Here is a 72,089-nt window from a genome sequence, read left to right as displayed (position 1 = left end):
ATCTTTCTCTGTAACTATTACTCTGCCAGTGGTTGTCATACGGGTGGTGTCTGTTTTGGTCACGATTTACGTTGTAAGAATAGGCTTGTCGTGGCCATTTATTGTTTCTGTCTCACAGAATTGTGACGGATGTGACCTGTAGTGATTGTTTTCCTGTTTTCGCATCTCGCGACTGTCTGTGTCAATTTCTAATTCTTGTAAGAGTCCCTGAAAAGCTTCAATGTCGTCTTTGCTAAAATAATATGTCTCAAATGTTCAGGCAGTTTGATTAAGCAAATGCGGATGAGTTCTGAGGGGCTGTATGGGTTTGACAGGTACTGATTCTTGTGCAACATGTCTTCAAAATATTTCACAAGACTGGAAAATTCAGATTGTTCGAAATGTTTCATCATTATGATGCCATGTTTTACTCGGTCTTGTGTGGCTTGAGACCAATATGCTGAGAGGAAGGCATGGTAAAATTCTCCTTCACTGTGGCAATCGTGAATGACCGATAGCATTCTTACAGCTGGTTCATTCTCTAAGTAGCCACACATAAATTCTAACCTGTGCTCCAATGACCAGTTAGGAGGGAAACAATGAGAGAATTGATGGAGCCACGCTTGTGGATGAATGTCGTTGGCAGAATTCTTAAACGTTTTGAATTTACGTGTAGTAATGAACAGCTTATAGTCAAAATCATCGTGTTGGCGAGTAGCATATCGGTCATTGTTACGTCGTGTCGGCGGTTCCATCTCAAAATTCGGTGTACCTTGCCAATTTCTTTCATAATTACCGAAATGCCCTGTGTTTTTATTTTGTGGCTTTTCCGTATTTCTAAGTTTCTCTTCCCATGTTGGAGCGCGAGTGTCCTCTGAAATATGTAATTCTTGTATTACCTGCGTCAACTGATCTTGTACTTCCCGGATTTCTCTTTTGTACTGTGTATTGATTTGATTTTGATTTTGTTTGAATTTTCTTATTTGTTCATACTCTTCTGTGTCAGTGAAGGCTACGGGTCTTGTGTCATTCAGATCATCATCTACCTTTGTAGATAAGTTAGTGACCCAATCCGAAAGTTCGGCTACTTTCTCTGATAGTGTACTTATTTCCTCCATGTGTCTTTCTGAACCAATTTTCAGGGTATCTACTGTGTCCTTTAAGTTTTCCTGAGTTTTTGCAAGTTGCGTAACCGAATCAGTAGATGCAACTGAATCAATTTTAGCTTGCAAGGTCTCATGATTTTCATGAACAATAGTTTGCAGTTCTTTTATGGCTGCTTCGTGATTCTGTAATGCATTTTCATGACGCAAAAAAATAGGTTGGAAATGCTCACAAATTTGTGTTTTTACGTCATTACAGACCTTTTGACATTTCGATTCGATGTTATGTAACTCAATGGTTAAATCTTCACGTGTTTGTTCAAGTGTGGTGTCTAACTTTTGAAGATTTTGTTCCATTGTGTCTAACTTTTGAAGATTTTGTTCCATTGTGTCTAACTTTTGCTGTGTTTGTCTCTGATTTTGTTCCATTGTGTCTAACTTTTGAAGATTTTGTCCCATTTGTTGCATTAATTGTAATAACAATGCATTAGTGTCTGGAATCTGTTCCTCTACGCTTTTCGGCAGTGCATTTGCACCAGCAACATTCATATTTTGACAAGCAGAAAATGTGTCTTGACTTATTTGAGAAAATGGTGAGGACGCAAAACCTGAATCTACACTATTTGTAAAATTGTGTCCTGTCATTTCGGATTCCTGAGGCGAGCTGTTGCCGAGCGATCGATCGATAATGCTTCCCTGTTCACTAATTGTTTCACTGTCTACGCCATTGTTTGCCACCCGCTCCATTTCCCTATGCACAATTACCAAATTACTATGTTGAACATTAGTTAATTCATTACATGGTGGCGTTAACACACTGCTTTCGTCTTCACTGTCATTTCTCCGTTTACTTTGGAGCCTAGTGTTACGTTTTTCACACATCATTATTGTCACAATATTTCACACGACAACACAGAAAAACACAATTTGAAGAGCAAAAATAGGGGAACACATTAACATAGCACTGAAAATAATATCTAGTTAATTGCAAGCGTAGCTGCGAAATACTTGGTGCAAATCTACATGCATGCCACAACTGTTTTACTGTACAACAATGAAAGACTGCAACTACAAAGGAGATTCTCTCTACAATTTCGCGCTAGCAATAAACAATAGCTACACTAATTACACAAACTACAAGAAAAAATCAGAAGATTCCAGTGAGGTATCCTCGGCTAAGGGTCGACATATGTAACGTCCCCTTAGAAAAATTATATACGACTGTGCTTAAACTGACATACAATATTATTTAGCGCAACGCAATCTGACTTTCAAAATTCCCTACAAATGAATGGCCCTGACTAACTTTAATCTATACCTTTCACAAATCACTTACCTCACAAAAATCTTCATTACTCGAACTACTGCAATACAGCGAGCGCCACTACTGCCAGCTAAATAAAAGATTCAAACTACGGAAGGCACTAACTACTGATAGGGATAGTTAGCAAATGAAAGATTTTAATAGAGAACAAACAATGTATTTACCTTAATAGTCATAATATACATAGCAGTTCATAATATCCATTCTGTACTCAAAAATCCGCCATCTCATTTCCCACATCCACCACTGCTGGCGGCTCACCTCCAACTGCGCAACGCTACGCGCTGTTCACATCCAGCTGCCGCTGCCCAACACTACAATGGCAGACAACAATGCAAACTAGCTACAGACTGCACACAGCACAGCCAGTGATTTTCATATAGAGCGCTACGTAACGTTGCCAATAAGTAAACCTAAACAGCCTACTTACAATCTAAGTAGTGCCACACCTGCCATGGTAACGCTGAAGGACATAATGAACATCAGTGTTCTAAGAATTATGATGGTTACAGTGGAGGTATGAAGTGTGATGGAGCTCTAAAAATATTTCAGAGGTCGGTGCGCGTTTATAGTGTTAGATATACTAAATACCTTGGCGATGGGGACTAAAGCTTTCAATAAAAATAATGAGTTCAATGTTTATGGTGATACATTGGTAACAAAATATGTGCAAAAGAAAATGGGTGCTAGTTTGAGGAAGACACGAAGAAAAATAAAAGGAAAGTTGCTATCTGATGGAAAATCTCTGTCTGGCCGAGGCAGATTAACAGAAACTGTAATAGACCTCCTCCAGAATTATTATGGACTGACAATTTGATGAATTGCACCTCTGAATGATGTTACAGCAATGAGAAAAGGTGTATGGGCCACCTACTTTCATAAGTTGTCCACAGATTACCACCCAATTCACAGACTTTCCGCTAAAGAAGCAGATTGTTGTTATGGTTACCAAAAAGCAAAACAAAGTGGTCAAATATACCATCATGAGCATTCACTTCCTGAGCCTGTTATGAATTAAATAAAACCAATTTTAGAGACCCAAGTGACCCTGTTTTGCTTAGTAAATGAGTTCATGGGGGCACTCAGAATACAAATGAAAGTTTCAACCATTGCATATGGGAACGATTACGCAAGAATGTTTTTGTAGGACTAAATACATTAAAAGTTGTTGTAGTAGATGCAGTGATAGGTTTCAATGATCGAGTGATAGGAGGGATGGAAGTCCTGAGAAATTTAGGCAAAAGGATCAAAATCATGTCATAAAACCTGTAGTAAATGGACTATCTGATCATGACATGCAGCTCCTTCTTTTAGATGTAAATTCTAAACAGATTATCAAGACTGCTAAATGTGAATACAGGAGAGTAGTCAATCAACCAAAAATTGAGTGTTTTAGAAAACTACTCAAAGATACAAACTGGAAAGATGTTTATAGAGGTCATGACATGAATGAAAAATATAACACATTCATGAACAATGTCAGTACCATGTTTGAACACTGTTTTCCTCTAAGAGTTACTCAAATGAAACCTATAATAAAACCATGAATTACACAATAAATAAAGATTTCCTGTAAGACAAAAAGGAAAATATATCTGTCGACCAAGAATAGCTCCAATGCTGATGATTTAGCTAAATACAAGGAATACTGTAAAATATTTTTAAAAGAAGTAATTCATACATCTAAACAAATGCACTACGAGAAGAAGATAGCAATGTCAGGGAACAAAATAAAAACAATATGGGATGTAGTGAAAGAGGAGACTGGTAGAACCAGAAAGGAACAGGAGCAAATAACATTAAGGGTACATGACACATTAGTAACCGATGGGCATAGTGTGTCAAATCTATTTAACAAGTACTTTATATCCGGTACTGATAGAATGGGATAGTCAGGGTCAGTAAATAATGCCCTTGAATATCTGAAACTAGCCTTTACAAAAAGCTTCAGGTACATGAATATGTCACTCACTTCACCAAAAGAAGTAACTTCCATAATAAAATCTTTAAACACAAAGCATTCTAGTGGTTACGACGAAATATCAACAAAGTTAATTAAGACATGTTCTTGTGAGTTTAGTAAAATTCTAAGTTACTTGTGTAACCAGTCAATTATAACTGGGACATTTCCGGACTGGCTAAAATATGTAGATGTTAAGCCTCTATTCAAGAAAGGGGATAAAGAGATACCATCAAACTACAGACCGATTTCACTTTAGCCAGAATTCTCAAAAATTTTAGAAAAAGTAATGTACAGGCAGCTTCTCAACCATCTGACCACAAATAACATATTATCAAGAACACAGTTTGGATTTCTGAAGGGTTCTGATATCAAGATGGCTATTCACACCTACAGTGAAAATGAACTTAATTCATTCAATAACAAATTACAAACAGCAGGTATTTTCTGAGATTTGTCAAAGGCATTTGATTGTGTGTACCACAACATCCTTTTAAATAAATTATAATTCTATGGTGTCACGGGCAGTGCTGCAAAAGAGTTCAAGTCATACCTCACTAACAGGAAACAAAGGGTGTCAGTGCAAGGGACTAGCGAATTAAGTCATCAGTCATCATCAGAATGGGAAGAAATTACATGTGGTGTCCCACAAGGATCCATCTTAGGGCCATTGCTTTTTCTTGTGTACATTCATGATCTCTCATTAGTTACACTGCCAGAAGCAGAGTTCGGTTTGTTTGCAGATGACGCAAGTATTGCAATAAATAGTACATCAAGTGTAGTTGTAGAAAGATCTGCTAATGATATTCTCATGGATATTAATAAATGGTTTAAAGCCAACTCACTGACATTAAACTTCGAAAAGACTCACTATATGCAATTTAGAACCTGTAAGAGGTTTCCAAACGGCATATGCATGAAGTATGAGAAAGGGCAGATAGAAGAGGTTGACAGTCTTAAATTCCTGGGGTTACAACTTGATAATAAATTCAGTTGGGAGGAGCACACCACAGAACTGCAGAAACGCCTTAACAAATCTGTATTTGCAATTCGAGTGTTAGCTGACATAGGTGACATAAAAATGATAAAGCTTGCATACTTTGCCTACTTTCATTCCATAATGTCATATGGTATAATATTTTGGAGTAACTCTTCAAGTCAAACAAAGGTTTTCATAGTCCAAAAGCGTGTAATACGTATTATTTGTAGAGTAAATTCACAGATGTCATGTAGAAACCTCTTCAAATAACTGGGTATACTAAATACTGCATCTCAGTATATTTACTCTTTAATGAAATTTGTCCTCAATAATATATCTCTTTTTCCCACAAACAGCTCAGTTCATACATACAATAACATTTACAAAAATGATCTGCACAAAGACTTAAAAGCACTTACTTTAGTTCAAAAAGGGGTCTACTACTCAGGAACACTCATCTTCAACAACTTGCCAGCAAACATAAAAAATTTAGTTACAAATAAAGATCGGTTTAAAAAGAGCCTGAAAGACTATCTAGTGGCCAACTCCTTCTACTCCATTGACGAATTTTTTAATAGAAACAAATGATGTATTGTATATATTCATACTGTTAGTATTGTTATTTCAGCTTAAAAAAATTGACATGTTCCATATCCACGAGGATCTCCTCAGCACAGATCTATGGAACGAAAAACTAATCTAATTCAATCTAATCTAATAAAATGAGGCTCTAACATGGAAGATCAACTGCTTGATGTGACAGACAACAGGTGCATGAAGCTGAAACATTCGCTCTTCAAATTACCAAAGAGACAAGAAGTCCTAAAAGGAATGCCAAGAGAAAGCTTGATGATGAAGAAATGCTACAGGATGAAGACTATGCTTCAGGAATGTTCTGTGGCACAGTTTAATTAGACTCTTATCTTCGTTCACAATTTCCCACAAGTTGTATTTTTCAGAATTCAGGTACAAATATTTCTTAACTTTATAAAGCATCGCTCTAATTGTTTTCTGTAACTTGAAACAGTACATACCTATGTAGTAGACCTAAGCTTTATTGCAGAATCAACTAAATTATAGAAAATATAACATTTTTATTAGGAAAAAAATTTATAAAAATTAAAATGTAAGATGTGCTTTTTTATCCTTGCAATATACATAATAGGTGGAATTAAGGTAAGAGTACCCATAATCGACAGGTTAAGAAAATTTTTCCCACTTTTTAATATTACAGCCTTGCTATTAAATAATTACAGGTTCTAAAATTATTTTCTGGAACTTCAGGGTCTCAGCTTTCACCTACAATATCATGTCTTGTAAAAATGAAATTCTATGTTTTCTAAAAAAAAAGTGAAATGTGAACCCTTGAATTGCACCTAAAATAGACACCCTAAAATGGTCATGCTCCTAAAGTTAACAATTTTGGCACCTATAGTCGACATAATTTTCATATCCTCAAAGTTAGCCAAGGATGGAAAGAAAACTGCAATGCTAGTCACACCAATTTTTTTTTATTATTTAAGTTTAACTGCAAACATTTACAGTAAGTGTAAATATCCTGAAGCACATGTAAATATAGTACTTAAAAATTAACATTCCTTGCCAAATTATTGATTCTCTTTAAACAGATGAGTAAAAGCAACTGAAAATTCAGAAAGGAGCTTTTTGCTGAAAATTAATGTTTACAAAAGAATGCCAGAAACCAATGTATGACTTACTTTTCTTTTACATTAAGCGACTTTTTGAAAACATATTTGATCCTTTCCCCCTGTCACTGACAGTTCAGGCATCTCTACAACATCAATTATTTGATGGTGTGAGTTAAGGGAAATATCAGTTTCATTTGCTAAAAACTCGGTCTTACTTACATCAATACTTTTCAGTCCCATAACTTTTATCAGATCTTTTGACACCTACTGAGCAAAGTGAAGGTAACTGAAGATTGAGGTATTTCGTTTTCCGCCCACAAATTTTGTAATAATAAAATCCCCTTCTTTCACATTCTTTTCACGGAACTTTTCACTCATCTGAATCGGACACCATCACTTTCTTTTCCCTTTGTTGGCTACTCTTTCTTCCCCTTCTTTGGTTGAATAATTTCCTTGTCCTCTCTAGCCTTCTTCCTTTCTTGTTTCTCCATTTCTAGTTTGTTTTTCATTTCCTCCTTTTTTAGGAAGTAATCTATCATTTGAGGAGATATGACAACAGCTGGAATTTTCTCTCTCTTTCTCTTTACTCTAGTTGAAGCGGTATGACTAGGCCAAAACAAAGTTCTTTTAAAGGTGGAATGTAGAAATCCTGCACTACTGGTTGGTTTCGGCTCATTTGTTGTCATTATGGCTTTTTGTGGAGTGCTAAGTTCTAGAAGTGTCACTGACTGTATTGTATTTCGGATTCTTGAGGTTGAGAAGGTTGTTCTGGTGATGAAACCTGAGGCAAGCTCAGCAAGGCATTCTGTGGTGCAGATGATGGTGCTGGTGAGGTTGCTTGCTGAGACAGATCATGTATAGCTTGTTGACTTACTTTCTTCCGAAGGTTGTAAAGGGACAAATCTTCTGCCCAATCTGCCCAGTCTCCCTTATTTTCCACAGAAGTTCGTAGTCTCTCTGGTCCAATTTGATCTTGGAGCCTAGCTACGTGCTTCTTCAACTGGGACTCTGGGATTGCTGTTGTTGTTGTTGCAACTTGTGGTTGAGTTATATGTAATTCTGGAACTACAACAGCTTCTGAATTCCAGGGAAATGATCCACATTTACAGAACCCATTCTTAAGGATCTCACATGTTATACCATCTAGAGCTGAACTGAGCATGTGTGCAAAGTTTCGTTTATTTAAGTGTCCGTGCTCCATGTGCCATTCTTGCATTTTTTGCTTCCAAGACATTTTTAGAGTACAGAACACAGCAACATCCATAGGTTGCAAAATGTGTGTTGCATTTGGATATAGGACCACTAATTCAATGCCCTTCTCTGCACAAAACTGACTCAAGGGACTGACATGTGTGATGTATGACCATCGAGAAGCAAAACAATTGGGAACTGAAATCCTTTCTTTACCAACTGTGGGTAGAAAATGTTGGCAATATACTCATAGTAGTTCTCGTAGTTCATCCATCCACTTTCTGTATGCACAATGGCCCATTCTTTTGGTACTGCTGTGGCTACAGCTGCTGGTATTCTGGTGTACCTGTAAGAAAATTTTCAGAAAGTAAACTAGGCTTGCTACAGAATACAGATACAAAAATTAATAAACAGGTAAAACTATTTACCTAAATACAATCATTGATGGAACAAGTTCCCCAACAGCATTTCCAATAATGAGTGTTGTCATGTTCTCCTTTTCATCATTTCTAGCTCCTTAATACACTATCTTCGATCCTCGTTCATCCAGAACCTACCACCCTTTGGATTGAGGGAGAAGGAAGTTTCACCACCATTAAAAATTCTACTTGGGTCTTCAAACACAGAAATTATCCCCCTCGCCTCAAAATAACTATGAACCTCCTTAAACCAAAATTTAATATTATCTTGTGTGACATTTCTTTGGTTTGTAATTAAATTTTGGAAAATTGTTGAGCTAAATTGTAATGTCTTTGCATAAAGTCATTGTACCTTTTACTAAAATGTAGACTTTCACGGCCGAAAATATCATGTCCATTATAATTATCCGGGCTGTTATGCCCTGGTTGGGAATCGACACAGAATTCATCAACCGACCATGGCATAACAGCCCGGATAATTATAATGGACATGATATTTCCGGCCGTGAAAGTCTACATTTTAGTATCAGACGCCTCTACGGGGAGGAGATGTCAAGAGAAGTGCGACGCCTGGAAGGACTCCAGAAGAAGAGAGTGCAGCTTTTGTGTTCCCTCACATTCCTGTCTGGTTGCAGAGCCGTCGGCGTTATACCGAAGTTTCTGAAGATAAAGTGACTGTTCTATTCGGGAAAGGCACAACGCATTTTTAAACGGACTGAGGAGGCCTTACTACGAGAGCGCATTCAGCAGACCCGACGGGACTTGGCAACCACAAACTGTAAGTTAATGTCTCTCCATATTACGATCAGTAATAAACTGTGCAGCGGTGACTGGGATAAAATTGATAGACTACTGCATGATACCATGGGGAAGCGTATGTTGACAACGTCTAGTAGACAGAAGAAGAAGTTTGATAATTTGCTACCTAATCAAACTGTTCGGCATTTAGACGTTTCCCAGACCGTTATCAATTTGTTCAAACGTTCGTTATCTGACGATGAGACATCTGTGCTTGCCAAGGGAGGAACGTTTGCTGTTAGTCCGCGTTTTGTGCCCAGGGAAGAAATTATAGGCAGTGTAGAAGCAGGAATTCGCAGTGTGGATTCTGTAACAGCTGAAGAAATCCGTATAGAAACAGTAAGAATATTAGCCAATGCAAAACCGCCGAAAAGTAATATAACTGTGGGTGAGAGAAGAGCTTTAAAACTCCTGAATGACGACGATAGTATTTTGGTTCTCCCAGCTGACAAAGGAAGCGCAACGATGGTTATGGATGTGGCCGACTTTCGGAGTAAAATTACTGATCTACTGGATCCGCAAGCATATAGGAAGCTGAATAAGAACCCCACTAACAGCGTTCTCAGAACTGTGTCGTGGTTAATAAAAAAGTCCTCCATTGAAGAGAGTGTACAGAAAGGTCTCTGCAATTCGGTTGCGCTACCACCGAGGCTTTATGGATTGCCCAAAATTCATAAAGAAAATGTGCCGTTAAGACCGATACTAAGTGCCATTGGTTCGCCCACCTACTCGTTAGCCAAGCTTTTGACTACGCTGCTAAAACCACATGTGGGCCGTTCAGACTCTTATATAAAGAATTCGACACATTTCATCAGCAGATTGAATGGCATAGTGGTCCAGCCGGAGGACATATTGGTCAGCTTCGATGTGGTATCGCTGTTTACCATGGTTCCACTTAATGATATATTGGAACAGCTGGATCGAATTTTTCCTGCCGATATTTCAGAACTGTTTAAGTGTTGTTTGACGACCACATACTTCAAGTGGAATGAACAGTTTTATGAGCAAACGGATGGCGTGGCTATGGGAAGCCCCCTAAGTCCCGTAATTGCAAACTTCTTTATGGAGAAATTCGAAGAACAGGCCTTAGGTACTGCCAGCAAAAAACCAAATGTATGGTTCCGATACGTGGATGACACGTTTGAGCTGTGGAGACATGATAGGGAGGAACTAAGCCGGTTCCACGAACATCTGAACAGTATAAACACGAGAATTCAGTTTACAATGGAGGAGGAGGTAGACGGCAAGTTACATTTCCTCGATGTGCTTGTTTTTAGAAACGAAAATGGTAGTTTGGGCCACTCAGTATACCGCAAACCCACGCACACGGACCGTTATATGCACCGGGATTCGAACCACCACCCACAACAGAAGCGGGGTGTTATCAAGACGTTAGCGGACAGAGCTAGAAATATTTGTGAACCTGAGTTGCTCGACGCTGAGATGGAACATCTCCACAATGCACTAAAGAAGAACGGATATTCGTGCGCCGAAATAAAACGTGCGTTGAGGCAGCCACGCAGAAATAATACTGACATACAGGCTACTGCAAAATCTAAGGTTTTCCTGCCGTTTGTTAAAAATGTAACGGAAAGAATAGAGAGGATCTTGACGAAGCTGAATATTACCGTAATTTACAAGCCCACCAGGAAGATACAAGAATACCTTAAGCCTTCCAAGGACGCTCGCAAACTACTGGAAAAAGCTGGAGTGTATAGGATCCCATGCAGCTGTGGTGATGTTTATGTGGGTACCACTAAAAGAACTGTTTCTAAACGTTTGGAAGAGCATAAGGGAAATTGCAGAAGAGGAGAAACGGAACGATCAGCTGTTGCGGAGCATGCTTTCCAGCCAGGGAACCACAATATTCGTTTCGAGGAGACGTAAGTACTAGCGGCCACAAACGGATATTACGAAAGTCTCTACAGGGAAGCAATCGAAATCGCTAAACACCCAAATAATTTCAACCGTGAGGAGGAGGGTGTGAAATTAAACGGCATATGGATGTCGGTGTTAAAGAAGATGTGTACCACCCGCCCACTACTGGGTGATGGCAACGGCGATCGACGGCGACAGACAGCGGCCAATTGCACTGACGTTTTCAAAACACGTGACGTCACGCCGCGGCGTGGGAGCGCGCGGACACGGAATTTAGCGGCAGTCAGTAGCGAGCCAGTGGGTGTGTTGGACCTTCCATTTACCTACGGACCCCCTTGAAGATGTCTCCCGCAGTCGGAGACGAAACGTTGGGAATCGACACAGAATTCATCAACCGAGCACGGCATAACAGCCCGGATAATTATAATGGACATTGTACCTTTTCTTACTGGGAAAAGACTCTTTTACTTTAAGCTTTAATTCGTCAGCCAACTTTCTAGCAGAATACAATAATGTCTGTTTCGAAACAGGGAACCCTCTTTTCCCCATCATTATTACCCATTCAGCTAGAAAATTTCCCTGATCTGCTGAAAATGCTGTAGAAATTCCCATTTTCATTTGTAATGGGACCTGCCCCTTATATTTCCCCATCAAAGTTACCCTTGGAACCCCTAATTGTTTTGAAGCAGAAGAATAGTTCATACCATGGTTCACTGCATCAATGGCCTCGATCAAAGACTCTTGTGAGTATTGTTGATACTCCTTTGGACCCATGTTTCTGGAAAACACAATTAAAAATAACAATTATTTAGAATACTGATACTAGAAAATAAAAGATTTAAAATTATCAGATAGCACTCCCAAATTCGACACTTGAATACCTAAAGCTGACACCCTATGTCAGTTATGGGTTCTAAGTGACATCGCTTAATAAAACTAATATCATTATGAACAGCATTAAAGTTACTTTCAGATACAGTCTAAAACTCAAATTGTAATAGGAAACCTAAAGTTGACACCCCTGTCATACTTAAGATAATGCTAAATTAAAGGATCCAATAGTTGACATACATGTGAATGCTTAGTACTAATTTTATCCCACACTCAACAAAACAAATGCAATAATAAAGTATTTTCAGTAACAAAAAAGAATTAAAATTAATCTAACACATGCAGAAATAAGTTGAGACACACTGAATGAAACTTACCTGCTTGTGATTTCCTTAAGGTTTGCTTCTTGCTTCTGTCTGCAGTACAGGTCATAACAAATGTGACTTTTCCCTCCCAAAACCAGAATGGCTTCTCTATAACTTTGTATATATACCACAGTTAAACAATGTATAACAACAAAGTATGTTAAAAGCACAGCCTTCTATATTTCTTCATTTCCTTCTTTCAAACATTTTAGAATTGTATGTCGACTTTAGGTGACCTGTCAACCATAGGTGCTGTTACCTTAAATAGGTCTAGTACCTCAGTCACCATGTCACGCATATATGGTAAAAATCTAACATTGGATTAAATGGTACCTCAATTTGAGGAAGCAATTTGGAAGAAAATGCATTAATTTCTTTGTAAGCAGTTTCAAAAATAATAAAAATGCTTCTAATTTGTCTAGAAAGTGTGCTGCATTACCTGATATCAATTAAATCTGTAAAACATATACAATACAAACAGTGTCTGCAAGAAATAGGTGTTGATTTTTACATTTATACCTGTATAACCTGTATCCTTAAGACTATTGTTTATGTTTCAACTAGAAACACTTCGAAGACACCCAATATATCAAACATAATTAACTGTATTTATAACATAATTAACAGTAAGGATGGGACTTACGTAAAAATCTTTTAAGAACCGATGTAAACTGTTTTGTAACCACACACTGTAACATTGTACTACATCTTACCAATTATTTACGAATGGATAAATAAAATGAAAAACATGGTACAAACCAGAACAGCAATTTCTTTTTTCTCTCGGTACTTGGGGCCGAGTACGCACTCCCGGCGGCTCACAGTTTCTACTAAGAACGGGCATCCGAAAAATCTTATCGCTACATTCCCTTTCTTAAGGCTAAAGAAGAATCTTTTACAATCTGCAAACGTAGAAACAATGTTTACATCGAAATGGTCGGAAAGTAGGGCAAAACTTGGTTTCTACAGTCAGAACACTAGTTTTTGTGACCACTTGGTAGGAGTACCGACATGTATCCCTACACCGTAAAGTGTTGAGATAACAGACAATTGTAACCATATTTGTTCGCGCTGAGAGCATTACAGGGCAGTAAAACAGAATAAAATATCACTCTTATTCACTTACTTCTGGATGCATCCGAATGTTTTTGCTTGTGAAAGCTTCTCCTCTCCGAATATGAATACCCAATGCACTTCAGCTGCGTCAAAAGTTCCTCAATTTCTTCTTGGGTACCACAGTAGCCACAAAACAGGCCCTCATTATCGATGCTGAAATCTCTCAGCTTTCTCCTCATTATGATCGCGAATGTTGCGGAAATATTCACAGAAAAGATGGCAGAAATAACCCGAATAAAAAGCACGCCAAAGAACGGGTTGACGGACCGAGACTCGAACTCGGGACCTGTGCCTTTCGCGGGCAAGTGCTCTACCATCTGAGCAGGAGAGCTTCTGTAAAGTTTGGAAGGTAGGAGACGAGATACTGGCAGAAGTAAAGCTGTGAGTACCGGCTGTGAGTCGTGCTTCGGTAGCTCAGATGGTAGAGCACTTGCCCGCGAAAGGCAAAGGTCCCGAGTACGAGTCTCGGTCGGGCACACAGTTTTAATCTGCCAGGAAGTTTCATATCAGCGCACACTCCGCTGCAGAGTGAAAATCTCATTCTGGAACGGGTTGACGCTTTGGTGGCACTCTGACGAAACGTCTCGAACGACTACAAAAGTCGATATACGACTTATCTCGATATGATCTTGGCACAGGCACAGTCCAAACACAATCAAATCGGTGCCTCCAGCCGGTAGCTGAGGTTTGCATATCTGTTGTCTCTTCGAGTTTATGATGTTTGACTTTGTTTGTAAACTATTCGGCTATCTGGTGTAGTTTATGTTGTGGGTTGTTATGAAAGAATGTGTCAGATTTCTAGGTTAAAAAGAAAAATAGCATTCGTTGCTTGTTCTCTGTGTAAGTTAATTTTACCTTTTTGTGGCTATCGATTTTGTCTTTGTGCTATGTTTTCTCTCGCACAACATTATATCAGTAAAACTGTACTTCTTTTATTACAGAAAATGGCACAACCCCTTAGCACAGCAATGGAAAGCCTTACGGCTGCGATGAATAGCAGCATTGTTCCTAGTCAAGAGTATCTGTTACAAGGTAGCGTGCTAGATTCAGCTGTAGAAGTGTTGCTACACCGTCTCAGAGGACTTTGTGACAACGTCGACTCTGGCCCAGAACAGTTCCATGATCATGAGATGTGCTTCAGTATTCGTAAGTGAGCGAGTTTCATTACAGAAAACTTTATAGCTTCGAGAAACGTATTGCAAAGTAAATATGCGTACGCGCTTAACCCTTCGCATTTGGGAGAATGGAGAGTTTATTGACTGTTTAACGAACCCACACATTTGTTGACGCGTCTGGAAAAAATAATTATATTTAGCAACAATCTTGTCACAGAAGTTCTACGTGGCTTCTACAGCAACACGTAACTTCAATGCTCACTACTGTGTGTACAAATATTGTTTGCCAAGCTTCTGAAATAATTATTTGTACACGATGAGATCATTTGAAATTCATTCGTAGCAGGTATATTCATTTTACTCCATGCTGCAATACATGTTTCATTATGCAGGGTGCTCAGAATTCCCGTTACAAACTTCTAGGATATATAGAGGATAATGAGTACAGAGCGTTTTCAATAGGAACCCATGTCCGGAATCGTATTGTTTCCATTTTACCACAGTTTCAATTCAGATGTGTACCTCGTCAACGTCTGCTTAGGGCAAGAGAAACGTCTCCGAGTCCCCTGTCCTGGTGTGCAACAGGGTAGACACAATGATGTGTACTACGTCAAACAATCCCCACATGTTACTTAGTATCCTGTCCTGGTGTGCAACAGGGTAGACATGATGACGTGTACTTCGTCAAACAATCCCCGGATGTTACTTATTGTCTGCTTTACTGTGAGACCGAGTCAATACCTGTGCATCACCAATAGAGGAAACGTGGTGCAGTACACGTTTGCTGAATACTCAGACGTGCTCCTTGTGTACGGCGAAGCTGAGGTGATGGAAGAGCTGCTAATCGGCTGTATCCTGAACGTTTTTTACACTGTCACACTCCATCGCACAAACTGTGGTCCGCGCGCGCGCGCGCGTGTGTGTGTGTGTGTGTGTGTGTGTGTGTGTGTGTGTGTGTGTGAATAAGTGGATGACTGTAGTAATCACCGAACAATATGATCGATGACATTTTTTATTTGCTTCTTTGAATTTACAGTGTCCACACTAGTCTTTCCTATACAAGCTTATGTCTGCTTGTGTCTGTGTATATGCGGATGGATATGTGTGTGTGTGTGTGTGCGAGTGTATACCTGTCCTTTTTTCCCCCTAAGGTAAGTCTTTCTGCTCCCGGGATTGGAATGACTCCTTTCCCTCTCCTTTCCTCTTTCCTGACGAAGCAACCGTTTGTTGTGAAAGCTTGAATTTTGTGTGTATGTTTGTGTTTGTTTGTGTGTGTATCGACCTGCCAGCGCTTTTGTTTGGTAAGTCTCATCATCTTTCTTTTTATATATATATAAAACCAGTCTGCATTATACATCCTCCCTACTTTGGCCATTGTCAGTTAGCTTGCTGCCTAAATAGCAAAACTCACAGACTGTTTTTAGTGTCTCATTTACTGCTCTGATTTCATCAGCATCTTCTGTTTCAAGAGAATCACATTCATTAACCTGTTTTTCTTTTGTTGGTGTTCATCTTATAGCAGCTTTTGAAGACCCCCCCCCCCCCCATTCTTTCTAACTGATCTTCCATATCCTTTACCATCTACACTTGAATGTCGTCAGACAAACTTAAATTTTCTATTAGTTCTGCTGGAAACTCAATTCATATTCCAGATTTCTCTTTCATTTGCTTTATTCTTTGCTCATCATACAAATGGAATAACATTAGTGATAGGCTACAACCGTGCCTCACGTCTTTTCCACTACTGTGTTCTTTTCATATCATTTAGCTCCTATTACAGCAGTCTGGTTTCTGTAAAAGTTACAGGTAACCTTTCTTTCCCTGTATTTTATCTTTGCACCTGTTCTGTTAAGTGACAATTACAGTAAACTTGGCCTTGCCTTTCTTCTGTCTGTCTTTTGAGGTAAGTCATAGGTTCACTATTGCCTCAACATGTTCCTATATTTCTCTGAAACCCAAATTGATCTTTCTCAAGTTGCTTCTACCAGTCTTTCTGTTCTTGTGTAAATAATTTGTGTCAATATTTTGGAACCATTATTAATCTTATTGTTGCTTAGTATTCACATCTGTCAGCATCTTCCTTCTTTGTGTTTGGAATTATTACTTTCTTCTTGGAGCTTTAAGGTACTTTATGTGTCTCATATATCTTATGTATCAGATGGAATAGTTTTGTCACAGTATGTTCTTCCTAGGATCTCAATAATTTTGTGAGAATATTGTCTATTCCAGATGCCACATTTCACCTTAAGTCTTTCAGTGGGCTGTCAAATTCATCTCGCAGCATCATATCTCCCATCTCTTCTACTTTCTCTTCACTTTGCATAATATCATTTTAAAATTTATTTCAATTATATAGCCCTTCTTGCATTCCTCCCTCACTTCATTTTCCCTTTCATTGCTTAGTACTCATTTACTATCTGAACTCTTGATTTAGTATTAGTCCTCTTCGTCGAAAGATTTTTTAATTTTTGCATAGGCAGATGTAAGCTTCTGTTCCCATAGCTTCTACAGCTTTGCATTTCTCCTCTAGCCATTGCTACTTTCCCATTTTGCAAATATACTCTCAATCTCATTTTTAAGACATCTGTATTCCATTACTTCTGCTTCACCTAAAATTACTTACAACCTTCAGAAAATTCGAACATGCATATTTTGAAACACAGTGTGAGTCAACCCATATGGTTGACAAGAAAGCAGAAACTATTAAAAAGAAAAGAAAGATATTCATAAAGGGTGCGCACATTATTTAAGAGACATTCAGAAGTACAGAAATGCTGGGGGAGGGCTGATATATAGATAGAGGCTTATTCATATAAGACGTAACACCAGTATTGAAACAAGATTTTTGACAAATGATAGTACGTGGAGTGGCACATAATTTTTAAGCCTTGTATGAATTTATGTATTGGAGCAATTATGATTTTTTTAATGGAATTATATACAACTTAATGCCATTCAAAAGCTTTTGACAAGATGTGTACACTGAGACAGTGTTGGAATTGATACTGTCTGCACAAGTGTTCAAAAAACTGTGGTATTTCATTGAAAGGCAAAGCACTTGAATTGGCCACGGCAGTGTGATCACATGCAAATGAGGCTCTCAGGCCATGCTAAATTGTCGTCTCAAGCTTTTAGACTGTTTGCTTATCTTCACTGCTGAACTGACAGATCATTTCATGTAATTTCTTGCTCACAGACATGAACACCAATGACTAGAGGTTAGGCATGCCTAAATATTGAGTGTAAAAAAAATGAGTTCATGGAACTGATGTGTGTCTGTATCCTGATCATCGATGTCAAATATGTGAGGCTCTTGCACAAATTATTAGGACACTAGTGTGAATGGACAGTTGAACATGGAAGAAGACTGCAACTGATGGAACAAACAAAAAAGCTTTTCTGGCTATGATGCTTATCAGTCTAAATGATGCCATGAGATGTATTACCAAGGAATATAGGATCATCCAGATGATTCTCTTTAGCCAGTCACATCTTGTATCAACATACATTCCACACCTTTTATCTCCAATTACATTGAGAAGTCAAAGGATGTGATGCCGAACATTGTCTAGAATTCTGTTTGTTTGCAATGCCTGAGAGATCATGGTACATTTTTTAAGCTCTAGTTCTTTGCTGATAATGGCTAACTGCAGTAATTTAAATTTGTGAACATGCTCTACTGGGCAGCAGGAAACCCAAGTTAGCTTTGCCAGGTACAACAGCAATGAGTGTCGTGGCAGTGTAGAAAATTTGACTGTGGGAACTTATTTCATCAATTTCTAGAAGAAATCTCTCTGAACAAATGCAGTATATGTGGCTCCAACGTGATGGCTGTTTAGCTTACCCTTCCCATGTTGTAATGCAGTTATTGCATGAAAACTTTCCTGATCATTGGATAGGATGGATTGGTCCAGTAAAAGGGTCTGCAAGGTTCCCCAACTTGACTCCTCTTGATTTCTTTCTGTGGCAAGCACTCACTGATGCAGTCTGCAACGGAGTCCCATTCACGCCTAATGAAATGTTCCAGTAAATCACCACAGCATTGCCTGCCATGTGGTCCGCTGGTATGTTATCTGTTCATCTATCTACTGAATGGCAGTTGCAGATGTGCCTGGAGAGGGTGAGGTCCAGTTTGATGAGCACTTGCTTAAGTCAAGTACAAAGATGTTTCAATGAGAAAAGCAGACTTGTTTGATGTGGTCCAACATAAATTCCTCTCCTGTACCAACCTCTTCATCTCGGAGTAGCATTTGCACCCCACATCCTCAATTATTTGTTGAATACAGGCTAATCTCAGCTTTTCTCTATAGTTTTTACCTTGTACAGCTTTATCTTGTGTATTCCATTTAATTACAATTCGATGTAGTATGCAGGATGGAAAGTATTTAAACCAACAAACTCTAGGAGGTTGTATGGGACATAAAGACAAATATTTTTCCCTAGTGTCATTTTTTCCTATGAGGATTATTTAAACCGGTGGAGGCCGTATTATGCTCTTCAGTTGTTACAGGCCATATTATGATCTTCAGTTGTTAGAGGGCGTATTACGCTCTTCAGTTGTAGGCAACTACTGTCCACCAGTGGAGTAGTGCATTGTCTCTGTTTACTAATGGAGCGATACACCTGGAGTGAGTACACTGATATGGTTGGTGCGTACTACGTTGCTCATCGCAATGGATGACCTGCACAGCGGGTTTATCAACAATATCCTAATCACCGTATCCCGCATCATATGACCTTTGCTGCTGTGTACCAACGTCTGCGTGAGACCGGGTCATTTAGCAGTTTACCTGGACAGGGACGCCGTCGCACGGTAAGAATGCTGCAATTTGAGGAAGCTGTCTTGCAGCATGCAGGATCCTTCAATCAGCACTCGTGCAATTGCATGTAACATGGGGACAAATCAGACGAATGTAAGAACAATCCTTCGAGAGCAATTGTTACATCCATTTCACTTACAGCGGGTCCACAACCTGGAACCAGTTGATTATCCACTCAGAGCACAGTTTTCGCAATGGTACCTGGAAAAGTGTGAAATGCATCCTACATTTCCATCCTCTGTGTTGTTTACCGACGAAGCAATGTTCAGGCATGATGGAGTCTTCAACTTGCATAATTCACATGTTTGGAGTGAGGATAACCCCATGCCACAGTTACTAGCGCTCATCTTCGTTAATGTGTGGCTCAGTGTTGTTGGGGACTGTTTAATTGGGCCGTATCTGCTACCTATGCCATTAAATGGCAGGTTCTATTACAATTTTCTCGCCAGAGCATTACCAGATGTCCTGCTCCCTGCAAGACAACGCATGTGGTTCCAACATGACGGGGCGCCAGCACATTTCAGTCGTCATGTGCGTCGATTCCTAGACCGACGGTTCCCAGAAACGTGGATTGGCAGAGGTGGTCCTGTACTATGGCCTGCTTGATCCCCAGATATGTCCTCTCTTGACTTTTTTGTGTGGGGAGAGATGTGCAACATTGTTTACACAACTCCTGTTGCATCAGAAGAGGATCTGGTTGCCAGATAGTAGCAGCAGCAGAAACAATTCAGGATACTCCTGGGGTTTTTGCCCGTGTCAGACAGAACATGATCCGACGGTGTAACCTTTGTTTACATGTCAATGGAGGCATTTTTGAAAATCTACTGTAACTGAAATTGGGTTGTGTGAATGTGTTGTCTCTTGGTCATAAAAAATGGAAAAGTGTTTGTTGGTTTAATTAATTTGCCGCCAGAGAAATCTTCCTCTACTGGTTTAAATACTCCTCATAGGAAAAAATGACATTAGGGAAAAATATTTGTTTTGATGTCCCCTACAACCTCCCAGAGTTTGTCGGTTTAAATACTTTTCACCCTATATTTAGTGACTGTTACCTGAGAATATGTGTTTTTGCTGTAAGAAGCATTCTGGCATCTCCATGCAAAGACAGGTCAGATAATTTTTTAGCGAAGTCAGAATTTAATATAATAGTTTCTTTTTTTTACAATTAATGAATGAGTGACATCACTAATTCAGTGATGACAAATAAGGAGACACAGGATTGACTTAAATGGAAAACTGCTTGATCATAAAGCTGCTGTTTCCACAAAAGCTGCTCACTTAAACATGAGAATAAACACACACTGGAAGTAATTTTCTTAAGCTGCTTTTGCTAAGCTAGAAGTTAGTGTATATTCCAATTTTCAAAAACTATAGCTGACCCTGTAGTTGTCACATATCAAGTAGAGCCAAAAGGAAATATATTTTATCTTACAAGTGTAGTCATATCTTCTTGCTGCATACAACAGAGTGCTCATGAGGGGGGAAGGGGGGGGGAGGAGGTTGTTCACAGTGCGGTAGACAACTTCGGTCACTCTGCCTTTCACTTTTGTGGTAAGTTTCAGCACCAGCATTGAAGGGAGTGTTTGAATGCTTTCGAAATGTATATTGATATATTTTTAAAAACTATACGAGGGTGAGTCAAATGAAAACCTGAAATATTTTTTTAAATATTGTTTATTGTGCAGAAGTGGTACAAAGCTGTATCACTTTTCAACATAATCTCCTCCACACTCAATGCAAGTCCTCTAGTGCTTACAAAGTGCATAAATTCCTTTAGAAAAAAATTCTTTTGGTAGTCCACGCAACCCCTCGTGCACCGCGTGGTGTACCTCTTCATCAGAACGGAACTTCTTTCCTCCCATTGCGTCTTTGAGTGGTCCAAACACATGGAAATCACTTGGGGCGAGGACTGGTGAGTATGGTGGATGAGGAAGACACTCAAAATGCATGTCTGTGATTGTTGCAACTGTTGTATGGCCAGTGTGGGGCCTTGCATTGTCATGTTGCAAAAGGACACCTGCTGACAGCAATCCATGTCGCTTTGATTTGATTGCAGGCCGCAGATGATTTTTTAGGAGATTTGTGTATGATACACTGGTGACAGTGGTCCCTCTAGGCATGTAATGCTCCAAAATGATGCCTTTTTCATCCCAAAAGAGAGACAACATAACCTTCCCTGCTGATGGTTCTGTTTGAAACTTCTTTAGTTTTGGTGATGAGGAATGGCGCCATTCCTTGCTCACTCTCTTTGTTTCTGGTTGGTGGAAGTGAACCCAGGTTTCGTCCCCAGTAACGATTCTTGCAAGGAACCACCACTTTCTCGTTCAAAGTGCCAAAGAAGTTCTTCACAAACATCAACATGTCGTTGTCTCATTTCAGGAGTCAGCTGCTGTGGCACCCATCTTGCAGCCACTTTGTGAAACTGGAGCACATCATGCACAGTGTGTTGTGCTGACCCATGACTAATCTGTTAACATGCTGCAATGTCATCCAGTGTCATCGGCAGTTTTCCTTCACTATGGCTTCAACTGCTGCAATGCTCTGTGGAGTCACAACTTGTTGTGCCTGACCTGGACGAGGAGCATCTTACTCTGAAGTCACATCATTTGCGAACTTCCTACTCCATTTGTAGACTTGTTGCTGTGACAAACATGCGTCATCATACTGAACCTTCATTCGTCGATGAATTTCAATAGGTTTCACACCTTCACTACGCAAAAACCGAATAACAGAAAGCTGTTCTTCCCTGGTGCAAGTCGCTAGTGGGGCGGCCATCTTTATACTGGTACTGCGATGGTATGTGCGCTACTGCGATGGTATGTGTGCATCTGCAATATGCTGCCACCTACAGGCCATTCTGCACACTGTTTGTAGCACACTTACCAACTTACAGGATAGTGGCACAAAATTTCGATTTGTTATTACAAATTTAAGGTTTTCATTTGACTCACCCTCATACTTCCTACAGTGTATCAGTTCATACAAGAGTTGAGAGGGATAACATGCAACAAAATCATGTGTCCCACCACACACAATCATTTTCCAGAAAACTCATTTTGTTAGCAAGAACATTCCACTAATTAAAATGGGTTATCCATCTTGACAATCTGTCATGTCTATGGAGAAAAGATTTACTTGCACTCATCACATACTGTAGGTCATTCTTGAAGTGATGATAAGCACAAGTAGCCTATTCAACTTGGACAAAAAAGGTCAATTAAGGGAAAAATTTGTGTACTTGCAAATTTTTGTACAGTGTTAGTAGGGTGTGCCATAAACTACAAAATAAAAATCCTTGCCTGTGGGGTGTGAGCATGAGGGTGGAGGGACATTTATAGGTCACTTTTATAAGGTTTTCGTGAATAACTTGGAAACTTTAGCTTCTACTGAAAATGTTTCTCAGTAAAAAATTAAACTGCATTAAGTATTCTACAGAAAAGGTCAATTTCATTTTTTTTTCTGTTTGGCTAATAGTTTCTGCGTTGCAGAGAAAGGAAAAATTGCAGATTATTAAAAGTATAGTTTTAATGGTGCAAAGTTAATTATCATTGTTCAATGAGGTGGATGAAGAATAAATATGAAAAGTGTTTACCCAATCTAAGTGCAGTAGAACCTTTTTAAGGGATAATTGGTGTTCTGAGGGCGTGATAGGCTAGAAGGAGTGGGGGAGAATAAGAGAAGTGATAGAAAGGGGGTCGCTGGATGTGGTCATGCGCTCCCCTTCTCTGTAGGTGCGTAAAATGAAAAGTAATCAAGTGAATACCTACTCTCTCTACCTCACTATGTCATAAGAACCAACTACAGGGTGTTTCAAAGTGTTATAACGATTCTTCTGGAGCTCACTGGCGGCACAATGCACAGACTTGCACTGGGTGCGTTTATTTTCCTTAAAGTCCGTTAGTACTACATGAAATGCAGGTATGAGTTACTAATAATACTAACACAAGAAATGCATATGGAGAGATTCTACATAAATCTCTGCACACTATTCTACACTGCTTGTAGGGAAACATTTCTAGTCATCCTGTATGGCAGTCATAGTGTTCTTCTGTGAAATGTGACTTTCCCCACCATGATTGCTGCATGTTTTTCAGACTATACATCCCACAGTTTCCTGTCCCATTCTCATGTGCAAGTAGACATAATAACTTCACTCAGCTTGTGTTTATGTAGTGGAATTATTTTCAGTTCATTAAGTGAGTTCTTATATGCAGTTTTTAAGTGGGCTTTTAAGAAAAATACATTTCCTGTAAAAATAGTGTAGAAGCATTTAAGTAAGTCTTAAATTGTTAATGAGCTATGTAGTGTTGTTGGGAAACGGATTTGATTGGTAAATGTGGCATTTGCTTTTGTCTATCATTGACAAATAAACATGTTGCAGCCCCTTGGTGGTGAATTAATGAATGACCGAAAAGGTACACTACACTTCTGTCACCAAAGACAACATAAACCTCTTCCATTCAGGAATTGCTGGCACCTGTAGACAGAGGGTGCAATGGGTGGAGCTACTTACCACAAATTGACAGTATGTCTTTCAAGATGGTTGTGAATGTATGTGATGGAATGAGGCAGAGCATGAGAATATTCAAGTCTAGAACAGTCTCTGCCATAATGCATTGGTTGACTTATGACGAAATATCTGAAGTTCCATATCACCTAGGTGACATACTTTTGTTGTGGAGGGAGCCACTTGGAACCTGTGGGCCTCTTCAGATGTATGGAAAGCTGAGGCTGGGGTGATCCATTTGATACCTCTTATGCTGTGAAAAGTGTTCCAGACAATTATGGTGGAGACAGTTTGATGATGATGATGATGTTTTGTTTGTGGGGCACTCAACTGTATGGCCATCAGAGCCCGTACAAAGTTCCAATGTTGATACAGTTCAATTTTTACACAGTCCAATTAGCCACGGTCATGAATGATGATGATGGAGATGAAATGAGGAGGACAACATAAACACCCAGTCCCCGGGCATAGAATATCCCCAACTCGGCCTGGAATCGAACCCGGGACCTGGTGATCCAGAGGCAGCAATGCTAACGACTAGACCACAAGCTGCAGACATGGAGACACAAATCAATGTTGTCTTATATGTAGGTTGGAACTTAAATAGTGGCAACACTGCTGTGGAGACACTATGCAATGGAATCTACTATTGTCGCTGATAGCACACGTTGTTGACATACCTACCTTACCTCCGAGCAAATGGACTCGCCCATCCCACGTTACCGGCGTGCACACAGTTGAGGGAAACACAGTCACTAGTGAGCGAGCAGTGTAACGTATGTTTTCAAAACAGGAACAACAGAGTTGGATCAAGATTGAATGTGCCAGAGGTTGTACAGCACGACAGTGTCATCAAGGCCTTCAAGAGGCGTGCACAGAATCGGCATTGCTGTACAGAACAGTGGCATGTTGGGTAAAAGCCTTCAATGAAGATTGGCAAACTGTGGTAGACGTGCATCAGACAGGTCATCCTAGTGTCTCTGAAGAAAAAGTGCAGGCTGTTACCACATTAGTGGACAGTGATCGGCGCCATACGATTCGTGAGCTCGCCCACGAAACCGGATTATCATATACAACTGTGTTTCACATCCTGAGGGAATGCCTGGGCATGTGAAAAATTGCATCACGATGGTTTCCGCATGATTTGACGGAAATGCAGAAATGGGTGCATTACAATGCTGCTCAGACGCATTGGGAGCTTTATGAGTGTGAAGGAGAGGTTGTCTTACGCCCTATCGTACCACTGGATGAGACGTGGGCCACATTGTATGAGCCAAAACTGAAACACCAGTCCAATGAATGGCATCATTATGGGTTGCCGCGAAAGTGGAAAGTGCGTCAAAGCCCAGTATGGTGAAAGTTATGGTGATTCTCGTGTGCGACTGTGATGGTGTTATCCTAACGCATTACGTTCCTCCACGGCAGACCGTCATGACACAGTATTACTGTTCAGTTTTGGAGCATCACCTGCAACCAGCTTTACAAAAGAAGCGGTGACACTTTCTGCACAACCCACCCATCATTTTCCACGACAGTACGTGGGCGCATACAGCGCAAGCTGTGGCTGCTCTGATCAGTCTATGGGACTGGGAAGTACTGTACCATCCACCATACTACCCAGACTTAAGTCCTTGTGACTTTGATATGATTCCGAAGATGAAGGAACCACTTCGTGGCATTCGCTTCAGAACTGTTCCAGAGATTCGCCAGGTCCTGGCAACAGGTGCTACACAACACTGGTGACTACTTTGAAGGACAGTAACAGGTGCAAACTCGTATCTCTTTTGTATCAGGAGTGAATAAATAGTTGCCACTATTTAAGTTCCAACCCTCGTACATTTTAACAGCATGTTACACATGGAGCAAGCTCCTCAGGCTTGTAGAGGATTGACAGTGTCCGAGGAATGGTCAATGTTCAGGGATATGACTGGAGCGATCATTTGAAGCTAAATACTTCTGTAGGAAGTATGGACATACATCTTATTCTGAATGGCTTCTAAGGTAGAACACATTTAATGTACATTATTGTTTATTTTCTGTATTATTCAGTACATTGTCATATTTACCCATTTACAACAGTTAGTAAACAATACAACATGCATTTTGCAAAGTATCAATTGAAAAATACATACTTTTGTCACATTAACCTCTGATTCATAAATGTATTCGTGGGACATTGGCACAAGCAGTCAGTCACTGTGGGTTTGTAGCAAGACTACATCGCACCATTTCAACAATGCATTGCTTTTACTGCACAGGTTGTTAATTTCACCTTTCAAAGAAAAATGTGAACTTGGAAGAACACCAGTTCATACAGTGTGCTGAAAACTATGGTAAACACACTACAATCAGGAATTAAATGTGCCAGAAAGTGCTGCTGATATTCTTTGGCAGAAGCAGGATCACTAAAATCGCAAAGCCATAAGCATACACTATACCTGCATATTCTTCATTAGTATAGATGTGTGGCATTTTTGCCAGCAAGTGTACAAACACAATTAAACACATAATGGACAGCCACACGCTCAACAGGCTAGATTAATGGCAGAGAGACATCCTAAGCAAAGATGAGGAACAATGTGGTAGACTTGGCTAAAGTAAAATGTCAGAGAGACATGTGTGCGCCACTAGCCCAAAAACAAATGTACATTAAATTTATTCTATCTTAGAACCATTTGGAATAGGAAATATGCCCATATGATTTTTTGCTTAAAATGACTGCTCCTATCATAGCCTTGAATATTGACCATCCCTCACGGGACACCCAGTATAAATACAAGATCAGGGAGGTAATTTTGTCTGCTCACAATACTGGTGTAATGTATCATGTTATTATTATTATTATTATTATACAAATTTGGCTGTTAAAGACCGTGAAAACTGATATTTCTTGCACTTCTGGGAAGTCTTCTTTCTCTCAGTCCACACTTCTTTCATTCTTGCGCTGAAGGCGGCTTTTCTCTCTTCAGACCATTTAGTTCCACAAGTCTTCTTAATTTTCACACCGAAACCCGTGAATGAATTCAGTTTTTTTCTACAAAGGTTTCTGTTAAATATTGTTTCCTGATCTATGTCCATTTCTTTTAGATCTCTTTCTGTGTTGATAAACCATAAATTTTTATTTTTTAGATTTGCGATGTACGAAAATATTTGTTTTGTAAGCCTATTCGGGTTCATCCTCATGATGTGAGCATAAAAGGAGCATCTTCTTTTTCTAATTTCGTCTGTAATTTTGCTGCACTTCGTATACACTTCTTTGTTGCTTTTTAGTCTGTATACAGGCTTGCCTTGATCATCTGTTATTTTCCTGTGTCCAAGAATTGTCCTCACAATTCTTCTTTCACGATTTTCTATCTGTTCTGTGTATGTAAAATTTGCCAGTGTTTCTGATGCATATAGTATCTGCAGTCTAATGACAGTCTGGTAGTGTCTGAGTTTAATGTTTTTGGATATACATTTTTTTGAATACATTTGTCTGCAGTAGTGAGTTGCTGTCTCTAGTTTTTGTATTCTAGCCCTGCAGGCTGGATGACCTTTTGCCACAGGCTGAATTAGTTCACCAAGATATTTAAAATGTTTAGATACCTGTATTTTCCCGTATTTCGTAGTTATTTTCTTTGGTGGATTTTTGATATTTGTAATGATTTCTGTCTTTTCAAATGAAATTTGCAAGCCTGCTTTTTCAGCAGTTTCTTTAAGTAATTCTATTTGTTTTATTGTGTATTTTTGTGTGTAAGCTAAACAGGCGAGATCGTCAGCGAAGGCAAAACAGTTGGTTTCAATGGCTTTGTAGCACTTCCCTCCAATTTGGACTTTCTCAACTCCATGTTTTTGCGTGAGTTTTCTCCATTCCACTATGACTTTATCCAGAACACAGTTGAAGAGTACCGGGGACAGCGCATCTCCTTGTCTGACGCCGGTTTTGACCTCGAAATGCCGTGAAATTTTTCCTTGGAATTTTACTTTTGATGTTGTATTTCTTAATGTTTCTTTGATTATGGTGATTGTTGTTTCATCTATTTCACATTCTTGAAGTGTTTTGATGAGTGTGTCCCTATCGATTGAGTTATAAGCTTTTTTGAAATCAATGAATGTTATGAAATATTTCTTGCCCCTTGTAGATAAATAGTTCATTGTTGTTTTGAGGTTAAAAATTTGTTCGGCGCAGGATCTTCCTGGTCTGAAGCCAGCTTGATATTCTCCAAGTTTTCCCTCTATAATTGGTGATACACGATTGAGCAGGGCTTTTGATAGAATTTTGTATGGGACTGGGAGAAGCGATATTCCACGATAGTTGTTAACATCCCTTTTGTCACCTTTTTTTAAACAAAGGGTGAATTAGGGCAGTTTTCCAGTGACTTGGGATTTTCTTGGTTTCCCATACTTGTTCAAGTTCTTTGTGTAGTGCTTCTACTGATGTTTCTCCCCCAAGCTTGAGCATTTCTGCTGTAATTGTGTCTTCTCCACATGCTTTCCTGTTTTTGAGATTTTTGATTATGTTTGTGATTTCCTCTTGTGTCGGAGGTGTTGAATGTGTTGGTAATGTTTCTGGTTGCGTAAAACTGAGAGTCTGGATGGGTGTTTGGCAGTTTAGGAGTGCCTCAAAATATTCAGCCAGGATTTCACAGTTTTCAGTATTGTTGGTGGCAAGAGTCTTATTATTTCTCATAAGGTTTAGGCAAGGGGACTGGTATCCTCGGAGTTTCTGGTTGAATGTTTTGTACCAAGCTGCCGTGTTGCATTTCTTGAAATTCTCTTCGATTGAGTCCAGTTGTTGTTTTTCATATTGTCTCTTGGTGTTGCGAATAGTTTTCGAGGCATTCTTTCTGGCTTGCTTAAATTCATCAAGGTTGTTTTCAGTTTTATGTGAGTTTCACTTTTTCCAGGCTTTAAGTCTTTCATGCAGAACTTCATTACAGTTGCTGTCCCACCACGGGTGTCTCGGTTTGCTCTTTTTTGTAAAGGTTGTTTCTGTTGCCTCAATCAAGTTGTTCTGAAATTCTTGGAGGTTTTGTGAAGGGGAGAATGTCTTTAGTTTTTTCTGAAAATCCTTGAGGTTAGAGTTGGACTTAAGGTTGTAATTTCTCAGGGTTGTAAGATCAAAATTTATTTTATTTCTGTTTTTATATTCACCGCTTCTGCTTTTCTGTTTGTTTTGTGGGATCAGTTTAGTTTTTATTTTCGTGAGATAGTGATCGGAGTCGAGGTTTAGAGATTTTCAGACACGTGTGTTCAATATTTCTTTTTCACGGCAACGTGATCTATTTGAAATTCCCCGATACTCTTTATCGGAGATACCCAGGTTTTTTGTTTTCTGGGAAGATGTTTAAAACGTGTTGACATTAGCTTGAGTTTAAACTGCTTACAGAGCATAATTAACCTTTCTCCATTTTTGTTGATTCGTTTGTGTGCGGGAAAGTTGCCGACAATATCGCGGAATTTCTTTTCTTTTCCAATCTGAGCGTTAAAATCTCCTAGAAGTATTTTTGCATTGTTTTCTGGGATTTCTGATATATGATCCTTTAGGTTTTCCCAGAATTCATCTGTTTTTTCCCTATTTTTAGCATTATTTTTGTCATTTGTGGGAGCGTGAACATTAATTAATGTGTATTTTTTATTTGTACATCGAAAAGTGAGGAAAGATGTTCTCGATGATGTTGACCAAAAATGTTCGACAGAGTTCAGAATTTTTGTGTTTACAGCAAAAGCTGTGCCAAGCTGGGGGCATTTCTTCATTACAATTTTTCCAGGTTTTCCTTTAAATATTCTGAATTTGTTTGATTCAAATGTGTTTTCATTAGTGAAGCGAGTTTCTTGTAGCGCCACAATTTGTATGCCTTCCGTGTGTAACTGGTCTGTAAGGTGCTTAAGTTTTTCCACTTTGAAAAGGGAGTTTATGTTGAGAGTTGCTATGTTGAAGATTTTTCTGGGTTTAATCTTGTTGGATTTGCATGGTGTTGCAGACTCCCCAGAATCCATGGGTCTGCTTGCGTCGTTGCCGACAATGGATTGGCCACCTGGGGTAGTTTCGTTATTGAAAGACATTTCCATCATGCATTAAGATTGTAACTGTTGAAATTCTTCAAAGTTGGGGAGATTACTTGCGTAACCTACCAGGAATACGACTAATGTTGTTAGCGTTAGAAGGTTTTCTTGAAACAGCTGCCTCTAACATGAGGAACAGACGCTGCCCACAAGCCGCCCAATCTGGGTACAGACGCTTGCAGTTATAGATTTTTGGTTCCTCCGCTCTCTCAGCCGTTGGGAGTTAAAAATTCCTCATCCGCCTATGAGACCGTTGACCGGTTTTCACCCGTAACCCTAGGCAGGGGCCCTCACAGGGTGCTACCATCCGGAGCCAGATGGACCCAGGTTTTTTTACGAGGTTGTTACTCCTCCCCCTCCTCCTCCCTCATCACTTGTAAGATGAGGATCCGGGCTTGGGACCGGCAATGGCGGAGTTTTATTATTATTATTATTATTATTATTTTCTTTTCTCCCTCGTTCTTTTCTGTGCCATAGATAATATTGGCATAGAAACAAAACAAGTAGAGATATGCTCTTCAATTTTTTAATTTCTTTATATTCAACTGTTTGTCTCTATAAGTGGTAGCGGGCTGACGTATGATGAGTTCCATGTCTTCGACAATTCTCCTGTCCATTCTTCAAGTCACTGAACCACCAGAAAACCTGGGTCCTTGACCGGGCATCATCTTTGTAAGCTTCTTTAGCCAAGGCAAGCATTTCAGAAGCGGTTTTCCCCAGGTGAAAACAAAATTTAATCGCACAGTGATGCTCCAGCAGACACTCCATCTTTCATGTTTTCTTCCATAACAAAAACTCAGAACAGCTTTTGTGCCACACATGATCCTCACTGTGTCAGAGCTTGGAAGTGACTGGCGCCTGGTGTATTGCATAGTTTACCCTACAAAAAAGGAAAGAAGATCACAAATCACATGCTGGGGAGCCCACTACTGGAGACTGGAGCACTGCTTGACAACCAGTCTCATTACTGTACAGAAACCCAGTAGCTCCTGCCATACCAACGGCACAGTCCCATGAAATGGAAGATAACTCCACAGACATGTTCAGATCCAGGTGATTCAGTTGTTCAGAAACCAAGTCCAGCTTTTAATGGGTAAATCAGATCTTCTCCTTGATGGCAACAGAACCAGCCTTTTTAAAAATCTTATTCAAGGAATTTGGTTTTATAAAATGTATAAACCAGGCTTTTTTTTTCCCCAAACCAATCACTGCTTATGACCATCTTCAAAGTGAGCTAACAGACTGAAGCTACAGCCCTCACACTGTCCTTTTAAACCATGGACCACACCACAGCACACGCAGCCATAGATACACAAGCATGAAAGACAATTTTGGCAGCAAAAAGCTGTGCATAAATTGAACCTGTGGGTGTGTGATTGATTCATGTTGGGATATTGATGTATCACTAAGAACTGCAGTCTACTGATGTCTTTGTGAGCTTTTAAAAAACCCGTCAAATTCAATGATTTGTTGACATTGAAACCAATATCTCTGTTAATTAAATTCTTTGCCAAATTAATTTCAGCTGCTTCTTTCATGACTGAGTCCCAAAAAGATGATGTAAATGCTAGTATTTAAACATTCTCATACTGCATAGAGTGACTTGTGTCAATTCAGTGGTCAGTCACAGCTGATTTAGAGGGATGTAAGAGCTGAGTGTACCTATGGTGTTCAATGCAGCTTTCATGGACTAAGAATCATTTGCACGGTGCACAAAAGGCCACACTTGCTGGAGATCTTATAAATTCCAGCCTTGCAGAACTTCAAGTGATTATTAATGGAACCCAGAAGTGCAGCTATGAGGATCTGATCTTTCTTTCTTTTTTTTTTTTCAGGCTTCCCACATATAACAAGAGGGCTGTGCATTTTAATCCCTCCTTATATTCTTCCACATTTCTTGTGTCAACCACAGGTTTTATTCATAGTGCCTTATGCCTCTGTTGTGCGATGGCAATTTGGTTCAAAACCTGCCTTTATGTGTATGAGCTCATCCTGCAGACAGCGCTTATTAGGAGTGCTATGCCTGTGAACTTCAGGGGCACTGGAATCTGTAACTTTGAATCCCACAATATTTTGGAGATATGTTGATGACACATTTGTTGTGTGGCCCCATGGTGAGGAGGAACCACCGGAATTTCTAAACCATCTAAATTCCATCCACAGTAAAATTCAGTTTACAATTTAAATTGAAAAGCTTCCATTTTTGGATGTTTTATATTACTGTAAAGATGATGGCACCTTGGCACTCACAGTTTATTGGAAGCAAACTTGTACAGATTTGTATTTACATGCAGATAACTGCCACCATCCTTACCGGGCGATGAGTGTTCTCAGAACTTTGGTTCACAGAGCACATACGGATGAGAGCAGTCTGTAGGATGAGTTTCTACCCTTTAAGGGAGTTCTTGAAGCAAATGGTTTTCTCCACAGTAGAGACATAAGGCACTATAAAGAAAATCTAAGGTGGAAATAAGGAATGGAAGAGACAGAGAGACATTTAAATCCATGGCTTTCATGTCATATGTGGGAAGTCTGTCAGAACAATAGGTGAGATTCCCACGAAGCTCAATGTAAAGTGATTTTTCACTCTTCACTGAAGACAACCATACTTTTGGGTTCCATCAAAGATGACTTGAAGTTCTGCAAGGCTAGGGTTTACAAGATCCTCCGCAAGTGTGGCCCCTTTTACATTGGGCAGATGATTTGTAAAGTCAATGAAAGATGCATGGAACACTGTAGATACACCCAGCTCTTATGGCCCAATACATCAGCTGTGGGAGAGCACTGCATTGACAATGGCCACTATGTGCAGTATGAAAAAACAAACTGAAATTCATTTGGTATATAATAATAATAATAATAATAATAATAATAATAATAGAAGACATAGCAGTTTCAACCTGGACAAATCATTGAATCTGCTGCTTCCTTTAGTAAACTCAACAAAGATATTACTACAGTGCAGCTCACAATGATACACTGATATCCCAGCATGGGTAGACCGCCTAGCCACGGGTTCAATTTATGCACGGTTTTTGCTACCTGCAAGCACAGTGGTGTGGTCCATTTTTTAAAAACACAGTGCAAATGCTGTAGCTTCAGTCTGTCATCTCACTCTGAAGATAGCTGGAACATATATGGCCAAGGAGCTAAAATAGGGTGTCTGCAGTTACATACCTAAAATGTAATGGGCAAAAACATGTAGCCAAACTCATTTGAGGTACAGTGAAATAACAGTTACAAAAAAAAACATTTTATTTGCATTGTATGATGCAAGCAGCATGCAGAAGAAAACATTGGCACAGTATCTAAAGTTGAGTGTGCTACACTTTGCAATTGTGTTCCAAAATGTGAATATGTTATGTTTTAATGGAACACGATATTGATACAATAACAGAATTGTTCATCATTAAAATACAGGCCGAAAGTAGCGGCAACAGCAATACAGGCCAAAAGTAGTGGCAAGAGCAATAAGTATTCTTTACCGAATAAATAGTGTCCAGAATGAGTCTACCACTCAACAGCAGTGAGTGCACCATTATTCAACTTCTTCATAGGTTTATGCTGTGTGTGGGGTTGGGACTTGAAAGTGGAACTGTTCCTCTCACAGGCAATGTTGTTATTGACTGATGTATACAGTCAAAACCTGCCTTCACAACTTCAACATCCTACATTCAATTTGCAGTCCATTACCATTTCAATCTCTTGGGAAGTTTTGAATGCGTAGTTGGTTACCATTGTGAAAATTTTATATGTAAGTATTGTGGCACTGAACTTATAGTCATAAATTTTTGCAGGTGGAACAAGTGCTCAGCCATTACTGTTGAGAGTTCGACGGGCCCTGGATTATCCTGATATGCCATTTCAATTACGTTACATTGGTCAACCTGAAATAGGTGAGCATGAGTTACAAATACTCTTGATGTTCTGTTGAAAAGAGTTTTGATGTTGTATTTAATTTATAATTTACAGATAAATCAAGACCCACAATTGTGAGAAATAGCATAGATATAGGCACAAGCTCATCTGTGGTTGAATTTCTAACTGAACTGGGCTGTAGAATGGATTTTGAGTACATTGTGAGAGGTTATATGTTCCGGAAAGGTCGCATGAAAATCACTGTATCCAAAATATTTAAGGTTAGTACCGTAAGTTTACTTATTTTATGTAAGCAACTTTTGTATTTGGCAGTCCCACATTCTTGTGGAGGGTAATTGTCATAGTGTCTGTACCAAACCATTTTGCACAAACATGCGTAAATAGCACACAAAGTTACAAGTACACTTTCCCTGATATGGTGCAGCACTAAAACAATTAATGCACACTGATACAGGGAGGGAGCAAGATAATCTACCTCAGGCAAACTGTAAATAGCAGGTTCTTGACCAGATCAGTCACCATAGAAGTTTCTGAGTATTTGGATTGTGTAATTTAAGTTGTTGCTATCTTGTCGTAATGACTTGGTGCCCTGGTGCATTTTTGTGGTTTTGTTTGGCTGAAATGGACAGAAAATAAAAATAGTGGTTCTAAGAGGATAACTGAAAGAAATCACAGCAACTGAGAAAACTTGAATATCACTGGAATACAAGCTGATCTAAAAGTTAAGAAAAAAGTGACTATTCAAAAGAAAAGAAAAGAAAGCATTGCTTTAATAATAATTATGGGCAAGGATTGGATTTTTCTTAGTCATCATTTCTCCTTTGCTTGTAATGTGTGTTATTTTGACACAAGAGGGTGCAAATCATGCCCCACTGGTGCATTTTTCTTTCATCGTCAGTTATCCTTGATGTTCTAATATTGAACTTAGCTCAACTAACTCTCCAAACAGTTGCTGTGTGATAGAATGCCACATTAACAGTTAATTTCAACAGCAAATGTTCCATGTCATATTGCTATGTAGTATTTTGTATCACCTACAAAAGGCAAAACTTTTAACATATAAAACAGAGCAGCACCAGTGTTATATCTCCCATCACTACAAAACAGGCAAAAGATCCAAATAAATACTGAAATACACCGGAGGAAATATAATAAAGGAAAAATAAAAACTGCAACACTCAGAAGGAGTTGTGCGACATAAAACAAAATCTAGTAGGTGTGTTTCTACATCTGAAAGATCAAGTCTATTCATACCTCACACCAGTCACATAAGCAACAAAGACACCATTATCAACACCTCACTGAGTTTGAATGTGGTCATGTAATAGGGTTACAAGAAGCTGGATGTTCCTTCTATGACCCTGCAGAGAGACTTGGCCGAAATGTAGCCACTGTACATGATTGCTGCCATTGGTGGTTACGAGAATGTCCAATTGCAAGAAGACTGGGCTCCAGATGGCCATGTGGCACTACCTAGAGGGAAGGCAACCATGTTTGACTTACAGGTGTGTCACTGCATCTGCAGCAGTAATTTGAGCAACAGTTGGCAAAACAGTGACACAATGAACTGTTACAAATCAGTTACTTCAAGGACAGCTCCAAGCCAGAAACCCTGTAGTGTGCATTCCACTGACCCCAAAGCACTGCCATTTGCAACTTGTTTTAAGCAAGAACTCATTGGAGGCGAGGGTGAAGGTGTGTTGTGTTTTCTAATGAAAGCTGGTTCTGCCTCGGTGCCAGTGATGGCCGTGTGTTGGTGAGGAGGAGGCCAGTTGAGGGCCTGCAGCCAAGCTGTCTGTGTTGTAGACACACTGGACCTACACCTTTAGTTATGGTCTGGGGTGCGATTTCATATGACAGCAGGATTACACTCGTGGTTATCCCAGATATGTCAGTCTGGTGATTAAATTTGTTGTGCTGCCATTCATAAACAGCATTCCACAGGGTGTTTTCCAATAGGGTAACAGTCACCTACATACCATTGTTGAATCCCAATATGCTCTACAGTGTGTCAGCATGTTGTCTTGGCCTGCTTGATCACCAGATCTGTCTCCAGTCGACAACATATGGGACATTATTGGACAGTAACTCCAGCATCATCCACAACAAGCATTAACCGTTCCCATATTGACCAACCACAACAGGCATGGAACTCCATCCCGCAAACTGACATCCGGAACCTGTATAACACAATGTATGTACATTGGTATGCTTACATTCAACATTCCGGCTGTTACACCAGTTATTAATGTACCAGTATTTAACATTTGTAATAGCTTATCTTGTGCTTACATTAACCTGCGATCTTGCACCGTTAATCAGTTGTTATGTTACCTAGACAAATGTATTCCCAAAATTTCAGCACTCTACATTAAATATTTTTTGGTGTTGCAATTTTTTTTTTACATTAGTGTACATGTGCATCTTTGAATGTTTGATAAAGATGAATAAATAAGAAGTAAAAGGTACTTTTCTTAAAAGAAAAAGAATCATATGGCACTGTTAACTGAGACCTTTAGGATAGGTTCAGCCATCTAATTGGAAAACTTTTCTTTCTTTGCGCACATTGGCACCTTTCCCTAGAGTAGATGACTGATAAGTTGTTGTTGATGATGATGATGATGATGATGACTATGATGATAATGATGAGAGAGAGGGGGGGGGGGGGGGAGATAACTCTATGCCAACACACGTACAACTCCTCTCAAATAGCTTCAAGGGACCTGCCAATCTTGTCATTTTCATCTGATGAACAGATCACCACGTGCTCTCACTCCAGAAGACACTGCAGAGATGTTTGAAATTTAACATAGAGCACTGAGCTGCCTGTGCGTGAAACTTGTTTGGTTACAGAGGTGGGTGATGGAAAAGTCATAGGCTAATTAATGCATTACAAATACTTATGATAACATTTTCACACATATAAACTCATATCTGTTTGTATGGTATGTGATGAAGGAGTACAAACTGTTCTGTCAGCACTGCAGCAGCTGTCAGGTTGCTCTGTTTCAAACCCCACCATCTGAGCTGATTCCTAGTGTGCTTTGCAGTCAATAAGGAAAGTGTACCCATTAAACAAAACTAGTGATGAGGTACAGTGTTTAAGATTCTAGATCTTTATTGGGTAGGAACCAGTAATACCCAGCCTGATTCTTTAAAGAATCAATTTCCCATGTATAAAACATCATCTCCCACAAAATATGTGCTATACAATATATAATTCTGCAGGTATGTTCAGTCGTATATATGGATACTGTCTGTAAAATGTGTTGCAAATAGAGTTAATACACTCCTGGAAATTGAAATAAGAACACCGTGAATTCATCGTCCCAGGAAGGGGAAACTTTATTGACACATTCCTGGTGTCAGATACATCACATGATCACACTGACAGAACCACAGGCACATAGACACAGGCAACAGAGCATGCACAATGTCGGCACTAGTACAGTGTATATCCACCTTTCGCAGCAATGCAGGCTGCTAGTCTCCCATGGAGACGATCGTAGAGATGCTGGATGTAGTCCTGTGGAACGGCTTGCCATGCCATTTCCACCTGGCGCCTCAGTTGGACCAGCGTTCGTGCTGGACGTGCAGACCGCGTGAGACGACGCTTCATCCAGTCCCAAACATGCTCAGTGGGGGACAGATCCGGAGATCTTGCTGGCCAGGGTAGTTGACTTACACCTTCTAGAGCACATTGGGTGGCACGGGATACATGCGGACGTGCATTGTCCTGTTGGAACAGCAAGTTCCCTTGCCGGTCTAGGAATGATAGAACGATGGGTTCGATAACGGTTTGGATGTACTGTGCACTATTCAGTGTCCCCTCGACGATCACCAGTGGTGTATGGCCAGTGTAGGAGATCGCTCCCCACACCATGATGTCGGGTGTTGGCCCTGTGTGCCTCGGTCGTATGCAGTCCTGATTGTGGCGCTCACCTGCACGGCGCCAAACACGCATACAACCATCATTGGCACCAAGGCAGCAGCGACTCTCATCGCTGAAGACGACACGTCTCCATTCGTCCCTCCATTCACGCCTGTCGCGACACCACTGGAGGCGGGCTGCACGATGTTGGGGTGTGAGCGGAAGACGGCCTAACGGTGTGCGGGACCGTAGCCCAGCTTCATGGAGACGGTTGCGAATGGTCCTCGCCGATACCCCAGGAGCAACAGTGTCCCTAATTTGCTGGGAAGTGGCGGTGCGGTCCCCTACGGCACTGCGTAGGATCCTACGGTCTTGGCGTGCATCCGTGCGTCGCTGCGGTCCGGTCCCAGGTCGACGGGCACGTGCACCTTCCGCCGACCACTGGCGACAACATCGATGTACTGTGGAGACCTCACGCCCCACGTGTTGAGCAATTCGGCGGTACGTCCACCCGGCCTCCCGCATGCCCACTATACGCCCTCGCTCAAAGTCCGTCAACTGCACATACGGTTCACGTCCACGCTGTCGCGGCATGCTACCAGTGTTAAAGACTGCGATGGAGCTCTGTATGCCACGGCAAACTGGCTGACTCTGACGGCGGCGGTGCACAAATGCTGCGCAGCTAGCGCCATTCGACGGCCAACACCGCGGTTCCTGGTGTGTCCACTGTGCCGTGCGTGTGATCATTGCTTGTACAGCCCTCTCGCAGTGTCCGGAGCAAGTATGGTGGGTCTGACACACCGGTGTCAATGTGTTCTTTTTTTCCATTTCCAGGAGTGTAGTAAAGAAGTAACAAATTGAAATGTCTTGCCTGATGCTGCAGTTTTTCTGCATGAGCAACATAAATGTACTAAGTTATAAACTTTTTATCAAAACTAGACATAGTTGTCTCACTGGGAATTCCGCGATCGTTCAATAAGTAAAATATGGAGTTTCAGTCTTCGATCGCTATTCTTTATAAAGAATAGCGATCGAAGACTGAAACTCCATATTTTATAAACTTTTTTCCATTTCATTTTTTTGTCAGGCACATCAGGGAGAAAAAGTTTCCTAAAACTCTGAAATTATGTGCAAAGTTTGTTGGAAGTCACAAGTGCTCTCATTCTCAAATACTGGATGAGTATAGTCTGGGTAATTTACATGCCTAAAGACATATACACAGTTTCTAACTGTAATAAGGAACTTATTGTCCTAAATCTTTAATGCCTAGATCATGACTGAAATATATTAATGATATGAATATAATAGAGGGAAACATTCCACGTGGGAAAAATATATTTAAAAAGAAAGATGATGAGACTTACCCAACAAAAGCGCTGGCAGGTCGATAGACACACAAATAAACACAAACATACACACAAAACTCAAGCTTTCGCAACAAACGGTTGCCTCGTCAGGAAAGAGGGGAGGAGAAGGAAAGACAAAAGGATATGGGTTTTAAGGGAGAGGGTAAGGAGTCATTCCAATCCCGGGAGCGGAAAGACTTACCTTAGGGGGAAAAAAGGACAGGTATACACTCGCACACACACACATATCCATCCATACATACAAGACACAAGCAGACATGATGTCTGCTTGTGTCTGTATATGTGTGGATGGATATGTGTGTGTGTGTGTGCGAGTGTATACCCGTCCTTTTTTCCCCCTAAGGTAAGTCTTTCCGCTCCCGGGACTGGAATGACTCCTTACCCTCTCCCTTAAAACCCACATCCTTTTGTCTTTCCCTCTCCTTCCCTCTTTCCTGATGAGGCAACAGTTTGTTGCGAAAGCTTGAATTTTGTGTGTATGTTTGTGTTCGTTTGTGTGTCTGTCGACCTGCCAGCACTTTCATTTGGTAAGTCACATCATATTTGTTTATATATATATATATATATATATATATATATATATATATATATATAAAATTCTGTCAGCAACTTCCAGATTAGCAGTTTAGTAATATCAGGGTTGCCACAGGTTCTGGGGATGAGGGAATTCCAAACACATCAGGGAAATAAAAAATAAATAAATAAAAACACTGGAAAAATCTTGTTTTTGTTTCAGTAAATGAAATGGTTTGTTTACTGAGATGTCATGCATCGTCATTGGTTGGTTGCAGCTTAGTATGTTTGCCGCTTCGCTACTCCCCTCATTACTATTGCATGTTTGTGTGCCCTCGTTTTCTGACTAGAGCTATGGCTGAAAATTTAGTTGTGAGAGTGTGATTGTCTTTTTTGAGTGGCTGTCTGCAGCTTGGGAATCATCTTTACAGTGGGTTCCTACCTGTCCTCATTATTATGGATTCTCAGAGTATTGTAACATGTTATCTGTTGCATGGATTGACCACCATCATCTGATTTTATCAACATGCTGTCTGTGACATGTGAATAGTTGGCCACACAATTGGATTTCCATGATGGGCCAAAACTGCTGGCCATTTCTGGGGGTATCTGTAATTAATTGGGTCTTCCAATCTGAAGCCCTTCGTTTTTCCACTCATGTGCAAGCCCTGCCCGTCAGATCTAATCTCTCCGAGCTGCCTGCAGGATGGGTCTGTTTGTGCGTGGCGTAATGCAGCGGATTTTCATGATTTATCCATGGACCCAGGACTGTGGTGCTCCTCAGCAGGCCAGAGGCCATGGGCGATGGATTTCAGGAATTGTGACTGTCTCACCACAACTGCATTGTACAGTGTGGTGTTTTATAGACATTTTATTTGTTCAAGTACATTTTGACACTTCAAAAGTAGTTTATATGTTAGAAAGTACGGGCAATAAGAAGAATAAAATTGTGTCAGTTGCTGGCAGTTTGTATGCTATGCACTCATATATTTCTCGAAAGAAAGATCACACAATACCTGTACAATAACAGATACAACACAATGGATAATAACTGACAATAGAACCAACATTTTATTTGTGGTCACCTACATGGTTGGTTTACACAGTTCTTCCCGCTTTATACACTTCTTTCAAGAGGCTTACTTTTTTTTGAGCTTATTTCTGAAATCAGTGAAGGTATTTTAAATCAGTCTTGCTATACCAAGGAAATGCATATTTTTGTCACCAAATGTGTTTTATTTTATTGGAATAAAGTAACATCAGTGATCTTAATGAAACACACATGCCATTTGGCTTGCTTTCTCCATCTAAAAACAGTTCATTACTAAAGATGTTGATGTAGTACGTAATATTTTTGCACACATCAGTAAATGCCACCTGCTTGCAAGTTTTTTTTTTATATATTGCCCCATTTGCATTATTGTTTCTTATACTGTAGCTGCAGAGACAGATTGTGGGCTTATGTCTTAACTTACCCTTGAGATCTCAAAATTTGTCAGAGAAAAATGCTAAAACTTGTCTGGAAATCAGGGAAATATCAGGGAATTTCACTTGGGTAAACTTGTGGCAACCCTGAATATACAAGGGCAGTTTGAAAAGTAACCTCCGTTTGGCTGGAAATAAAGGACTAGTCAAAAAAAAAAAAAAAAAAAAAAGAAGTGTTGCGTACATATTGAAACTACGGCTTTTTGCTATTTTTCAAGAAAAGCCACCATTTAAATTTAAGCATCTGTCATAGCATTTCACTAATTTACAAATTCCTTTTTCATAAAATTCTAACGCCTGTGTGTGTAGCCAGTGTTTCACAGTATTTTTAAGTTTGTCAACATCATTGAAGTGCTGTAATACAAGCCATTTCTCCATGTGGGTGAAGAGATGAAAGTCATTTGGCATCAAGACTGGTTTCGTATGGGGGAAGGTCCAAAATATCCCATTTGAATTACTTCAAAGTCTCTAGCATTTTTTGGGCACTGTGAGAACGAGCATTGTCGTCCAAAAGCACGACACTGAAAGTCAACATACTGTGATGTTTGTATTGAATAGCTTGCTTAAGCTTCTTCGAAATTTCACAGTAGACTTCTGAAGTGCTCTATAAATTCAACCAGGAAAGCTCCCTTAGCATCCCAAGAAACTGTAGGCATAAGCTTCCTTGATGATAAAGTTGTATGAACTTTGTTCAGCTTGCATGGAGAATTGGTATGGCCCCCAGCCATCGACAGTGGTTTCATTTCTGTGTTTACGTGTGCCACCCTAGTTTTGTCACCAATCTCAATCCTATTCAAAAATCCTTCTCCTTCCCTGTTTTGTTTCGGTGTTTACATGTGCCGCTCAAGTTTCATCACCAATTTCAATCCTCTTCAAACATCCTTCCCCTTCCCTGTCATAGCGTAGTGTAACCCAGAGCCCATTTGTTTGGTTTTGTGGGCCTCTTGAGCACATTAGGTACCCAGTGAACACTGAAACTTCAGTATCCTAAATTATTGGTGACAGCCTCATACACAACTGTACAAAAAATTTCTGGGAATTGTTCAGCAATCAGACATGATGGATCTTCAATTTTCATAAACTGTTCATCAATTCTGTGGGCAACATCATTAATCAGAACAGAAAGCTTACCACTCCTCTCTTCATCTTGTATGTTTATTCTACCACTACGCATTGCAGCACAACTTCTCATAAGGTTTGGGCCATGTACAGTACACAGTTAGTGATGAATGTCTGCTGGTGAAAGGTTTTGCCCTGACAGAAATCTTATTACTATTCTACTCAAACTACACATTTTGAGAGACTTTTTATTACAGTGCTCATGTTTTGAGGTTATAACAAAAATGTGCAAAAGAATGAGGTTCATACTTTCACAGCTGGATGCTTACTGAATGAGAGAACTTGCAGATGTGACAATGGTGCCACTCTGTGCCAAATAATGGTACCATGCCAGAATGGCAGCTAGTTTCCAAACCACCATCGTAGATGGGGTTCAGATCCCTGCTAGGTCCTCCAGATTGAGGCCTCCTGTGGTATTCCTAACTCACCTAATGTGAATATTGGAGATATATCTTAAACCTTAACCTTTGTTCCTTTCAAGCATACAGAATTGTATAGAATACAGTACTTACAGATTCAAAGAAAGGTCTGGATAACAGATAACAGCACCAATTGCAAGTATATTTTCTGACATGACTGGTTTCAGCCACCAAGCCCATTTTCAAATGGTTATGAGCCTAATGTCATTGAGGTACACAGACAGACTTATCAGTTGTTGTTGTTGTTGTGGTCTTCAGTCCTGAGACTGGTTTGATGCAGCTCTCCATGCTACTCTATCCTGTGCAAGCTCCTTCATCTCCCAGTAATTTTGTGCATCCTTTCCCAAATCATCACCACCATAATTATTTATTATATGAAGAATATTTGTGGTTTTTTAATCCATGTATTTTTTGTGCTATTAACTGATGAACTTTTACATGTTCATAATAAATGTCTTTAAAGAATTCCATTATTAAAACACTGAGTTTCAGCTGAAGCCAATATTGCTCTTGTTTTAATTCTGCAATCCAGTCGTCATAGTAGCATCACCCTAATTCCCCTTCTGCCAAAAAATTCGCCCCTCTGCCAAAACATTTGAAGCCATAATTTTGGACAAAAAACAGGGACTGAGAAGGCATCATTTTGGTTGAATTTATGGCTCAGGGTGAGACTGCTAATGCACAACGATATTGAGAGGTCCCAAAAAAATCTCAAAAGAAGCATTCAAAACAAAAGTAGATGCATGCTGCTGAGAAGAGAGAGTGCTTGTTGCATGAAAATGCGCGTCCCCACACAGCCTTAACCACCAAGGTACTCTTAGACTCATTTGATTGGAATGTTTTGAGTGACCCGTGCATTCCCCTGATATGGCACCTTTGTGCAGGCACACATGAGTGGAATTAAATTTTCAGCCAATGAGCAGATGCAGAAAGAGATCCAGAAGTGGGAGAAGGAGCTGGCTGGAGAGTTCTTGAAAGAGGGCGTAAAGAAGCTTGTCATACTTCACCACATGCACTATAGTCAACAAGTGTATCAACAATATCCTGTAATGTTTTCAGATATGCTTTTTCTAAATTCTGAACATGCCTTGTATTCTTAAGTATTCAAGATTCATAGATTCACTACTTCAGTGACTCTCATATTCCAAGGAGGATATTTTTGTGTATGTGAAATGGATGTTTTGATGATAGGGTCTTTGGATATTACATTATCAGTGTCTGGTAGTATCTTTTTTGTTGAGAGTTATAGAATAAGAAATATATATCACTAATGACAAAATTTATGATAAATTGTGATACTGAGTGTAACCACCTCCCCCCAGTGTATCAGAAAGATGTATTAATGATATGAATATAATAGAGGGAAACATTCCACGTGGGTAAAATATATCTAAAAACAAAGATGATGAGACTTACCAAACAAAAGTGCTGGCAGGTCGATAGACACACAAACATACACACAAAATTCAAGCTTTCGCAACAATCGGTTACTTCATCTGGAAAGAGGGAAGGAGAGTTAAAGACGAAAGGATGTGGGTTTTAAGGGAGAGGGTAAGGAGTCATTCCAATCCCGGGAGCGGAAAGACTTACCTAAGGGGGAAAAAAGGACAGGTATACACTCGCACACACACACACATATCCATCCGCACATACACAGACACAAGCAGACATTTGTAAAGGCAAAGAGTTTGGGCAGAGATGTCAGTCGAGGCAGAAGTAAAGAGGCAAAGATGTTGTTGAAAGACAGGTGAGGTATGAGTGGCGGCAACTTGAAATTAGCGGAGGTTGAGGCCTGGCGGATAACGAGAAGAGAGGACATACTGATGGGCAAGTTCCCATCTCCAGAGTTCTGACAGGTTGGTGTTAGTGGGAAGTATCTAGGTAACCCGGACAGTGTAACACTGTGCCAAGATGTGCTGGCCGTGCACCAAGGCATGTTTAGCCACAGGGTGATCCTCATTACCAACAAACACTGTCTGCCTGTGTCCATTTATGCAAATGGACAGTTTGTTGCTGGTCATTCCCACATAGAAAGCTTCACAGTGTAGGCAGGTCAGTTGGTAAATCACGTGGGTGCTTTCACACGTGGCTCTGCCTTTGATCGTGTACACCTTCCGGGTTACAGGACTGGAGTAGGTGGTGGTGGGAGGGTGCATGGGACAGGTTTTACACCGGGGGCAGTTACAAGGGTAGGAGCCAGAGGGTAGGGAAGGTGGTTTGGGGATTTCATAGGAATGAACTAAGAGGTTACGAAGGTTAGGTGGACGGCGGAAAGACACTCTTGGTGGAGTGGGGAGGATTTCATGAAGGATGGGAAGACGTATTACTTATATTTGTTACATTTTGTCTTATTTACTTGTCACTTTCAGAAATCTTTGGAACATAAATGTAACAGTATGTTTTTCCTTCTTTACTCTAGGTTGGACAAGGCAAGACGTTAGAAAGTGTAGAACCTATGTCACAATCATATCTTGTAGAGCTTAGTGTTTTGGCTCCTGCTGGACAAGAAGCCATTGCAGAAGATATGCGGAGTTTTGCTGAACAGTTACGGCCCCTTGTTCAGCTTGAGAAACTGGATTACAAAAGACTACAGCATTTACCATGAAGTGGTTTACTTTTGGTTACAGTGTTATCACAGTAAGATATGTTGATAAAATGATGTTAATTGACTGTATAATTTGTCTCCTGAAAAGTGGTGTGCCATAATATTTGTGATGATAATGTATCACTATACTTTTTTTTCCAACTTATTAGTCTTCAAGCTTGTGATGTCCTGTGAGTTCTCTTCTATCTTCCAAATTTCTTTGAAGTTCTCATGCATACCTTGCAGGATTAGCACTACTGGAAGAAAGGATACTCAGAAATGATGCCTTAGCATCAGCTTAGGGGATTATTTCCAAAATGAATTTTTCACTTCCCAGCAAAATGTGTGCGACCTTTATATCCACATGCTTGCACTGTGATTAATTTCCAAACACTAAATTCATAGTTTTTTCAGGTCTGTGCCCAGCCCTTGTTTTCCATGGTTCATTTTACTGTTATGTTTTGTTGTGTTTATCATAATTTGGTAATTTTTAAACTGATGATTCAGTTGGATTGTACTGCTTTTGAAAGTTATCTTAACTGCGTGTGTAGTGATACATTTCATCTGTATGTCCCGTTGGAAATTTCCATACATTTCTTTGGTAAAATGTAACTGCAGATGATATTGTCATGTAGAAGAAGGTGTAATTAGATGAAAGATGAACACTAACTTCACTTAATGAAGGTTTATTCAGCACTTGCACATACAACAGTGCGGAGCGAACTGCCTCCGGCCAGAACACACAGTATATATACAGCTCCAGAACATTCCTGTACAATGATTCTTGACATTTGTGGACACTTCTAGATTGCACTCAGACTTAATATAGAAATTAAAATTGTACAGTCTAGGTGAGTTTTGAACTCACGACCCTCCATGCAACAGTTTAGTATCGTAACTACTACACCACGGGGCTACTCAGCTTCTTCTGTGACATTGCTCCCTCCTTAAGTGAACAGCGTCTCGGTGTTACGTCCTCCTAGTACGGGAATGAGTCATCGGTCCTGTATACTCCAACTCCTAATGACTGATTCTTGCCCTGGTGGTGATTTTCTTAGAACTTCTTTTGCCACTATGCTCTTCGTCAGCTTTCCGCTTGTTGCCTGTCGCTGAAGCTTCAAATTTAACCTGGGTTGCAGGATCCTTATAGGGCTTCATTCGAAGGACATGGACCGTATCTCTGATCTTTTGTCGTCTTGTGTCAGGGTCGAAATCTTCAACTTCGTAAGTAACATCAGACAACTGTCTTATAATCTTAGAAGGTCCAAAGTAGCACTTGAGGAGCTTCTCAGAGAGACCAACTTTCCCAACAGGAGTGAAGATCCAGACGAGGCCACCACACTGGTAGACAACAGGGTGGTGGCTCGCATCATACCTTCGGCGATCGTTTTCTTGAGCCTGCAGCATGCGGAGTCAAGCTAACTGCTGAGCTTCCTCAGCTCTGGTTAACACGTGGCCGATGTATTATTGTCCACATCATCAGGATGTAACAGAAACACAGTGTCCATCATTGTAGTCGCCTCATGCCCATGATGCACCAGGAAAAATGGCGTAAATCCTGTGGTGTGTTGTTTGGCAGAGTTGTAGGCAAACGTCACGAAAGGTAGCACCTCATCCCAGTTGGTCTGCTCAACATTGACGAACATTGGTAGCATGTTGGCCAAGGTCTTATTAAGGCATTCGGTAAGCCCGTTAGTTTGCGGATGGTAGGCAGTCGTCATGTGATGAGTAATGTTGCACCAACAGTTTAACTCTGTCACAAGATTTGATCGAAAAACTTTCCCTCGATCCATAATTAATGACCTTGGGGCACCGTGTTTTAATACAATGTCGTCCATGATGAATTTGGCTACCTCAGATGCTTTGGCTGTTCTCATGGCTTTTGTAATGGCATATCGTGTCAGATAATCAGTGCAAACAATAATCCATCTATTGCCTTTAGCAGACGTTGGAAATCATCTGAGGAGGTCAATTCCAACACAGTGGAAAGGCGTTTCGGCTGGTGAAATTGGTATGAGTTGGCCAGGTGGTTTCTGAGGAACTGCCTCTCTCCTCGGGCACTCTTAACAGTGTGACACATAGTGATGGACACTTCTAAATAAACCTGGCCAGGAAAAATCTGTTGCGGATTCTATAGTATGTCTTAATAAATCCTAAATGTCCGGCCTTAGGTGTGTCATGGAATTTCTGTAGATCACCTAAGCACATGTGTTTAGGAATCATTGATAGCCACCCCTTTCCAAACAGATCAAAGTTTTTCTTGCAAAGTAATCCATTAACTACCTTAAATTGTCCTTTCACATCCTCTGACTGATTTAAGGCAAGCTTAATTTGAGATATCTTGGTGTCCTCCTCCTGCTCAGCAGAGAGATCCTGGAGTGCAGTGAGACAGTTACTATCTTCATCAAAGTCTTGATGGTCTTGCTCATGGTTTCTTGAGAGACAGTGCGCATCTTGGTGTTTTCTTCCACTTTTGTACACTATGGTAATGTCATACTCTTAAGATGTAGTGCCCACCTGGCGAGTCATCCTGTTGGATCCTAAAGACCTGTCAAACAGCAAAGTGTGTGATGGTCTGTAACAACTGTGAATGGCCTTCCGTAGATATACTGTCGAAATTTGCACGTGGCCCAGTTGAGTAGTTTCTCTTGGCTTTTGTAAGTGTCCTAGAAGCATAGGCTATAACTTTCTCTTTTCCATCTGAAATTTGCACCAAAACAGCACCGATCCTTTACCTGATGGCATCTGTGTGTAGTTCTGTAGGTACTCTCTCATCGTACAGGGTCAGTCGTCAGAACTTTTCGCGGCCCATCAAAAGAATCTTGTTGAGCACCACCCCAGATAAATTTAGCATCAGCTTTTAACAACTTGTGGAGTGGCCTGGCTTTTATACACAAATCTTTGATAAAACGGCAGTAATAAGAACATAATATGAGGAAGCTTCTCACATCTCTAATACTTTGAGGAATAGGAAATTCTTTTATGGATCTCACCTTTTCTGGGTCTGGCCGAACACCTTCATTTGACACTTTTGCTCCAAAGAGACTCTTTCGTGTATTAAGTTTCAGTTCGCCTTGTTGGAGACACTTAAGAACGGCCCTCAGTCTTTTTATATGTTCATCAAATGTCTCTGAGAACACTATAATGTCATCTAAATAAAAAAGACACATTGTCTACTTCAGATGCCTTAGAAGATTATCCATCATCCATTCAAAAGTTGCTGGTGCATTACACAAACCAAACGGCATCACCTTAAACTCATACAGGCCCTCAGGGGTGATGAATGCAGTTTTCTCACAATCAACCTCATCTACTTCGATTTGCCAGTATCCCGAGTACATGTCCATGGCTGAGAAAAACTTAGCCCCCCTTCAGACAATCTAGTGTATCATCAATTTGTGGAAGAGGGTAAACATCCTTTTTAGTTATCTTATTAAGCTTCCTGTAATCAACACAAAAGCACCAACTGCAATCTTTTGTGATGAGGACCACTGGTGATGACCATAGGCTCTGCAAAGGCTGAATGATGTCATTGTTCATCATTTTCTCCACCTCGTCGCGAATTATTCAACGTTCTGTTGCTGACACACGGTATGTTCTCTGGCTTATTGGTTGATGGTTTCCAGTGCTAATCTGGTGCTTCACCATCGATTTGCCTAATTTCCTCTTCACCTGTGGATTGAAGCATTCAGAGAACTCTTGAAGAATGGCAAGTAGCTCCTTCTGTTGTTCCTTAGTGAGATCTGGTGATAGTCGAGCTAGAAGATCTTGTCTCATAGTGGTAGCACTAATTTCGCCCACAGACACGGCATGGGAGGTTTCTATGACGCTCAGCTGTTCTTCAGTTAACGGCTCAGCATTTGCTACGCACATGCGTCTTGGAAAGATCTGCATTTCTCGGCGACAGTTAACTATCCACAATTCACCGAATCCATTCTTAAACGAGATGACAGAGGCTGGGATAACCAAGTTATTCTTCAGTGGTATGCTTCTATCACATTCCACTACAAGATCCATGGGATGATGCATGGCACGACACGTGACAGTTACCTTTCTAGTGCTGACTGCAGGAATACTCACTTCATCCAGCACACAGTCTCCACACACTCGGATGCACATCTTCCTGTCCACAGTATCTCATCTCATCTAGCATAATCTTCAAGCGACCACAATCTATAATTGCCTGAGAAGCTTTCAAAAAGTCCTATCTGAGAATGACATCATGACTACACTCTTGTAAGATGATGTATTCTAAGGGCTGTGTATGGCCACTTATACCTACACGAATGGTACATCTTCCTGTAGGTTTTACATATTTCCCATTAGCCACCTTCAGCAGAGATATTTTGCTGTCGACGAATACGGTTTTCTGCAACTGGCGATGGTACTTCTCTGAAATGACTGAATATGATGCTCCAGAGTCCACAAGAGCTTGGGCTGGTTGGCCTTCCATGAGGATATCAACGTAGTTTCCTATCATTTTTGTAGTGATCGACAGCGGAGGATTTTCTCTTCAGCGGCCTCACCTCCAAGTAAGGTCACACCCTTTAGTTTTCTAGGTTGCAGTGACTAGGTGATCGGGTAGAGCTTCTAAACGGTGATGGAGACCTTGATCAGCGTGTTGGGGAGCATCCTCTCCAGCGGCTAGCTTGCGGCAATGGTGACCTGTGTTGTCCTGCACCCAGATCATCTCGTTCATCTTTGTTGTCCCGAAGTTGGCGTTGGCTAAGATCAGCCTGCTGTCTTCTGGCATGGGCGTCATCAAATATCCGCCACCTTTCTCAACAATAGTGCAGCACATGTCCTGGTCATCCACAGTGGAAACATATTGGTTGGTTATCCTGGGTCCTCCAGATGTCAGTCTTCCTTTGTGCCCAAACAGGTTCCTCATGTGGCATTGTAGGAATGTAACTCCACCTGGGTCTCGACTTTTTCACCGTTTTAAGGGGAAATGAAGGACGAGAGATTGGGTTCAATGTCTGTTCCACTTCCTTCCTTATGACCTCTTGAAGCGTCTCAGTTTTTTGCTCACCGTGCAATCCAAGTGCCTTCTGAACTTTCTCTCTCACTGTCTGACGAATAACACTTGCGAAATCAGTTGCTTCCTCCATCATAGACATCGATACAACATTAGAAGCTGTTCAAACTTCTTGCGTGTAATTCTTTGTTTGATGTATTGTCTCAATATACTGGAACCATTTTGTGAAGTCATCTGCTGTCGAAACCTCCTTCAGGAGTAGTGCTTGATACATGTCCTCAGCAATACCCTTCATGAGATGTGCAACCTTATCTTCCTCCTTCATTCTAGGATCCACTATTTTTACACAGCTCCAAGACGTCTTGAATGAATGTAGGATGCTGTAGTTTCTCCTGGATGCTGTGCCCTGCACTTTAATTATCTTCAACCTTGCACTTCTGTCATTGTGTATCGTCTAAATGCTTGCGCATTTCTGCCTAGAATACTTCCCAGCTTGTGCACTTCTCCTCGTTGTTCTCATACCATTGCTTGGCAGTGCCCTCCAAGTAGAAAAATACATTAGCCAAACAAACGGTGTCATCCCATTTGTTAAATCTGGCTATAAGCTCATATAGCTTCAGCCACTTGTTTGGTTTTTGGCCATCATCACCAGAGAACCTGGAAGGATGTCTCATGTGGTGGCATACAGTTGCTGTCATCGTAATGTCCTCTTCTTCTTCTTCTGTCTCCAGTAGATTGCAATCTGTTGAATATGGCTCGAACTTGGGTTTCTCACCTCATAAACAGCAGCTCTGTCATCATGGCCTGATGGGAGCTACTGTGTCGTCGATAATGTGCGCTATCACAAATTCCAATACCCAGCATCTCCACCAGAATAATGTCATGTAGAAGAAGCTGTAATTAGATGAATGATAAACACTAACTTCACTTAACGAAGGTTTATTCAGCACTTGCACATACAAGAGCGCTGAGTGAACTGCCTCCAGCCAGAACACATACAGTATATATACAGCTACAGAACATTCCAGTACAATTATTTTTGACATTTATGGATACTTCTAGAATGTATTCAAACCGAATATAGAAATTAAAATTGTACAGTCTAGGTGCGTTTTGAACTCACGATTCTCCATGCAACAGTTTAGTATCATAACCACTACACCATGGTGCTACTCAGCTTCTTCTGTGACAATATTTCATTTCTATTGGATCTACTCTTGAATAGTAATGTGCAGTGCACTAGCCTGTAAGACTGGAAGTTGAGCCACCCCAGATCAAAACCATGTCATGGACCATTGCTCTGGTACACCAGACAATCTGAGTGTGGTGTTTAGATGGTTTGTCAGACTTTTTTAGGTGAAAGCTGGCCTGATTCCAAATCTCTGCATTGTAAAATACAATACACAAACAGTTGAAATACAATAACCCATAGAGCAATGTTTACACATAACATTAACACACAGAGCAAAGATTACACTGTTGCCAGATAGATGGTACACATGGCTTTCCTGGCATGTTAAAGAATCTATATGGCTACAGAAAGGGTATCATCCAGCCACAAAGTTAAATAAAAATACTTTTAGCAAATCATTAAGCCAGCAAACTTAGTTGTTACAAAGCTTCTGTGGACACACACACACACACACACACACACACACACACACACACACACAGAGAGAGAGAGAGAGAGAGAGAGAGAGAGAGAGAGAGAGAGATTGGTTTTGATTTCTACTTCCCTTTTATTGGATTCAAAAGAAAGAAAATGCCCCAGAGTGAGTAGACACATGGCTCAAAAAATTCAGAGCTATTTAGAACCAAACAGTTGACACAATTAGAAACATAAATTAGCATCTCTTTTGTTTTGTAGTAACTCTTAAAAACTCCTGTTTGTCACTTAATTAGTAAAATTTACAATAAATTATATTTTTGTTTCGAAATGTGGTTTAGAGCTCAGATTATTCAACTGAATTTCAAAAGTACATGACAATCATATTTTGCCAGGCCAGAGATCGTTCTATCAAGAATGGAAAGGAAGAGAGTATTTCCATAATTATGACTGATTACCTTTCTTCCCTTTCAGCCAGCTTTTTCATTCATGTATTAACTCACAAATCATTGATCCACACAAAGAAAGAGATCACTCAGTTTCACTTTTACACTGAAGAGCCAAAGAAACTGGTACACCTGCCTAATATCATGTAAGGCCCCTGCGAGCTCGCAGAAGTGCCGCAACATGATGTGGCATGGACTCGACTAATGTCTGAAGTAGTGCTGGTGGGAACTGACACCATAAATCCCAAGTGTCCATAAATCCCTAAGAATACAATGGGGTGGAGCTGTCTTCTGAACAGCAAGTTGCAAGGTACCCCAGATATTCTCAATAATTTTTATGTCTGGGGAGTTTGGGGGCCAGTGGAAGTGTTTAATCTTAGAATAGCATTCCTGGAGCCACTCCGTAGCAGATCTGGATGTCTGGGGTGTTGCATTGTCCTCCTAGGATTGCCCCAGTCTGTTGGATTGCACAACGGACATGAATGGAAGTAAGTGATCATACAGGATGCTTAAATACATGTCACTTCTGCTGACGTGGGGCCCATGGATTCATGATGTTGTTTCCATATCCATACACATCCATTCCGCTTGATACAATTTGAAATTAGACATGTTTGACCAGGTATCATGTTCCCATTTATCAACAGTCCAATTTCAGTGTTGACAGGCCCAGGCGAGGTGTAAGGCTTTGTGTTGTGCAGTCATCAAGAGTACGAGAGTGGGCCTTCAGCTCCGAAAGCCAATAATGATGATATTTCATTGAATGGTTCAGATGGTGACACTTTCTAATGGCCCAGCATTGAAATCTGTAGCAATTTGCAGAAGAGTTGCACTTCTATCATGTTTAACGATTCTCTTCAGTCGTCGTTGATCCTGTTCTTGCAGGATCTTTGTCCGGCCACAGCTATGTCAGAGATTTGATGTTTTACTGGATTCCTGATATTCACGGTACACTAGTGAAATGGTAATACAGGAAAATCCCCACTTCATCGCTACCTCGGAGTTGCTGTGTTCCATTGCTCGTGTGCCAACTATAACACCATGTTCAAACTCACTTAAATCTTGATAACCTGCCGTGTAGCAGCAGTAACCAATCTAGCAACTGCGCCAGACACTTGTTGTCGTACACAAGCGTTGCCGACTGTCGCACCATATTCTGCCTGTGTACATATTTCTGTATTTGAATAGGCATGCCTATACCAGTTTCTTTGGTGCTTTAGTGTATATTCTCTTCAGAAATGTCACACCATGGTGCAAGTTACAATACATTTAATTCGTGACAACTTCTCTTTTTTATATTAACTTACTTTTTTTCGTTTTTAATAGGAGAGGATACCTTGACAAAGCAGCTGCCATCTTCTCGTGGTTGCTGGCTGTTGAATTAAAGATTGCGGCATGTGGCACACGGTAGCTCTGCCTAAAATGCAGAAGACAATATTGCAGTTTTATGACATCCATGAACTCTTGTGTCAAGCAAATGAAAGTACACTGAAATAAATAAACATTGTAAATATTGGCAATTTACCTGTTGTTGCTCAGGTAGAAAAGATACCAGTGTTATCAGCTCTAATTTGTTATGATACTTTTTGCAGAAATAAATTCCTGTATCTGAACCACTTCCACATCTGTCTCTTTGTTATCATCACAGCATCGTCAAGCAATATTTTATCCTCTTTCATTTCAACCCCTATATCTTTTAAAAACAGGTTAAACAGCTATGGCCTTATTACCACCCCTGTGACACATTATTTGATGGCTTTTACTTCTGACTGGTATATATTCCCTTATGACACATAGTGTTTCTTATTACTAATGTTTGATTTACCCATTCTCCTGTCTGCCCTTGAAAGTCAAGAACTGGAAAAGTACTGCATGCTAGAGTACTTTGGAAAGATGCGTGAACATTAAACACACACCATGTCTTTTACCTAATGTCTGTGTAACATACTCTGTCAGGCTGATTCTGTAGATTCGCCCTTTCTGGAACTACATTGTGACAGTAAGAGACTGTTGTGATCTTTTAGGTAGATAATAATGCATTCCAGGATTTTTGAAAAGCGTGATAACAATGAAACTCCTCTGTAGTCATTGGGGTTATTTTTGTTCCCTTTCTTCTATAGTGAGATGACCTTGCACATCTTCAGTGTTGAGAAAATGCTCCATCCCTGAAAGAGCAGTTCGTTATGCCCAACAATCATATGATTATTCATTCATTGACTACCTACATTGTGTGTTCTAGTATTTCACCACTACTTGGTAATTTCTGGGCGTTTAGTTTCCATAAAGTTTTTCTCAGCTCCTGATTTCAGGAACATTGTGCTGAATGACTTTGCTGATACTTAGAATTGCCCAGCCATCTCAGCTTGTGTAGCTTTCTACGATGATCTAACATTTCACAGTAATCCACTGCATGACCTACATTTTTCAAAGCATCATACAACGTATTTACATTCTGAGCCAGATTTTCTTATTTCAGATCTTTTTAAAGATTTTCCATGTTTTGCAAGCTGCTGATCCTGGCTTCTTTGGTTTCTGTTTACAGAAGTAACTACCTAAGCTATAGTCCTTTGTCATCTGACTTATTGTAGTGGTACATGCCATTCAGGCAAGTGGCATTTCCCACTCCCTATTTATGACAAGGAAAGATGATTGTGAAAAAATAGTAAAGTAGTACTAGGCGGAAATAAGTCGCAAAGCATGTACTTTGCGTGGTCATTTTGTTTCACATTTGTGCACAGTTGAATTCAAGTAATTGGCAAGATGCAACGGCGAGTAAACGTCTTCAGCTGCGGTGGGGGGGATTATGTTTTGATGTCACAGTTTGGCTGTGTCTTGACAATCAAGGGGCAGACACCCTCTCTAAGAATGTAAACAGCAGTAAACAAAAAAGGGAGCTCAAAAATGAAATGTCGTTTACTTATGAACTATTTCTTGTCGAGCATTCAGGGTGGACATTATGTTTGAATTAAATTGTATCTGATCCAAGTTACAAAGTACTGTGATCTGTACACCCATTGATACAAATACAAGACAGTCAATGATGAAATGCTGACATCATTTCGTAATTTTCCTTCCACCAATAACAGCTATATGGGAGATGAGTTCAAGTCTTCCCAGGGCTATGCGTGGTTCTACATTGATATTTGCTTTGTGGTACCTTCACGTAAAGAAGAAAATTAATGGTGACTATATTACATTAAAGATAAATTAACACAGGATACATCTGGTGACATATCAAATTTGAGTGTTCTGACTCAGCTCCTAACACATAAGAAGAGAGTCAAAAACACTTTATTTTGGCTCCCAGTGATCAGGACACAGAGCATTGACGAGAATGAAGAACAGTTCTACCATTGTTGACTGACAAATACATCAACTTGAATAAAATCCATGTGTTCCAAAAATAGTGTTGACGCATGTACAAAAGCATTTTTTGTAAACTACGGCATAAATTATTCTCTGCGGGTTCAGGGATGATGTTTTGGTGTATTCAGAGAAGATTTTGAATCCTGACAATAGTGATGCACCAGGCAGTACAATACTTCGCATCATATGTGCTGTTGCGGCAGCTGCACAGCCAAAGTGTTTAATTTGACAGAAAGGGTGAGAAGTTAAAATTCATATCTGTAGAACTTTTTGTGGAGATAGTGTGACATTATTTTTGTGTCAATCATGTAAACATAAACTGTGTGAGGTGACAGTTTACCTAGCTGAGCACGAGGTGAACAAAAGAAAAGGTATATTTGCATTATATACCAGTACTCTCACATAGAGCATGGCTGCAGAGGGCTGCCTTGATGCAGGAAATTAAGAATGTAAGCACCAGGCTAAGCAAATTAAGAATGTAAGCACCAGATCAGAGTCCACTAAGGGAGAATTAACTAATGCAATAGAAACTAAGTTAACAAATTAAGAAACCACTTTGACAAAGTTAGCTAAGAAGTTGAAGGATTGAAATAGATAACCACCGTGATTTAGTTCGGGAGGAAGTCAAGAGCAGTTTCAAGAATTAGATGGTAAGATTAACAGTGTAGGTCAGTTTCCTGTTAAAGAATTCAAACAGGTTAAAGATCAATGTCACGGTATTAGAAAAATGCAAAGAATTTGGGGCTTTATGTAATTTGGAGGAATGGTTACAGGAATTTGTAAATCATACAGTACAAGAGAAAGTAGAATCGGCTAACTTTAGCACTTATTCTAAGGAAAATTGCAGATCAACAAAAGGAATTCTTGGTATGGGAAGGGATAAGACATGTAAATATATCAAAATATAATCCACAAACAAACCTGTGCGAATGTATAATGAAGATTTAGAACAATTGTGTAGAACTTACTGTTCTATGAAACACACTACATGAGCACAACTAATTACAGAATTTCAGATAATCCTAAATAAACTGCCACATGTGTCAACGGGATTAGCTCCAGTAGAAATTATGAATAAAACATTTATAGGAGAATCCTGATTAAAAATGTTTACCTGGCAATTATCACCAGTGACTGACTTAGAAAAATTGCAAGGGATGGTACAGGAGAATAGAATCAACACTTATAATGATATAGGTATTACATGTATCTTTCAAATAGATGATCTGATATTAGTGAGTGATTTTCGTCAAACTCAAACTTAAGGGAGGAGAACAATAAATTTTTCACTCATTGCCAGAGACTATTCAAGGTGTAAGACATACAACATCCAAAAGCAGTATACTTGGTAGATCCTGACACATGATTGTAATATATAGATGGGCATACAATATTCAAGGCTCCAGGAAAGTTCACATCCTTTATAAATTCAACAGATCGACAACCAGCGGCTGTCCCAGTTAAATTGTTTCCATATTTCTTTTTTCCCCGGAGACAATTTCTTTCTTCTCTGACTATCTTGTTATCTTTTAATAAAGTAATACAAATAAATAACTGTAAGAAAACAAGCAGGGACTGAGCTCGATGTGAAAACCGTCAGGTAGCCCACTATGTCGACAACAGCTGGTTGCGTAGCATCTAGTGCTTGTTTTATGACTATTGAACAGTTACATTAAGATAATAGAAATCAGTTAGTCCTTAAACTTAACTGTACCATAGATTAAATTTATCATGAATATATGGCAGTTAATATTTCCATATCATTTATTTAATTGCATGTTACCATGTACCTGTCATACACAAAAAACTAATAATAATAATAATAATGATTTTAGTTTTATTCTCATGTGATAGTACTAGAACTTGGAGGAATATATAGTACTATAAAACATATAGAGAAATGAAGTAGCAACAACAGTTTGCTTTTGATTAACTATGAATGTAGTAAAATGACTATTTAATAGCTGGCCGTTGTGGCCGAGCGGTTCTAGGTGCTTCAGTCTGGAACCGCGCGACTGCTACGGTCGCAGGTTTGAATCCTGCCTCGGGCATGGATGTGTGTGATGTCCTTAGGTTAGTTAGATTTAAGTAGTTCTAAGTTCTAGGGAACTGATGACCTCCATAGTGCTCAGAGCCATTTTTGACTATTTAATAATTATGAATAAAATATTATTGGTTTTATCCATTGTATAAAACTGAATAAAGAAGAATAGTATGGTGGTTGGTCTTTTTATGATTCAGTCATGGGTAGTGAGGTTATCACATCTATAGAGTATTGACCCACGAATAGAGTGACTTTAACAATTATGGTGACAAACTGGTGATGACTTATGTAAAAAATACTTCCCTTTCTATTGCTTTTCATAGAGGGTTGTTAAAGACAGTTTTCGGGTTTTCTGCAATGATGAAGCCATGGCAAAACTGTTCTGTAGGAAATGTTGAACATCTTCATCTGGCACCTCTGTGAAGTATATTGGCAGATAAGGTCCTTGGGGTGGGGTGTGTGTTTAAAGGAATCTATCTACGGTGTACTATCTTCTTTTCTTCATCAATTCTAACATACCTGTCTCGTTGTTTCCTTTTCTTACTTTTCCCTCAGGAGTATTAAATCCATCCTCCCTCTGTCCATATGCAAAGATTCTGTTGCAGGATCCCTTCTCTTTGCAGTCCAGGTTATAACTGAAGTTACAACCTACAACTATAAGATTGCACTGGAGAGTATTTCACATATGATGATGATAATAGCCTACTGAAAGAATTATATGGAGTGTCGATTAGATGACATGTTAATTGTACCAATTGTTGTAGGGGAGGAGCATCCATGGAGGATGTAGAAGGCTAGAAAAATTGATGGTGTGCTAACATGCAAAATAGAACTCGAGATAGTATGCTAAAGATTTAACAAGCTAATGAGATGGAGATGGTGTGCTAACGTATCTTCAACAACAGGTACGTTATTCAGGATAGGAGCTAGAATGGTAATTTATATTCACAATGAAGAATTTTATAGAACAGGAAAAGAGATGCCAATTTTCTCCTAGAATATTAAAAAGAAGTACACTGAATATAATCAGATAGTCATATGTTGTCTAAATATAGTAGGTGTAAGAGAGTGAAAGATAAGAAAATATGCGTCAATAATCAGAAGCAGAATACATAGGGTGAGAACTGTCCCTTTGTGGTGATGTTATATGTGTTATAAACAAGAATAACAAGTAAAAAAAGAAGTTAAAGAAGAGGAGTCAAAATGCAGAGGGAGAGAGTAATCAGTAAAGTCAGCGTAAAATGATTATGGAGAAAATTTTCATTTAAAGTGAATAAAGACTGTAGAAAATGGCTAGAAGCTTTGTTTACTGATGAAGTTAAATCACAAAACAGGTGTAGGAGAAGGAAAGGATGGGTCAGTCCATAGGAGGAATGGTCCTTGCCTTGGTCAGGTGAATCCATGGGAGGAATGACGACCTGTACAGATTTGTGTAGGTGGAAGAGGTGGAAGGATAGGTGAACCTAAGGAAGCGATGGTCTATACCTGGGTCAAATGGATCCATTGGGGGAATGATATGTACCACATTTTTTGTATATGAAAGGAAAGAGTGGGAAACCCACATCTATAAATGTATAGAGTTTGACACAGTCTGCCCTTAGAATGAGTGTTGTTGTTGTGGTCTTCAGTCCTGAGACTGGTTTGATGCAGCTCTCCATGCTACTCTATCCAGTGCAAGCTGCTTCATCTCCCAGTACCTACTGCAACCTACATCCTTCTGAATCTGCTTAGTGTATTCATCTCTTGGTCTCCCCCTATGATTTTTACCCTCCACGCTGCCCTCCAATACTAAATTGGTGATCCCTTGATGCCTCAGAACATGTCCTACCAACCGATCCTTTCTTCTGGTCAAGTTGTGCCACAAACTTCTCTTCTCTCCAATCCTATTCAATACTTCCTCATTAGTTATGTGATCTACCCATCTAATCTTCAGCATTCTTCTGTAACACCACATGAGTGTAAGTACAGCTAATACAGGAGTATGAAGTCGTATAATGACTGGTGGTCAGGATATGGTAGTTTTCTCCAAATTAGTTACAACTTACCCGACAGCCAAGACAGAGAATGATTTGGAGCAGAGGTGTGCCACACTAGTTGACAAGAGTGGGCACTGAGAATGGACTCTAGAGATTCTATGGTGGACATTCACCCAACAGGTGACTCCTCAGGTGACAACAATGTAAGACAGTTTTATTGGAAAGTATGTTCATACTCACATAAGCATATACATACACATCTATCTGGAAAAAAATATATCTAATTAATGATGTGAATATAATAGAAGGAAACATTCCACGTGGGAAAAAATATATCTATATTCATATATCTATATAGATATAAATATATCTATATAGATATAAATATATCTATATAGATATAAATATATCTATATTCATATACATACACATATGTATTTCACATAAAATAAGGATGTCATTCTCAAGAAATAGATAAACAAAAAGAAATCTAAATGCTGTACTAGATTAAAGACAGTACAGTAGCTAATAGCATAAATACAGAAACCACAAGAAAAAGTGTTAACCTTTTTTTTTATTTAAATCTTCTCAAGAAGATCCATATACATATTAAAATGATTTATCTACCTCTGTAGAAAGACTGGTCATCACATAACAGTTTACTGTATTAGATAAAGAGAATACCTAGGCACCACAACTATGAACAACTTAAATTGTAAAGAACAAATAGAAAAATGTTGTGGAGAAGGCAAACCAAATATTGTTTTTCATTGGCAGAACAGTTAGAAGGTGCAACATGTCTGCTAAAGGGACTGCCTGCACTACACTTGCCTGTCCTCTTTTGGAGTAGTGCTGCATGATGTGGGATCCGTAGCAGATCGGATTAACAGAGTACATCTAGAAAGTTCAAAGAAGAGCAGCATGTTTTGTAGTATCAAGAAATAGGGGAGAGAGAGTGTGTCACTAACATGATGCAGGATTTGGGGTGGACATCATTAAAACAAAGGCGTATTTCATTGCGGCAAAAACCTTCTCACGATGTTTCAGTCACCAACTTTCTCCTCTGAATGCAAAAGTATTTCATTGATGCCAACCTACATAGGGAGAAACGGTTATTGTAATTAAATAAGGGAAATCGCAGCTCGCACAGAAGGGAATAGATGTTCATTTTTTCCGCATGCTGTTTGAGACCGAAATAATAGAGAATTATTGTGAAAGTGGTTTGATGAAACCTTTGTCAGGCACTTACGTGTGATTTGCAGAGTATTCGTGTTGACATAAATGTAGATGAATGTGAAGTGTATAAGGAAAATACTCATAAGGTAACACTGGATAGCACAATCTGCCTGACTTATGCTTTGTTATTAAAGATAGAGTATTTTCCCTTAATTACTTAATGCTAAATGATTTTTTATTATGTGTTTTATATTATGAGAATTAACTTGTAACTAGTAGAGTAAAGAGTTATCCTGACATTTTTCCTTTAAGTGGGGAAATCTGTAGTGTTAATTGCCATTTAGGCAAACAACATTTCCCACACTCTATTTATGACAAGGAAGGATGATTGTGACAAAATAGTAAAGTAGTATTAGGTAGGGAATATGTCACGAAACACATACTATGCACAGTCGTTTTGTTTCACGTTTATGCAGAGCTGAAAGGAGGGGTGTGCGATTTGAGTAATCAGCAAGGTGCGCCGGTGAGTGAACGTCTTCACCTGCTGTGGATGGGGTCTTTTAAACTTTGATGTCATGGCCTGGTGGTTTCTTGACTGTCAGGGAGCAGACACCCTCTCTAAGAATACAAACAGCAATAAACAAAGAAAGCTTTAAAATGAAATGTCATTTACTGACAAGCTGCTTCTTGTCGAGCCTTCAAAGTGGATATTATATCTGAATTAAATTGTATCTGCTCCAAGTTATGAAGTAATTGTGATCTGTACATCCACTGAGACAAATACATATCAGTCAGTTGATGTTGACATCATTTCATAATTAGAGTAGGTTTTGTTTTCCTTCCACCATTGACAGACAATAACAGCTGCAAAGGAGAAGATTTCAAGTCTTTCCAGGGCTACACAGAGTTCTGCAAACATACCACGTTACAGGACGTTCACATATAAGATAATTAATGGTGACCGAGTTACATTAAACGTAAATTAATACATGATACGTCAGGTGACAGATCAAATCTGAGTGTTCTGACTCAGCTCCAAACACATAAGGAGAGGGTCAAAAACACTTCAATAACACTCTTTCAATTAGTGCTTGTGCTCAATTTACAATACAAGAAATGTGACCAGAAGGGCATGCAACAGTAAGAAACTGACATTTGTAAAATTGACTCATTTAATATACTTGTTGTACTAACTACATAATTAAATAATTACAAAAACCAATGACAAGTTGCACATGTGTGCTCCTGTAGTTGTATGTGGTGATTTCAGTATTGATTTCATTTTGCACAGTACTTGCCAGCTAGAGTTAGTGACCTCCAAATTTGGTTTCTTCTCCACAAGAAAAAATGAAGTAGTAATGAAATTAAAACAGGAGTGGGGAATAACAAAAATTGATTCATTTGCGTAAATTATGAATACAAAGCTGGGCTGATGTGACTGGTTGCAGACACAACCCTGTAATTAGGCAGGTAGGGGGAATTATTTATTTTCACCATGTGTTGATTGATAGAATATGTGGTGCCTGAGGACATCGGCAGCCAGCATAGGACCAATGCAGTGTGTTGATGTTGAGGGTGGGCTGGCAAGAGTCATGTGGTTGCTGATTGAGAGTCAGCAGTTCTCTCTCTCTCTCTCTCTCTCTCTCTCTCTCTCTCTCTCTCTCCCCCTCTCTCCCTCTCTCTCCTTGTACCCACAACTTAATGTGTGCTGCTCAGTGCAGCATTGATCTGTGCTGTACCTGCTACTTCTTGTTTATTGACTTGTCGAAATAATCAGTTGAACCACAATGGCAGTCAGAGCTGCTTTATTGTCTAGGCCACAGTGACTGTTCAGTGTCTTCCAATGCTCATACAGTGTCTTATGCCTCCAGTAATTAGATTGCAGTGGTGGCATCCACATTATATTTGGAGAAAAAGATCAAATAGCAGAAGCACAGTTGAATTCTCTTGGACCTAAACACTGGACCAAAGAGGAAACCATCCGAAATGGAATGGAAACTGAGGCTGTTGCAAAATGACAATAGACATTGGTATGAATATATTACTCAGGCTCACAGTCTGAAAACAGGCAGAAAACAGACTGAAATACTCCCAGAAAGCAAATTCAGAATGAGTATGTGCACACAGGTTGCAGAAACAAGAATGACATGAAGTATTACAAGTCAAAAGCAGAATGAGAATTAGAATCAGAATGACCTCCTGAATGCTCTTGCTTGGGGATTTTGATCTCCTTCCATCCACTCTGGCCCTTCAGGGCACTGCATTTCTTGTCATATTGTCTTTCCATTGGTGGACTCAATTTGTAGCATCCTCTATTGAACAATCGATGCTAGGTAACTCCATCCTGCCAGTCTGGGCTACAGGTGTCAGCCTTTTCAATCCTGCTGTAAAAAATCTCTGGAGTCTCCTTCGAAGGTGGCTGAACTTTCCATCCGATTGTCATGTCGCCTCAACATAATTACTTAATGGCTTAGGTGTTGGAGTTTCTTAAGGAGCCCCTGTGAATGCATACAGGTGTCTGTTCTGTGCATAGGCTGCATCTTAACAGCATGTCCATTTGTTAGTAACAGGAAGATCTTTAAACTCACCATTCAATTCTCCCAGGCATATTGGAAGGTGAATGTGTCCTCAGCAGACAGTCAATCTTTAGATGGGACACACTAGCCAGAGCGAAGCACAACACTTGCAAACCACACCTGTCTGTCGTAGTGACTTGGGTAAAATCTCACAATAACAAGGTGCAATGTAACTGGCACCCTTTTGTCCAGAGCTTGAGACTGCAAAATGGTACAATACATTATGAACTCTTATGTGTCCAACCATGATTGTTAAATGGACCTACAAAGCACCCCTGATAAAATTTAGCCAAGACGAAAAAGGTATAGTTTCACAGAATCATAAATACTGACTCAACCATGCTACTCTGGATGAACAATGGAAGAAGTTTACTAAGGACATGGGGTAGATACGAAATTTATATCTTTCATAAAAATATTCTTACTACACTATGAGTCTGATTCTTTTTTAAAATGGCTAAGGAACTGTTAGACTAGAGTGAAAACTGGAAGGTTTTTCTAACATCTGCGATTGAACTGTCTTATACAAGTACAAAGAGCTTTATTTAATGCAGGCGACTAGCTCTAAGTCTTAAATATTTCAAAATTCTTCACCATTTTATCATCTTTGCATTTTGTTGACAAGTCAAGATGCAATTCCTGACAGATTGAAGTATGTGGTAGTAACATCCATTTATAAAAAGTGGAGGTAATCTGATGATCACTAATTACAGACTTATCTTCTTCCTTTGTATTTCCTCAAAAAGTTTTAAGAAGGTAGTTTATAACAGAATATTGAAACCTTTGTTTTTATCACAGTAGAAACTTGATATAATTTGGTTGTCACGAGACACGCTTAACCCTCATGTTATAGTGTAACCACAGTATGTCAAAAGGGAGCTGTAGAATGAGAAACTATATCTGGAAAGTTTGAGAAAGCAATTCATGCAGCTTTATACTGTACAGTATTTAAATATAAAGAACATCAGAAGTAAAACATTTAGATAACACATAGGATACAGCAATTACAACTTCATTTAAGGGCAGATGTTGACCAAACTGCATACTGATATTTAAACTTCAATATCTCCTACAATATTACAGTTATAAATTTAAAACTTGGCACTATTGTGTAGTACATAATGAACTATAGTCTCTGCAGTTTTTGTTTGATCATGTTCATGAAATTTCATTTTATAAGGATTTGAATTTTTAATTACCACTGTACATATAATGTACCTTTTCTCATAAACTATTCAAGCATTAAAACTGAAACTTTATAGTATACTTCTTCATTACAGGCTATTAAAACGTGTGCAACAGATTTTTGTTTCAGCTCATAGTGACTTTCAAATTAATTTTTCAGTTTTGTGTGACCTGGGACCTCTATTTTTCTCAAATTTTAAAGGATAACTTTCCTCAAAGAAAAAATAACGGAAAATTGGTGCACAGGATTATTTAGTAAGTACTTCTTAACAACTCTGCCAAATTTCAGGATGTTAGCTCTTATAGTTCCTGAGAAAAGGTACATTAAATCTATAAAAAAATCGCTTTACGGGAAATCTCATTTAAAGTTTTTATTTCAATTTTTAAGAATATTGCCATACTTCTACGCACTAATGCTGTCCATATCCATAATCTTCATTCTCTTCCTTGTCTTGCTGGGGTATTCTCTGTCCCTTTTTCCTTTGCCTAGTCATCTTTTGGATATTTTCCTCTGCTGCCTGGGCTTTGTCAAGTCGCACTTCATCGATGCTTTGGAGTATCTTCAGTGTGTATGCACCTGGATGGAAGCCTAATCTCTGCAGGAACTTAATCCTGCCTACATTTCCACTGTTGAACACTAGACAGGCATCACATGCAGCTATCTTCACAACATCTGAGGACACAAACACTGTTTTGGGACAACGCATCCATATAAGGTGATTGTAGCTCTCATTTGAATTTTGTGTTTTCCCATGTATGCATTTTTTCAGCAGTTCAGGATTGGCTAGATATCTGCAAGTTGGCTTTATAACATTTAAAACAGCAAGTGGCAAAGCATGCTTATGGGTTTATGGCTTTCCACTGGCTTCTGCCTGAAGATATTTGCACCACAAAATGTCACAGAGGTAGTGTTGAGGAGTCTGATCTGTGGAAAGTTTGTGAAAGAATATTGCCCACACTGCTTGCTGCATTGTTTTCACACTGTGTACATTGTCCCTGATGGCTTTTCCTTAATATATTTGTAATGTGTGAATTTCTTGGTCTGTCAATCTGTTAACACCTCCCAGTGGCTTTCCATCTTCTAATTTTTTGCCCTTCATTTGTTTCTTCAGTCTGAGAAGTCTGCCACCCATTCGCTTTTGAACATGTCCCACACATTCAAGTTTTTCAATTTTAACTTGTGAACCATAAGGATTGCTCTCTAAAACAGTCTTAAAAGCACTAGAATTTCCATCACCTAGGTACTTCACATACCTAACTCCATATTGTTCTACTGACCTTTGGAATATTAGTTTCATCCCAGCTGCCTCCATCCCACCACTTGACCCTTGGTAATTCTTACAGCAGACTTTCTTGTGTATCTCCTGACACCTTCCTTCTTCACTGTTGTCATAATTCTTTTTGGTGTCACATTAAGAGCAATATTTGCTCATTACTTGGAAGTCCAAGATTTTTCCTGTGTCGACACTGATGACAGATGACACACCATGAAGTGATGTATGGCCCCTTTTCATCCACGTTCCATCACAGGAGACACACAGGTCTGTCTTCACATCACAATTACCTTCTGTCCCTTCACTGTTAACATCTACAGCTTCCTCAACAGCCGCTTGCATGTTTTCCTTGCACTCAACCTCAAGAGCTCTGAGGAGTGTTTTGTTGTACTCAGTGAATCTGGCCACTGGTGGAGGCATATTCATCAAGCCACAAAACAAATTTGTGCCTTCTCTTCCTACACCCAAGCATCTCATGGCATAACACAATCTTGTATTAGCTTCATACGTTTTCCCATGGAGAGCAAAAGACTTGAATTAAGCATCATATTTGCAGACGTCACAGAAAAGATGTATATTACTTACAATGCCAATTCTGGCATTGTCATCATACAGTCTGAGGCCCTTGGACCCACAGTTATCACATGCACATAAAACATTAATCATATGGGCAAGAATTTCTAAGTCAGTTAACCTAAATCAACTACAAAATTCGTCTTTAGCACTGTACACTGCATCATTAATTTCTTCACTGATTTTCTTCTTCGACGAACTTGGCGATTTCATCGAAAACTGTTCCCCAGACATACAAGGAACATTTACAATATTCTTATCTAAACATTCTGTGCTCCTTACACGTGAAATTGGACACTTTCTCACTCTTTTGAAAACATGGCCACTGTTACGAACCATTTTAAGCAAAAAAAGCTAATAAATTGCCAAACAACAAACTGTAACACGCACTATTCAAAAACAAATCATGTTAATAACCAAACGAACAGGCATGTATAATCTTTGCTACAGCTTTCTAAATACGTCTGCTGTTCGTTTCGATTGTGTGACTGAAAAATAACACAAAAATACATTTAGTGTCAAGAAGGAGTGGTGGAGCACAGCACAGATAAAGGAGATGTGGGAAGCACAGGCGGTCGAAGAAAAATTTTTTAAAAATAATTCTAGTCAGATTTCGATTATGAAACTTTCGGATGTCATTCTTAAAACATCAACCTAATAAATTATGTAATTAAAAAAAATCGAATTTTTTCGCTATTTTGCCCTACGTCTGCCCTTAAATGGCAACCAAACAATAACACTATGACATCTAAAATACGTAACTATGTACAACATTGTCTGCAAGCTACTGTAAGTTAATTTTTCCACTGCTTTCAAGAAATTAGTTACCTTTTTGGTGCACCATTTCACACATTTGCTTTGATGCTTATTGTTTTATGTCCATCAGATGGAACAACTCAATATGGTTTGATTCAGTTTTGTCATGAGCAACATTCAGTCTGTTCTTTTATATAGACAACAGACTAAAAAAAATGGCAAATAAATAAATATCCAATAATTTACGTGTACTGGCAACATCATCCATGCTTTCTTCTTCCTCTCCCCCCCCCCCCCCTCCTCCTCTTCGGCTGCTTTACCTCCCTCATTTCATACATCATTAATGTCTTGGTCATCTATGAAATCAGTACCTTGTTACTGATGGCTGATCACCGGTTTGGGTCTTTTTCAAGATCAATGTTGCATTGAAGAACATCATCTGTAGACTAGATGCCTCCGCTCATGAAGCCTATGTTACTACCTCGTTCATCTGTTGCATTTTCTTCAATGGAACAGTTGTTCCCCCAATTCCTAACAGTGATCAGACTGATAACTTGCCATGTCAGGCTTATGAATATGCAACAGTATTAACACTTTAGCTGCTATGGACAAATTAACTGTTCATATTCTGTTGCTTCCCAGGTCCTGAGGATGTGTTTAAACGTGGTGCCTGGGCTTCCCATAAGCACTATTTACATGTTTACACATTCCATTCCACCGATCCCCTCACTGCTGTGGACGAGTTACTTCCATGTCATGATGAATACAGAAATTTTGGGTACTTATCATCCAACATACATATCTCTCTGCATGCTATTATTTGGGGGTGGGGGGCGACATTTCGATTTGTTGAACCGTTTATGAAATATGACAGTTGTTAGGACCACATGATTCCCAATGCAGAGGGACAGAAATTGACATGTCATGCATGACTGTTGTCAGGAAATCAAAAGCAATAACTTGAGAGCCAAATGAGTTCTTGTTCTGCTCTGAACTTTAAATAAAATTTCAATACCTTATCTACATTTCATACATGTCAATGTGTGAGCTAAAATCAACAATACACAAAGCTTAGGCAAAGTGTTTTTACCTCTGCAAACTCTTTAAAACTTCTTCCAGTACGTTAATTCATTTGATGCAGCATAGTAACTATTGTGAGTAATGAAAAGAAATTCAGTCCTTTATCAAGCGAAAATATTGTCACTGAATAGTTTTCTCAAAATCAGATGATAAGTATTTCATAGCAGCCAGAACACCGTCCCTCAGCACAGGGAACAGCATTAGGGTATGTTTACTTGCAGTCGAGTTGCTGGCAGCAGGCACATCGCACATTGCTGCTTGCCGGGCCAGGTTGGCTAAAAAGAGGTAAATCCAGTTCTCCAATTTAAATGTCGTATAAGATTACAGTACTTCGTTGTATGAACTTACTTTTTCCTTAAAAGCTTTATTTTTTTCGTGATAAAAGAGAAAGCCTACTTTTTGTTTCACATGATGTTTTAGTTCTGTAACATTTCTTAGTTGTTTTGAAAAAATTATCTGGTTTTTGTACCCATGTAATGTAGCATCTTGGTTTCGTAGTAAACACTTACTTTTTCGTAATTCATAACAATCATTTGTAAAGGATGCTATTTTCAATCACTTGCATTTGCTTTACACATCTTGTACTGAAAAAAAATTGATAATGGGTAGCTTACTGTCTGATACATTTTAGAGCATACATTATTGTGATTGAAACATAGCTAAAAGAGCAAAACAGTTTTTAAAATGGCAGTGACACTGATATCTGTCTCTGTTCACAAGTAAATATGAGTCATTGAGTGGCGTCAATGCTACGATCGCAAGTCTATGAATTCAAGGAGGTTTAACTTGGTGTCAAACACTGCTGGATGGAGAAAATGAATTACTAGTGAGCAATATAGATCTGGTGTCACTTCTTCATGTCATTTTAATGATGTGTGTCTAGACAAATACAAATATATATGAATTTTTACCTTGGTGACATCCAATTATACTGGACAATGATCTGCCATGTTTTTACAATGAGCTGCACTTCACATTATAAAAGCCAAATAACTATTTGTGGTCTCCATCCCACAACTAGTAATTGTGCAGTTTGTATTTACAACTAGAGGAATAAATTAATCTACGATTTGGCTTTTCTGTGGACAGACTGCAATAAAAATTGCAACATTATACTTAATTCCTTTCTTGATAGTAAAAAAAAAAAAATTACATTTATAGAATTTTCTGTGTTTAACAAGGGGACCTTATGGTCTCAGAAATTCAGTTTGGGATGCGACTTCGCATAAAAGATTAAAGCTAGAAGATTCTGAGAAAAAGGGATCTAAACTTCTACACACAGCTCAAATACCATTCAGTTTCTATGCAATGACAGCACAGCAAAATGACTGCAGCTGTAAAAGATTTGTTGGAAAACATACTCCTTTAAAATTCATGAAAACTTCTCTTTCATCAGTACGCCTTGAAGCGAACCAGGCATACTGGATCATTTCATTAAAAATTGGCAATCCTAGTTGATGACACACTATTGATCGTATTTTTATACAATATTCATGGGAATTTATTTCTCTATTATTTTCAATCAGATATACACAGTTTTGTATATGCTTTATTAGAGTTTTTACCTGTCTATAAAATAGATATTACAAGGTTGAACATGTCTACATGATGGTGATTTCTTGTCATGCTGAAATGATTTCATTATCTAATTCAGGCTTTTATTGTGTACCCCAGGAATCAATAATTGATAGACATTGTTCTCTTCCCATGTAACACTTTAAACGATGGTTGAGAAAGTCAGTATACAGTCCTGTTGTTAGCTTCCCAGATTCTGAAGAAGTTATCATGACATTTTTATATTTTTGCGTACATTCATGTACCGTTTTTTTTAACTCGGGGGCCAAAGTTACTGGTTGCTACTTGTAAACAAACAAATATTTGAAGTAGAACTTTCTGTGTGAGTGGGAGCACATACTGAGCAATATAAGTACGCATTGCTTTACTCATGCATGCCTTTTGATGAAAATAGTTTTGCTTCCTTTGTCAGTCAGAGTCCTGTTGTACACCGACTGATACCGAGATCTTGGAAAGAGAAAACAACTGAAATTGAAGTGTTTTGCCAGAGAGTCAAAGAAATAGAGAGCAAAATTAATTTGTGAAGACTCTCTAATAATCTATCTATCTGGTCAGTGTTGATCACAAAATCTTTGTTAAAATTTGGTATCAATTTGAACATCGGGGTTCAAAAAATGTCTGCAGAAGCTAAGGTTTCTTCAATCATCACTGTTTCTTTTTTGAAACAAATTTTGCCACTTTTTGTGAATTTATGGACCCTTCTGTCAGAGGCTTTTGGTTCAAAATCTGTAAATTATTGTGCTCCTACTAAAGCCGACTGTTGTCAGTTCTGAGTAGTCACTTGTTGATAATTCTCTCAGGCCTCCTTTTTTATTTTTTCTTCCCATTGGAATAAATATTCCTTCTTTTTTAAGTGACTGCATCCTTTTTTTGTAATGTTTATAGCTACCAAATAGGCTGACAACTTTAATTTTGTAATCTAAATAAAGGTGGTCTACTTCTCATTTTTTCTTCTGGTTCATATTTATCTGATGAGCTATGCTCTTTCACTTTTTCAAAAGGTTACGTGTCAGTTTTCATTTTCATAAGCAAATTCGTCATCAGTCACAAGTATTTTTTTCAGCCAGCATGTCCACAGTACCTTTGTAAATTTCTTCACTCATCAACATTGCTTCACAAGAAATTGACATTAAAGATTCTAATGAAATCAAATCATTTTTAGCAAACAGGCTTTCATAATAAACGTCATTTAACCTCACCTATGACGTTTCACTTGCCTGATTTCATCTGCAGCTTCTGATACTTTTGCGATGTCTTCATTAAGAAAGATTTTTAATTCACAATATTTTTAAAATTCCAATAATATTTCATAGTACAGAATACTACAACTCTGTGAAATTCAAGAATAAACTGATACATTAGTCTCACGTTTCTAGAGTAATAAGGGTGGGTAAAGTTCAATTATGTTATACTGTAACACATAAGGACCATTGGTCGATTAGTTCTGTGGGGGTCCTGACACTTCCTTACCGTCTGCCTATTTGTATGTACATTAGTGAAACAGCAAACCTCTACTCTTCCACCTAGAAAACAGTTCCTTAAATTTACAAAGAATATTTTTAACCTTTCCACAGCTTATAATGTTGTCAAATTTGTAGTAACACTTTAATGACAAAAGTAATTAAAGCTTTTATTTCTATACATTAAAAATGCATTTGAAATTATTAAACTTTTTAAAAAGAAAATATTAATTGTAATTCACATTTTATGTTAATTAGCTTAACAGTCATTTCATCATAAAATAAAATCTGTTTTGGTTGAACTGATAATGTTTTAGGTCATTACCGTAACTTTATTTAAAAGTGGTTATGATCCTTAAAACAATTTACAAAAACAATATTAAAAAGGTACCTGAATGTAGGATTGAACCTGGATTGCCGTGTAGCTAGCTAGTCTGCAGGAGCAGCCATTTCACTGTGCTTCCAGAGCATATAAATTGACTGGTATATGAGCTGCACATAAATTGTAGATCTCATTTTCTCAGAAGTTTGTGGCTAGTGCATTTTACAATTTTTATGGCTGGACAGCCTTGAGGTACACTGCTAAGCTGTGAAGCATAATTCCAAACTGAATTTCTGAAACTATAATGTCCCCTTGTAAGTTTGAATAATACAGTTTTTTGGTTCTGGGAAAGTGCAGTATCACAAGATGTAAATAATTAC

General features: G+C 39.3%; 1 protein-coding gene across 2 annotated transcripts; it reads left to right on the top strand.

Moving 5' to 3' along the window:
- The first annotated feature begins 14,242 nt into the window (after positions 1-14,242).
- On the top strand, positions 14,243-53,970 carry LOC126191019 (mediator of RNA polymerase II transcription subunit 18). 2 transcript variants are annotated; one of them, XM_049931717.1, is made up of 6 exons: positions 14,243-14,432; positions 14,534-14,624; positions 33,877-33,975; positions 34,052-34,218; positions 45,152-45,369; positions 53,673-53,970. In XM_049931717.1, the coding sequence occupies exons 2-5, from the start codon at positions 14,537-14,539 to the stop codon at positions 45,335-45,337; spliced, it is 540 nt and encodes a 179-aa protein (XP_049787674.1). In that variant the 5' UTR covers positions 14,243-14,432; positions 14,534-14,536; the 3' UTR covers positions 45,338-45,369; positions 53,673-53,970. The 2 variants fall into 2 exon arrangements, with proteins under 2 accessions (XP_049787674.1, XP_049787673.1); XM_049931716.1 differs by having other exon boundaries at positions 14,246-14,432; positions 14,534-14,738.
- Positions 53,971-72,089: the final 18,119 nt, after the last annotated feature.

This window comes from Schistocerca cancellata, chromosome 6 (genome assembly GCF_023864275.1).
Source record: "Schistocerca cancellata isolate TAMUIC-IGC-003103 chromosome 6, iqSchCanc2.1, whole genome shotgun sequence".
NCBI lineage: Eukaryota > Metazoa > Arthropoda > Insecta > Orthoptera > Acrididae > Schistocerca > Schistocerca cancellata.
The sequence above is the reverse complement of the archived record's forward strand: the minus strand, read 5'-3'. Positions and strand labels throughout refer to the sequence as shown.

Coding starts and splice junctions, on each gene's coding strand:
- LOC126191019 (XM_049931716.1), top strand. CDS start 14,537: ATGGCACAACCCCTTAGCACAGCAATGGAAAGCCTTACGGCTGCGATG. Junction 33,976..34,051: donor CATTGGTCAACCTGAAATAG/GTGAGCATGAGT, acceptor TATAATTTACAG/ATAAATCAAGACCCACAATT. Junction 34,219..45,151: donor CTGTATCCAAAATATTTAAG/GTTAGTACCGTA, acceptor TCTTTACTCTAG/GTTGGACAAGGCAAGACGTT.